Source organism: Malania oleifera, chromosome 3, assembly GCF_029873635.1.
Source record: "Malania oleifera isolate guangnan ecotype guangnan chromosome 3, ASM2987363v1, whole genome shotgun sequence".
NCBI lineage: Eukaryota > Viridiplantae > Streptophyta > Magnoliopsida > Santalales > Ximeniaceae > Malania > Malania oleifera.
The window spans coordinates 13,244,188-13,316,276 of NC_080419.1; the positions used below are offsets into that span (position 1 = coordinate 13,244,188).

Below are 72,089 nucleotides of genomic sequence, written 5' to 3' on the forward strand. Positions count from 1 at the left end.
CTAAACTAAAATCATTGGCATCAGTAAAATTGATAAAGAACCTTCACTCACTATAGATAATGTGCTATTAGTAGAAGGATTAAAGCATAACCTTAAGTATTAGTCAATTAAGTGATAAAGGGTTCAAAATAATCTTTAAGAAAGAAAAATGTATTATTCAAACACAATGGAACCTTGTTTATAGCTCATAGGTTAAACAATGTCTATTGTATAAATTTTGAGAACTTAGTAAATCAGAATGTAACTTGTTTGGCAGCAATGAATGAAATAAGTTGGCTATGACATAGGAAACTAGGACATGTTAACATGGACTTATTATCCAAATTATCAAATAAAAATCTTGTCAAAGGACTACCTAATACGAAATTCATAAAAGACAAGATATGTGATGCACGCCAAAAGGGAAAACGAGTTAAAAAAAGTTTCAAAAAGAAAAAAATACATATCTACAAAAAGACCCCTAGAATTGTTGCACCTAGACGTATTTGGTCCAACTAGAACCTTAAGTCTATGAGGTAAACAATATGCTTTTGTAATAGTGGATGATTATTGAAGATTCACTTGGGTATTATTCCTAGCAAACAAAGATGAAGCCTAGGATATGCTTATTACTTTATGTAAGAAATTACAAAATGAATATGACTATAATATAACAAGCTTTAGGAGTGATCAAGGTAGGGAATTTAAAAACAAAAATGTTGAAAAATTCTGTAATGAATATGGAATAAACCATAATTTTTCCGCACCTAGAACTCTACAACAAAATGGAGTTGTAAAAAGAAAAAATAGAACTCTACAAGAAATGGCGAGAACAATGTTGAATGAAAATAATTTACCTAAATACTTTTGGGCAGAAGCTGTAAATATAACATGCTGCATTGTAAATAGGGTATCAATAAGATAAAAAATGGACAAAACACCATATGAACTTTGGAAAGGAAGAAAACTTAATATTTCCTACTGTATTCAGATGCAAATGTTTTATCCTTAATACTAAAGATAATCTAGGAAAATTTGATGCAGAGTCTGATGAAGGTATCTTCCTAGGGTACTCTATAAATAGTAAAACTTATAGGGTTTATAATAAAAGAACCTTTACTATTATGGAATCAATGCACGTAACATTTTATGAATCAAACAATCATGACAATAAAAATGAGAATGATGAAAAAGAAGATACTCCACAAAAAGAAGAAGATCTTGAAATAAAAGAAGAAATATATAATGATGCTCCAAATGAAAACCTTATAGAAAATCTGAAGCTTCCTAAAGAATGGAAATATGATAAAAATCACCCAAAAGAACAAAATTTTGGTGAAACATCAAAAGGAATAACCACTAGAGCCTTATTAAAGAATATCTGCAACCATTATGCTTTTTTATCTCAAGATGAAGCCAAGAATATTGAAGAAGCCTTAAAAGATGACTCTTGGATCATAGCTATATAGGAGGTACTAAATCAATTTGAAAGAAGTCAAGTATGGAAATTGATGCCTAAACCCAAAGACAAGTCAATCATAGGAACTAAATGGGTATTTAGAAATAAAAAGGATGAAATTGGAGTAGTTGTAAGAAATAAAGTTAGGCTTGTAGCACAAGGTTACAATCAAGAAGAAGACATTGATTACGAAGAAACCTTTGCCCCTGTAGCAAAAATGGAAGCAATAAGGATGCTTCTTGCCTATGCAGCCTATAAAGACTTCAAATTATACCAAATGGATGTAAAAAGTGCATTTCTAAATGACTATATTAATGAAGAAATTTATGTTAAACAACCTCCAGGTTTTGAACACTCTAAAAATCCAAATCATGTATTTAAGCTAACTAAGGCCCTATATGGATTGAAACAAGCTCATAAAGCTTGGTATGATAGGCTGAGCAAATTTCTACTCCAAAATAATTTTTCAAGAGGAAAGATAGACAACACTTTATTTATAAAAACCAAAGATAGTAATATGCTTATAGTTTAAATTTATGTTGATGATATTATATTTGGAGCTACTCATGAAGATTTGTGTAATGAATTTGCTAAAACTATGCAGAGAGAGTTTGAAATGAGCATGATGGGAGAATTAACTTACTTTCTAGGTTTGCAAATCAAACAAGCTAAAAATGGAACTTTCATAAATCAAACTACGTATATTAAAGACATGTTAAAGAAGTTTGATAGTAAACCTATAGGAACTCTCATGAGTACTTCAACTAGTCTAGATAAGGATGAAAAAGGGAAACAAGTTGATACCAAACATTATCGAGGTATGATAGGAAGTTTACTTTACTTGACAGCAAGTAGACCAGATATATTGTTTAGTGTGTGTATATGTGCTAGGTTCCAATCGACTCCCAAGGAATCACATCAAACAACAGTAAAACGAATCCTTAGATATTTGCTAGGCACACTTGATTTAGGGTTATGGTATCCAAAAGGAACTGATTTCGAAATGATAAGTTATTTAGATGTAGATTATGTAGGATGCAAAATAGATAGAAAAAACACTAGTGGGACTTGCCACTTTTTAGGACACTCATTAGTTTCATGGTTTTCAAAGAAACAAAATTCCGTAACTTTATCTACAGCTGAAACGGAATACATAGCAACTGGGAGTTGTTGTGCTCAAATTTTATACATGAAACAACAATTAAAGGACTTCAAAATTCAATACCTAACAATCCCCATAAAATGTGATAATACAAGCGCGATAAATATTTCAAAGAATCTGGTATCACAATCAAGAACTAAACATATTGATATACGTCATCACTTTTTAAGAGATAATGTAGACAAGAAAGAAATCGTTCTTAAATTTGTTAATACTCATGCTCAATTTGCTGATATATTTACCAAACCATTAGCTGAGGATCAATTTATATTTATTCGACGAGAATTAGGCATGTTACATATAAGAGAAGTTAATTAACAAAGGGAAGAAGCTGAGTTTGGTTAGGACAGACGATTGGTAGGGAGCTGACAAACGACTGGTAGGCTACTGTCTGTGGATAGACGACTGTCCAATTAGAGACAGACGACTGTCTCGTGGCAGGTTATGTATTTTTCACTTAAAAAATATGATTTTTAAACCCTACAGATGACTGACTATTCGTCTTCCTTCCTCTAAAACATTTTCTCTTCTCTTTCCTTTCAGTTCTTTCTCTCCCAAGCTTCACAAAACGATTATCCATCATACCCTACTTCATACAAATCTAGGGTTTCTACTTATCAAAATGGTTCGTACCAAAATTGTGGGAAAGAAGGACAAAGCTTCTTCATCTTCTTCAAAGCCTACAAGCAATGATGACATAGAAAAATGGCTAATCTCTTCACATGCGAAATCGTTGTATTAAAATCACCTATCTACTATTGAACCTATGTTCTGTAAGATTTTAGATGTTACTTTCTTTGAAGAAAATTTTCCTGAAATTTTAGAAATGTTCAAAGCTATAGGATGGGACAAGTTTATCCTTCATCAAGTAAAAGAATATTATCCAGATCAGATTAAGACTTTTTACTCTAACTTGGTTAAGAAGGAAGATGACATTACTTCTGAAATTTATGGTAAAAGGATTACACTTACCCCACACTCATTACGGAAAATTCTTCATATCAAGCATGAGAATTTTGAGTGTACTCTAGTTGAGAAGCATTGGACCATGGAACAAGGATTTACACCACAAGAATTTCTGCCTCTTGTGATGAATGATGCACCTGTGTATTTTGGACATCCTCCACCATACAAGCAAGTTAATCTTCAGGCACAAATTCTGCATAAGATCATTGCATACAACATAATTCCAAGGTCTGGATCCTTTGATCACGTTTCATATTTTGATTGTTTTGTTATGTGGTGCTTACTCAAAGGGGAAAAACTAGACTTATCCAGTATCATACTGAAGTGGATGGTAATGAAGCTTGAATCACCTAGAATTGGGCTTCCATATGGTGGTATTCTTTCCTTAATCTTTGCCCATTTTCAAGTCCTCTCTCCAACTTCAAAAAATTGTAAAAAGAACCCATTATCATGTTATCTCATCTACTACATTGAAACGAATGGGTTACAAAAAGTATACGGATGGATGTTATGAGGCAATAGACCAGCAAGACCTACACCTGAGGCAAGGAATCCATCTCCTGAAGAAACTGATATGCCACCTTGGTTTGTTCCATTTTATTAGAATTATACTAGCTTTAGTTCCGAAATGAGAGAAAACTTTTCTTCTCTTCAAGATAAACTCTCCACCATTGATGACAAGTATACCTCATTAGACACTCGTATTGCTAAGATAGAACATCATGTCACTAAACATGACACTGATTCAGATAATGAGGATAGTAAAAATTATGATGAGGAATAAGCTGAATCTGAAGAAGGTGAAGGAGAAGAAGAAGAAAAAGAAGCAGAAGAAGATGCAGGAGATGATGAAGCAGGAACAGAAGGAAAAGGAATTGCTGAAGATAGTGACACTAACTCTGACATATAAACTTTTGTTGGTATTTTTGCTATTTTGTATGCTTAAATTATGGATGTATTTTGTTTTTACAAGAGGGGAGAATGTGTAAGCTAAAGACTATGAGCCTTTATATATATTCTAGCTCTGGGACTCTGAACTTTTGCAATGTTTTGTTCTCAGTTTTGATGTATTATAAGTTCTAATGTTAATGATAATTCTGAAAATTTTGCAAGTTCTACTTTGAGTATGTTGATTGACAAGGGGAGTATTATGAGTTATCACTTGAGAATAATACTTATTCAATTGATGTTAATACATTAACACTGGTATCACATATACTCAAATTGATATTTGCCCTTGATCATTGTCTACTCAAATTATATTTTTTGATTGATGTCAAAGGGTGAGAAGTGTTTAGCAAAAATTTTGATTAAACTTGAAAGGAGCATGAATGCTATTGATGAAATTATTATTGATTCTAATGAAATTTTTTTTAAGATGAAGCTTATTAAAAGGGGGAGTCTTTTTAAGGCTCACTCAAATTTTTTTTTGCTTTTTGTTTATCATCATAAAAAAGGAAGAGATTGTTGGCCTTACAAGGTTTGATACTCTATTTTAATGCTAACAAACAAGTAGGATTTAACATGCTTTAGTTGAGTGTTGTGTTTTCTCAGGAATCCATATTGAAGGTACTCATATAGCATGAATTAAAGTTTGATAGTATGGATCAAAGTCTGAAGAACATAAGAGCATGATGATTAAAGAAGATCAACATGAGAGCTCAAAGTTCAGATTATTCTGAGAGATCAGAGATTAGCAACAAAGAAAGTTCAGAGTAAAGAAGAATTTTTGAAAACTTAAGACAAGTCTTTGTAAGTTCTTTAAGTTTATTCAAGTATGAAATTTTTATTTTGAAGCTCATTAGGCAAAAAGACTTATAAACCTTAAGATAATACCTTGGAACATGTTTTCAAAGTTGAAACAAATTTATATTCCAAGTAACAATGAGAGAGAAATCAAAAAGTGACTAGAAAAGAAAATCATTCAGTTGATAGACGACTGTGTGTTAATAGACCGACGACTGACTAAATTAATAAGGCTTAAAATTGAAACACAGATGCTTGACAGATGACTGTCAAGGGTCCCACAGACGAATGTCAGTGAAAAGTGAGAAGTCTGTGAAAGTTTCACCAGACGTCTGTCCACCTTGTATGTTATTGAAAGGCTCAAAATTACACATGAACAGACGACTGTCATCATATGGACAGACGACTGTCACCTTATATTCTGATGACAGACGACTATCACTCAAGGGACAGACGACTGTCACCTTTCTGCCTATGATTCTTACCGTTATATTAAATGGAAAGACGACTGTCAGGACTTCACAGTCGTCTGCCTCGCGGCAATTTTCTATTTTCCAATGGATATAATTTTTGAAATTCAAATATTTGGAAACTCAAATAAGTTTAATATATAGAAACAAGTTTGAGTATCCTTTGGGAACAAGCAAAGAGGTTTTATACATCTATAAATACCCCTAAAGACACATTGATTTAATAACCAAGATCATTAAGAACTCACAATCTGCTGTCATACTCTCTCTCACTCTGAAATTCTGAAAGTGTTTTACATTGCTCTCATCCTTGCTCGAAATTAAGAGAAGTTCTTTCTGAATTTCACTGTGTTTGATCATTGAGTTGCTGATTCTTTCATTGAAAGATACCCACGGTGATAAATTTCTAAGAGCTTCATTCTGAAATTCATATTCTGAATTTATTGAAGTGCATTAGTGTTTTAAACTTGTACTAATCAGTTCTTTGAGGAGCAAGTTCTTGTACATATTGTTTTTCTATCTTTGTAGTAAGGCTTGTTGACAATTTGAGTAGTTGAATCGTTGGACCAAACAAGGGGAGATTGTTTGGAGAAGGCTGGCTCTAGCCTTACCCAAGGAGTGCTTGTAATTGTTTTTGTTTTGGCTAATTAAGGAACGATAATAGTGAATCCTTTGACGGTTTGGCCAAGGGTGAGGATGTAGGATGTGTTGAAGCCGAACCTCGTAAAAATCCTTGTGTTCTTCTTTCTCTACTCTACTCTTTATTTTTCATAGATATAATCTGCGTGGTTGCTTTAAATTTAAATCCTGAATGTTTGGTTGTTAAATAGACCGAAAGGTAATTCGTTTTGGATAAATCAGCATTGATTGCGGAAACCGAAAGGGACTACATTAGTTGATTGTTCTTGACCTATTAATCTGAAAGTTTATTTAAAAACTGAACATTAGGAAGAAAAATAATTGTGACACAGGACTTAAATTGAGTACAGCAAATTTTCACATATATTGTTACTTAAATTGAGAGTTTGATCTTGTTATGATTGATTGTGATTGTTTTTAAGATTTGCAACTTAAAAGAACTAATTCTAAAGGAAAATTTTTTAAAAACCAATTCACCCCCCTCTTGGGAAGTTATTCCTAATTTCAAGTTGTTTGAATTTTTTGTATTATTTGTTCCATATTAGAGATAAGTGTTTTTTGGACTTGAGGTTGAAGCTATATAAAGAGCTCAACTCTTCATTTGTAAAACACACCTCAAAGTTGTACTTTGTCAAGAAGTAGTGAATTGATCATTGGCGCCCGATGACGTAGGTAATTCTATACCAAACCTCGTTAAATTTTTGTCTTGTTCTTTTTATTGTTTTATTATTAGTTTCTGCATTATTTTAGTTATTATATATTCAATAGTATTAGTTGTAGTATTGATGTTTGGTACAAGTGGGGTATCCGATACAACAACAACTTTCCAAAAGCTTTGATTTTTAATACTTTAACCCTTTGATCTTAGAAAAACTTAAATGAGACTTACTAAAAACATTTTTTGGGATTTTCAAAAATTTGTCTCTAAGTCAATTTTGGTTCCTAAGAGCTTCAACCATTTATACTGAAATTTAATGAAGTACTTACATGAGACCTCTTAATATTCTTACTTTCTATAACACAAAGTCTTCATACTTTTACTTCCATTCTTTGAGTCTATTTTGACTTCTTTCTTCAAAGAACTTTATGCTTCATTTGATTTTCTATCTTTGAGTCCAAGAATCCTTTTTATTAATAAGCCAAATTTAGGGGAGCGTCAATTGGTTAATCATACACAGTCGAGATTATGCGCAAATTCCATAAAAAGGTGCAAGTGGAGAATCCTCCTTATTAGCATTGAATTTTGTTTGGACTAACTTTGGATATTACATCGAAAATTGGGATAGTTCGAAATCCTAGTTGCCCCTCTTCCTACCTCATTTTTGCAATTTTAGTGCCTCTTTGCCCTTTTTTAGTCATCTCTAATGGTTTAGGGTGGTCTAGAATAGTCTAGAATAGTTCAGGGTGGTGTAGAGTTCATTGCACGAACAAGTCAGGGTGGTCTAGCGCATACCCATCTACGCACACACTTGTGCGAACATGTGCATGGGAGCCCAAACACAAGTCATGGGAATTTTTAAAATAAAAAAAGGGTGAGACACGTGGATGCGCATACATTTGTTTATATAAAATGAAAATATTACAATAATTTCATATAAAACGAAAATATTACAATAATGCATACTTTTGCCATTCAAAAAAATAAAATGTTTCTCCCTCAACCTCTTTCATCTCTTTCATTTTATTGTCGTTTCAATTTGAGGAATAGTTTGATTGTGACAAAGACGTTTATTTGTGAGAAATAAATTTTTTTTGTGTTTTTTGAAAACTTATGAAAATATTAACTTATTTTTAAAATTTTCAATATTTATACTAAAAGGTAGAGAATAAATATTTATTAATTGCAAAAAATTTATTTTATCTTTTAATTTATATTTCTGAACAATTATTAAAATGACACATTATTTTTTAGTTTTTAAATACTAAAAGTAAGAAATATTTGTCAACTTTCCAAATTTGTACTCTTAGATAAAACCCTTGCTGGTGTTCTTAAGCCCAAACCAGTTTCGCTTAACGAACTGGAAGGCCCTGTACCTTTCTTGCATTACACCCGCTGATGGCTGTCGCGCTGAAGACATTTGCTTTTTCTCTGCAGCCAGAGAAGTCTCAAGTCCGCCTGCCTCGCCTTCCCTCTCAAAGTCTCACCGTAAAACAGAGATCATTGAAGCTAATGGCCACTCTCGCCGCCGTCCCAGCCGTCGGAACCCCTGCTGTTGGACTATCCGAAACATTCACCAAATTGAGAAAGCAGGGCAAAGTATGCTTTTCACTTGCTTAATCCCTTCGTAGCTGCCCTCTGTATTTCATTGCTAATTTCCCTTTATTTGCCTAATGGTTCTCATTGACGAAAAAAAAAAGAAAACAAACAAACAAACATTGGGTTCTTTTTCATTTTGATTTTGGATCCACTAGTGGTGAATCTCAGCGGGATATGAGATGGGCAGTTGTTATCGCCGTGCCAATGATTTTGTTCTTTGTTTTGGAATTTATGATGTTACAGAAATATTTGCCTCATCGTGTTACTTATGTTATTTCCTCAGCATTTTAAAGACAGAGGTGCGCTCCAACGAGATGGGCGATTTCATATGTTTTACTCGACTAATGCCTTGTATAATTATTGACATATGAAGATGTGTATGATAAAAGTAGAATATGGCAGAACTATTTAAATTATTATTGTGCCTGTTTGGCTGAAGCATCTAATTTGTTTGAAGGTTTGCAGTTGTGACTTGTATTTCTTGTTTCAAGCTTTTTATTATGTCAAGTGAATTTGGTTGAAGATGCATATGTTGTATTCATATCATGATCAGAGTAGAAGTTTGACGCTTTGATCATGCCCCTTTGGATTCAACTCCATTGGATGTTACTTTAGCTGGTGTCATTATCTGCAAGGACAGGTTGTGGGCTCATAATGGTAGAACCAAATTATTGATATGAAATTTAGTAAATGCAACTGCCAATTTTTTTTTTTTCGTTTTTACTTTTTATTTTTATTTGGCTGCATAGTGATTCAAATTCTTCTAAGGGAGTGAATGTAACGACCTGAAATTTTATCCATTTTTTTTTTTCTATATCAATATAATTCCTAATACCTTGCATGAGCATAGCTATCATCATCATGACCCAGAGTGGGACCGTGGTAACCGGTACATTTCATATAACTCCTAAGCAGCAGAAGTACATACATATCCAACATATTCCAAAATACAATGCTAGAGTACTATATACGTAGTTGTACCCATACACACATATACATAACACTTCCCAAAAGTCACAAAAATACTGTGGACTCCACAGACCAGCCCAAAACTCACCCCAAAACTACATCGACTCTACACCACCTCTACCTCTGAGCGGACCCTGCTCACCTCTTTGGATTACCTGAAATGTTTAATAATGCTGGGGTGAGACACCTCTCAGTAAAAAGAAATATGTTATTACCAGTGTGTGGCATATGAGTTAGTTGACAATATATCATTTAATTAATATTGTATACAATATACATTAAGAAAAACATCTGTATAATAACACATGCTTATGTCATTTAGAATATGAAGATTTCCGAGTTATCTATTCAAAAATACCTCTATCTATAATAAGTAATCTTTGCTTTCTGTGGGTACTATACATATACATAAATCTGTAAATTTCCCCCTGGATGACTATATGTCATGACTTACCCCCTCATGACTAGGTTTTGCGGCTCGTAGGCGGGGCTAAACATTGGTTGGCCCTCTAGTGCTAGCCTAACTGTATGCATATCTAGATGCCTATAGCACGAAAGACCCACTTCACCTAGTCCAGACACCAGGGAGCTCACAACTCTACCTGAGGGCACAATTGGTTGTATTATACTCTATCTAAGACGTATGGTTGCACTGTTTATATTGTATTGCAACGTACGGTGCTCTGTAAACTGCTGTATTTCATTGGGGTCTGATACTGTATAATAATATTTCTATATAAGTCTAACTGTTTTACCATGATTCTGTATTTTTGTAATAACCATGATTCTATATCAATTGTATAGTCATGATGCTGTAATAACTATATATCTGTATATTCTGTAATTTTGTATATTCTGTAGCTATAATTCTGTATTTTGTATGTTATGGCTCTATATTCTGTATAATCTGTATTTTTGTACATCATAGTTCTATGTTCTATATATCATGGTTCTATAAAATTTTGTATAATCATGGTTTTGTATATTTCTGTATAATCATGGTAATAAAAATACTGTATAATCAACTCTGTAAAACACTGTACAATTTTGTTTTGAAATATACTACGTAATCATAATTCTGTAAAATACTGTATATCATATCAACTGTAGTTCTGTATAATTCTATATAGTCGTAGCTCTGTACATAAAACTGTATAAGTTATGTTTCATAACTCTGTAGGCTATATAATCATATTTCTATAAAACTGTATAACATATTTTTATAGAAACTATATATAAGCATAATCTTGTACTTTGTCTGAATAAATGTATACTATTTTAGTAATTCTCATGCCACATAGCTAAATAAAATTCCATATAAATATATATTCTGTAAAGCTTGTATAATTTTTATGCTCTGATCAAATACTATGTTATACTGGTCAAATGTCTAATAAAGCTGGCATAACATGTATTCCCGTTACCTGACTATCTAGCTCTAGATACTATTTAACAATCTTACGTATGCGGCATTCACAATTTTCAACACCTTGAAATAACACCCACATAATCCCCAGTCACACAACTGAATTTATCATAATAATTATCACATTCATATTTTCCCCAATTCCACATATCCAACATTTCTAAACTATAATTTACCTGTGCTTTTGGAAAGATACCCGCTGGGGTCCTCAACCCATACCTGCAGGGTCCCGAAAACACCCTAACCCTGAAAACATAATACCCTAGTTTTACTCCACAAACACTAGTATATTCCCATACAACACAGAAGCTAAACTTAGATAAGCTTGGTAATATTGAAAATACCCAAATAATCAACTTACCCTGATTTTGGAATAGTGCTCAAGTTGGCCTAATCAACAATCTACTCCAGCAGACTTAAAGAGAATCTTCCCAGGAGTAGCGTGGCGACTTCCGATTGTCGAACCGGCGAAGAACAAAGCTAGTATCGTAGAGAGAAAGAGAGGGGAATGAATTTTTAGAGAGAGAGAGGGAGTTTGCATGCAGTCTCTCGCAGAAAATGTGATTTTTGGCTTTATATAGAATGCTTGTCCGCCTGACCTCGTCGACGAGCCACGTCATCTCATTGATGAGTCTAAGAAGGGGGTTCGTCGACGAACACCTAACTCTCGTCGACGAATTTCAGGCCCTGAAATCAGCTCTCTCGGTAAGTTCTCGTCGACGAGACATGAGTCCACGTCGATGAGCCCAAGAAGGCTTCTCATCGGCAAGCGCTCTGGGTTTGTCGACGAGACCCTGCTAAGTCCCTCTTGAAATTTTCCTTTTCTCTCTTTTCTTTTATTATTTAATTATTATAATTTTTCGGGTCTCTACAGTGAAAACCAAAGAATAAGAAACTTTAAAGAGGTTATATGAAAAAAATAAAATAAAATAATAAAGTTAAATTGGAGATCCAGATACCCCCTTTAATTCTATTTCCGAATTTGCATGAACAATGTCTGTAAAATATCCTGCTTTTTGTGTTGTATGCAGTCTTTTGTAGACCAGCATATCCAACAAGAAAATGAAAAATGCTAAACCACTTTCTTCATAGTTGACATAAAGATGAGATGCAAATATTTTAGATGTTTGTTCTAATGAGTAAGTCTCTGGTGCAAAAGGTGGCATTTATCCCATACATTACTGCTGGTGATCCGGACCTTTCAACCACATCGGAGGCGCTGAAGGTGCTTGACTCATGTGGATCAGACATAATTGAACTGGGTGTACCATACTCTGATCCTTTGGCAGATGGTCCAGTTATCCAGGTTTGACAGTGTAGTCTTTTACCTCTTAACATACAGAAGTACACATCGATTCCAGTTCTTTTACCTAATGTTGAATGTTTGTTTTTTAGGCTGCTGCCACAAGATCATTAGCAAGAGGGATCAATTTTGATGCTATAATTTCAATGTTGAAGGAGGTAGGAGAGTGGAGCATTATTTAACCTTCTCCCCCCTCAGGCAAAAAGGAATATAAATTCATTCAAAAAATGGAATATTACACCAATGTCACACCTTCTTTGTACCAAAATCGGACCTAGTTTTATAGTTGATTTCATAGCCATTAACTATTTTTGTTGGCATACCTTTCTTTAGAAAAGAGAAACACTTTCAGATTTCACTGATGGATGTTAAATAGAGATAATGTGTAATTGTGTATAAAGAAATTCATATTGATTTGTAATGCAATATTTTTTTTAATCTTGAGCCTCACCTTTTTAGATCCCTACACTAATAGTTAAAATGGCCTTGTTTATCAATCTTATCATTATTATAATATAGGGAACATTGTCACATTTGGAATCTTGAATGGTGTCCAAAACGTGTTGGATTTCGACACTTAACCAACACTCCACGAACGTATCCAACATGTGTCAAAGTTATTTATTATTTATAAAAATTTTTGGACATGATTGAGATACTTCGCAACACAGCGAGGAAACCTCTGGCTCTAGGACACTTCTTGCACCAGAACAGAGCATCTTGTTACCCCCTTTAGTTCTATTAACAAAACTCAAAAAAAAAAGAAAAAAAGAAGAGAAGTCCAGACACTCAGAATCAAGAGGTTCTTTTGACCCTAGAATGGTTGGGGTTTGGAGCCCCACTACCACTGTGCCAGACTTACAGAGCACATTGGACCTTCCAGCCTTCAGATTCCCACCCCTAAAGTTATCACCAGATAACCACTCTCTGCTGAACTTTTATTTTTATTTTTAATTTTATTTCTTTATTATCCATGCCCGTTGCCAACCATCAGCCATGCCCTTGACTTTTTCTTTCGTTGTTAAACCAATATCCTATATAATATGAGTGTGATGATTGTCTAAGTGTAGTTTGTAAAATGTGTAATTGATAATTTTGCTTGAATGGTGCTTATATTTCATTTTAAATCAAAATTATTACAATATTTGTCATCAAAAAGGAAAAACATGTCTAAAATATAATTTATATTAATTAATTAATGTATCCATACCTTGTTGTATCCTCATTTTTTCAAAAATGTTGCATCGCCGTGTCAGCATCGTGTCTTATCCAGTTATCTGTGTCTCGTGTTAGTATTGGTGCTTCCTAGCTTATTATTTCAGGTGTATCTTATCTTTTATCATGGATTCAATGCCTTATTTCTCTATTTTCTTTTTTGTTTTTTTGTTTGATTTGAAATGATCTTTATTAGATATTGATACTTCACTTGCATGATTTACTAATTAGGTGATACCACATTTATCTTGTCCGATTGCACTATTTTCATATTACAACCCAATTCTTAAGCGTGGCATTGAGAGGTTCATGTCCACTGTGAATGATGCTGGCGTTCATGGTAATGTATGAGTTGTTCCTTGCTCAGTAGTTAAAAAGTTCTTAGAATTGGAGCAGTGTATTTATTTGGTAAAATTTTATGTCAAATCAATGTTTCAAAGCACTAAGTTGCAAGATGAGGCAGTTATTCTACCCAAATTGTGAGATCAGATAAATAACCAAATATGATACAGAATATTGATGGTTTTTACAAGTGTCAGGTTGGCTGTGCATATTATTACATTATTGTTGTTGTTATTATTATCATCCCCATCATTCTTCTTCTTCTTCTTCTTCTCATCAATTTTCATTTTCTGTGTCATAATTATTTCATCATACAGCACAAGACTACTACCTTTTTAGGAACTTGTGTTTTTCCCACATGTGCTGTTTCTCTGAAGTTGGGATTTATTTATGAAAAAAATTACTCTAAATATGAATTATTTTTGCTATTCATCACACGAAAAAACATCAAAAGAGCAAATCACAAGTGACATGGCATCTCATCATCTGTTGGAATTAGTTGACTTTTTCACACCCAATAAATTTTAACAAATCATGTGCTGCAACATCACTTGTGATTTGCTTTTGTGCTGCTTTTCTTGTGACAAGTAGAGTTTTCCAATATGAATAGATGGATTTAATGTAAAACAATTGGAATGTATGTATCAAATGACTCATAACTAACAGGTGAGTAATTGAAATAAATTAGTTGCTTGCAGCCACATTTCTGGGGATCATTACAGTGAATTAATTTTTTTAAATAGGTATCATGAGTTAACTTTGGCATGTCTTCCCCATACACATGCTAGGGTTTAGTATTGACAACAATTTTGTTGATATAATGCTTAAGCTTTGCGAAAAGAAAAAATAAAATGATGCTTGTAATCATAATTGTCTGTATTTTATTTCCCTCCAATATAAGTACGGAGGATGCTTGTTTGTTGAGCCTTCTTCCTTTTTTGTTTATTTTCTATTATTTATTTATTTGTTTTTATTTTCTTTCTACATATGCAAAATCTTTTTCATTTCTTTCTGTGTATACAAATTTTTCTTCAGGGCTTGTGGTCCCTGATGTTCCTTTGGAAGAGACTGGAATTTTGAGAAGAGAAGCTGTGAAGCATGGAATTGAATTGGTGGGTTTCCTTAGTTGATTATTCATTTGTTCTTTGAGATGGTTTAATGCATAGTTTGTTTGACTTTTGAATAATTGTGAAACATTTGTGCAAGCACTGGCATAGGGTATAAAATTAGTTTGTGGAATAGCTATTCTTTGGAATAAGATGGATTACAATGAGAAATTTTGAAGTAAAGGTAATAGCTATTCCTTGTATATTCCTTATTATTTCATCCAACATGTAATAAGAAAGGAATAGACATTCCCATGGTCAAATTTGGGAATAGTTGGTCCTTGTCTATTCCTTGTTATGGGTTCATAAAAAGTTCGACTTTGTTATTTGCTTTATGGTAACAGCACAATTTTGTGTAACTAATTGTAACTAACCTATTATAACTAATCTATTCCTAGGAATAAAGATTTTATGAACCAAATGTAATCTAAATTTGCTAATTATTTATAAAAAACTACAATCATTAGTCAATGGGGACAGCTCAGTGGTGAGGAGAGCCAGGTAAGGACTTCAGAAGCATAGGTCCTTGGTTTGGATTGCACTGGGTGCAAATGACTTTCTGTGACCATCCTAAGACTTTTGACATGCTTCATAGGGTGCCAGGGTTGGAGGTTACTTGTGTCGGCTAAAGAAAAAAACCAAGATCATTAAATTTCTCTCCCTTTGTATGTAGCATATTTTCAAATTTTGTTCGTGCGTGTGTGCATGTATGGTAATTATGTGTTGTGTATGTGGTATTTTGTGACCTTACACGTACAAATGCATAGAGAAATTGCAATATGATGAAGGGGACAAATTAATTTTCAAAATTTATAATTGAAGTTTATCTAGATGACTACGGTTTGACCCCAACGGACATTAGCTTGTTTATGCATCTTTGTTTTTGCACTGCCTTTATTGATTGTATTTAGTGGATTCCGATTCTAGCTTTGATGCATATTTGGTAGGTTCAAATTCAAATTAAGGCATCCTGAACATAACTTGCCATCCTAGTTATGTAAAAGTATCTTTTCAAAAAAGGACTTCTAGAAAAAAAAATGCTGGTTGGGAAGGAAGCCAATCTTGTTCAGGATCCAAACATAAACCTGGCTAGAGTAAGTGCATTTTCAATTATGGGTTGAGTACGTAATCACTTCTATTTGCGAATGACACAAGGAAAAGGAGGGCCTAGAGCAGGAAATTTATCACCACGGTAGATTCTGGGCCTATATGCAGGGAGGCTATTTCTGTAATTTGAACCTATGATGCCTTTGATAGAGCAAGCTTATTGGCGCACAAATGCCTGCCCTTGTTTCATTGTCTCATTGATGCTGTAGATTTCAAAAATAAAATTGAAAAACAGAATTTGGAAAATAAATTTCTTTGATATATTTTATATATGTACTAATGTCCATTTATCAATATACCCTTCTTTCTGTTTGGTGCTTGGTAAAGAGAGGCTGTAACATGATCTAGTGGAAATATTTAATCATACAATTATGCTAAGGCATCTGCTAGTGGACAACATACCTTAAGACATATATACTCCATATTTGAGAGGTCTAATATTTTTAGAACACCTTAAATTTGAAGGCAATTTGTGTTTGTGAGAGGACATATACGTTGAAACAAATTAGTTTGAGTGATATATCCCATCATTTTAAGCATATTTTTCTTGAAACTATTTGCAGTACAGAAAATTCTGCTATTATTTGGCCATTGTGCTTGTGAATGTTGTTTCTCATTGAATGCTGGCTCTAGTAGTAATGTGGTTAGTCTTGGGAATTCAACTGGTGGTCCTGTGGTTTTGGTTCCAAAGGGTTTCTGCCAGGATGCGGGCTTGATCTAGAAGAAGCCCTCAGCATTAGTGAGGGAGGGGCCTGCACTAAGGTTCACAAAGGCAGTACGGACGAGACACAGAGGTTTGCTGTTGATGAGGGGGATAATTCTTTTGATAAGGGAAGGCAAAATTTTTTGAGAAGGTTTATGTTCACCAAGTGGACGAGTGAGATGCTTCTTTTGTAACAATCAGAAAAAATGTAATAAGCAATGTTGACAGCACTTTATGTTGTGAATTCCCAGAATAGTCAGAAGGCAGATACAAATGTGGAGATTAGCACGGGCAAGGCAAGGAGAAGGAGAAATGTGGTGATGTGTCGGATAATGATAGTGTTGATATTGCTGAATTTGCGGATGAGAGTGGTTTGATTTTGGATGAGAATTTGATATCAGTGTGGCTATGATTCTGAATCATCTGATTTACTTGGGAATTTATTGTATGTGCCACCATCTCCAATGGAAAGTTTAGGTGGTGTTTTTATAATTGAGGATGGATTGGGTAGGGAGTGGCACTGTAAAGAAGGGATTTTACCTGTTGAGGTTGATCGGAAGGACTAAGAAGCTCAACTGTTGATGGATGAGACGGGTTTGTGGTTTTCCAGTCCTAAAGGGTAACAGTTTGTTTGGATGGAGGTAAAAGGAAATTGAAGAAGGGACAGACTGAATTAACAAATGGATTTTGCCCACTCCAGTTTAGGTTGATCAGAAGGACTTAGAAGCTCAACAAGTGATGGATGAGATGGGTTTGCGGTTTTCCAGTCCTGGAGGTAACAAAGTTTGCTTGGATGGAGGTAAAAGGTAATTGAAGAAGGGACAGTGTAAATTAGCAAATTTGAACTATGCAGTGAGCTATGAGGCTATGGCTTAAAGAGAGAGAGAAGGGGGGGGGGGGGGTGGTTCTTTGTGACTTGTTAGTAAGGTCTAATTTATTTTGTTTTATATTTTTTGAGGATTACTCACTCTTTTTTGCATTGTAATCTCCCTTTCCTCTCTCAATATATCATCTTTTATTATTAAAAAAAAAAAATTCTGGCCCCATTTTCAGTTGGGCATTTTTCATCTTGACACTGTCATTTAGGGCTATCATAGTACTTTCCCTTCATAAAATAATCCAAAAGTGTCCCAAGTTCCACTTCAGATATGGTCAGTTATTCTGGTTTAGTCCTGGTTGGGGTCCTATTAGGCTAATTATGCTCTACAGTTATCTTTCAGTGCTGATTCTGCTGAATACCTTTATGATAGGGTGCAATATTCATGTACACATGCATGTGTATGAAATTGAGTAGCTCTTCTTTGGTTTTTGTTGCTCCATTTGAGCACATCTCATTGGGGAAGGACCAGAATAACTTTTTGGTTGTACCCTCATTCTGTAAATATTTTTTAGCCTTAGCTTTGTGTTGAGGAAGCAGGAGCCATGGTGGCTGCAAAAATCTTCTATTGGTACGTAGACAACTGTGGACCGACGGACTTTATTGTTTGAAACATTATTTGTTGATATTCTAGGTGAATGTGTCTATGTACAATTATAGTAGTAATTTCTATTAGATGCTAATGGATTGGGCAGTGTGATATGCGGGCCTTGGATCATTGTAATGTAGTGTTGATGTGGAAATGAAAGTGGTTTAGGCATGTGATGGCAGCAGCAGGGGACTGCTACAGTGGCGGTTGGATTGCAAACTGATAGTTAATTTAATAATTTCTGAAGGTTTAAATATTTTTGGTGAATGAATCTCATTTAAAAAAAAAAAAACCATTTCTGCATATTTCCACATTTGTCCAAGTTCTAATGTCAAATTAATCTAAGATGTTATTTGACTTTATTTTCTTGTTGCCAATTTTCTGTAAAGCAGATGAATTACTTCAATTTTAATTTTTTCCTTTAGTCTTGTCATGTGCCATGAGCGTGGCTGAACTGGCATATGCCTTTTGATGACCTTAAAACCATGCACAGTAATGATTGCATGCTGGCAAGCTGACTTTGGTGGAAAAGGAAGGGTTGGTAATGGTTTATATCCCCATGAATTTTTAGTGATGTGTGAATGGCTTAGATCATGAGTTGGCATCGTACCTACTCAATTAGTCACTTTTTGAAGCAGTATACATTTTGCTTGCAATATATATCTGATGTTGACATTTGACATATTCTTATGGATTTCATAAGTGCAAAGTACGGGGCAGGAAACATTCACAGCAAAAGATATACTATGTTTGCAAAACCTCATCGTCATCGTCATTAGCATCTTCTTCATTTTTTCTTTCTTCTTCCTCTAGTTTATGGTGGATTAGCAATGTTCTTTCTTTCCTGAAAACTTTCATGTAGTTTTTTAGAAACTTCCTTGACAATCTTATAGTACATCACTACATCTAATTGTTCTTATCTATCTGTTTATGGATTTACTTTTTAGGAAATCGTATAGAGTTGCTGACTTCGTTTATTTGTTTTTGTATGATTAAGGTATTGCTTACAACACCAACTACTCCAACACATCGAATGAAGGCCATTGTTGAAGTTTCAGAAGGATTTGTGTACCTTGTAAGATCCCTACATGGAGAAAATGAACTGTACATATTTAAATTTTTTTTCTGTGTTTGTTCAGGACTTCTAAATTTATTTATTTATTTTTTTTGGGGGTGGGGTTGGGTGGGTTGGTTGGTGTTGGTAATTGTATGGATACATTGTTAGCAGTTTTTTTCCACCCCCCCCTCTCTCTCTCTCTCTCTCTCTCTCTCTTTGTACTATTTCTGGTTCATTGTGGCTTGCTCCACTCAGGACTGGTTTACAAAATTCTGCTATATTTTAATGATATTTCAATTCTCCTGGACTGAGATATAATGGGAAATAATATTCATTAACTAACTTATTGCTACAAGGAGGTGTATCTGAGGAAAGTGTTTCAGAAAAATCTCGGTTCTTTTCTATTTGTTGCACAAGTAGAATGATATTTTGTCATTGGTGAACTTCATCTTCTCTTCTTATTTTCTATGCTCTGGTGGCATTACTTACTTGCTAAGAAACCAAGTCTGGATATTTTATGCATCGCTATGGCTTGATTGAGAATCTGAGATAGACACTTCATTTCCTGATTTGTTTTCTTCATGTTTTTGTTCATGCATGCACTTTTTTAGAAACACATAGCAAGGAAAATGGCTGTTTTCATTTGCATTCTTGGTGAGCTTTATTACCCAGTTTAGACTTGATCATTCGATGTTTAAAATTACAGGTAAGCTCAGTTGGAGTTACTGGTGCTCGTTCATCTGTAAGTGGGCGAGTTCAAGGTCTTCTACAGGAAATTAAGGAGGTTTGCTTTCTTAACAATATTTCATGCTACACAATGTATGAGACTTCCTGTTGTTGCTTTTAAGAGAGGTGCAGATGCGTATAATGTAAGGCATTGAGTAGTCATCTGTGGTGGGTGGGCTGATACGAGTTAACAGTTGTCCAACTAGGAAATATGTGCAGTTAGTCTGGGATGAGAAATTATGTAAATCTATGCTGAGTCTGCTTTAAAATAGTTTTGGGAGCATGGATTTCGGACCTTGGATTTGGATTTGAGTGGATTTTAACAAATTTCAATACAATTTTACACTATATCTTAACCAAATCTAATACAACTCCAAATCCAAGGCCTCTCCAAACATGGGGTGAGACTCAGTTTAAGATTTTCTGGGAGTATATTTAGAGGCGCAGAAACATGTTTAATTCTCAATTCGTCCTTTTGCCCTAGTTTCTCATTAATCATTATCGACTTTATGCTTACTCCATTTTCTATTTAGTAAATGCCCATGGTTCAGCATAACAGTGCTTCAGACATTACAGTGCCTTTTAAAATCTATGTACTTAGATATTTTTTTACGTAGCTTAAATTCTACCACTGACGAATGTTAGGAGCAGTTGCTCCATGCAGTCTCCTTGTACAATCCTTTCATTGGGCTACTTGGCATTCCCAAAAGAAAAATGGGACTACTTGTTTAATCCCTTAAACACAATTTATCAAATTTTTTTTTTTAAAAAAAGGCAGCATTTAGAAAGAGTTTTTTTTTTTTTTTTAAGGCCAAGTGGGCTAATAATTGGGAGAGTTTGAGGAGATTGCATGGAGCAACTATTCCCAAAATTCCTCTTTGACCATTTGTTGAGAGGCCTAGGACAAATTATATCAGATACAGATACCTATCATGATTTAAAGTTATGATTAGGGCTCAATGTTGGTAGTTGTTGTCCCAAGCATGATTTAAAGCCTGCCTAGCTTGTTCTCCCAAAGCTGACTAAAGTGGCATTTGATAATGTCTTGGAGTCGAATAAATAGGCCTTGGCCTTTGCTTAAAACCTCTTGATTGATGAAGTTGATGAATTCCGTCATGTGTTTGATACTTCCAATTTCTCAGGCAACAAGCAAGCCAGTGGCAGTTGGCTTTGGCATATCAAAACCTGAGCATGTGAGACAGGTTAGTCATCCGACAATGCTTCCATCATCCCTATTGATTGCCATGCTTCTATAAAAATTAGACCCTTGCATATAGGGATCTACTGTCCAGTTTTTGTCTTGTTTCATTACAGATTGCTGGTTGGGGAGCTGATGGTGTGATTGTTGGTAGTGCCATGGTGAGACTGCTGGGTGAAGCGAAATCTCCGTCTGAAGGTTTGAAGGAATTGGAAAATTTAACCAAGTCCTTAAAATCTGCACTCATTTGAAAACTCTTGTGTGTGTGTTTTGAGTGAAATCAAATAAGGCTTTGTAGTTTCTGTTTTGTAACTTGGTATACCCCTTGGAATAAAACGAGCATAAAACTATCTCAGTGAATACAAGGACAACATCCAAATTTCAGAATGGTTTAAATGTTTTCCAGAAATACATATATATGTGGGATGTGAACCGCTTTGCGCAGGAAACTGAAGTTGAGCCATTTTCGTTGTGTCTGTTGAGTTTGCGCATTTGAACTTTCATAGAAAAGTTTGCAATCAAATTTGGCTAACCCTATATTGGGGAGCATAGAGTTTGGAGCTTTAATTTTGATTTGTGGAGATTTGGGAGCTCAGATTCTGGTTTTGTTTAAATTAATTCAAATTCAAATATAAGCTTTAAAAAAAATTCATGCTCCCAAACACTACCTAATTTAGCATTTGCGAGCCTAGATTCAATTTTTAGAATTAGATGTGTGGATTCGGACAAAAATTATATTGAGTTTTGTCTAAAATCAGGCAATTCCAAATCTAAAAGCCGAACCCTAAACATGGCTTGATGAGAATTGGAACTAAAAAGATGCAATGGATATGTATGAAAATGCTAAGCAAAATCCAACTCATAATATTAATGTGACTTCCACAATGCAGCATGCAAGACAATGGTAGCTGCTGAGCTACAATGCTTGAAGGATGGGAATGAGCCTATGGGGATCCCATAATCTTGCCACTCTTCCTGAACAACAAATTTTATTAACAGAGACTAATATAATACAATAATACAGTTGGCAGATGCAAAGCCCCAGGACACTCCAATGGTTCTTGGTTGAGGACTTTTATGTCAGGGGGCTTGGGTCGATTTTTAGTAACGAAGAAAAAAGATTGTAGATGCAAGTCTATGGTTGTCAGAATTTCATTGAAACAGATTCTAACAAAAAGGCAATTAAAGCATTTCAAAATTTTTTTTTTTAAAGAACAAATAGATTACGGATTAAAGATTATTGCACTTTTCCTAATAATCAAAAGCCCCTACTCCAGAGAATACAATCTTATTGTAAAAAAGTACGAAATTAAATGTCAAAAATAGAAACTAAAAATTAGAGAAAAAAAAAAAAAGCATTCTGCGTTAATACATCTAAAATTAAAATAAATTAAAGCTTAACGAAAACTAAAAACCTGACACATGTTCATTTTTATGCTAAGTCAATAATAATTAAAAATATTATTAGGATAATAAAAATTATAAAATATTGTAATAACAATGAAATTTTAATTATAATTTTTTTTGTTTGATTGTTATCTATTTAAAATCACCTTTTATACTACAAGAACTATCCTATGTATATAACAGTTAAAACTATAATTTTTTTTTAATGACTTTTATTATTTTTATACTTCTGCACCAATGCCTCCCCTCATGATTAGAAAATTGTCCCCAAAAGTATTGGCGATGACGAAAGTTGTCCCCAGGGTTGCCTCTAGAATCTCCGTCCCAAAATATTGTTGAGAATTTCACTTGTGAGCTTGTCCTCCAATGAAAAATTAGAGTGGATGATGGATGCTTATATATATGGTTGGACCCAAGATCCAATAGGCTTAAACTTTTGGGTTAAGTTGATGTTCATCCATGTGTATTAAGCCCACCCATAGGACGCATGGGTGAACACCAACTTGACTTAAAAGTTTAAGCCTGTTAGATCTTGAGCCCAACCATGTATATAAGCACCCATCATCCACTCTAATTTGTCTCTTATTATTCAAAATACAAATTTAATGATTCTAAATTCACATGTTCATATATAGATATTTTTATTTTAAATTCAAAACACCATTTTATTTTATTTATTAAAAATTATATTTTAAAATGATTTATCTATTCTGACAGTAGTAGTTTGCCATAATAATAATACAAATGATATAGAAGAGTAAATATGGCTCAAGTAATAACAATCAAGACAATGTACTTTAATTTTCAAGAAGGATGACCAACTAAAATTTTGTAAAAAATTTTTTGTGTTTGGCAGGTGGTAGGATGCTACTCCATAATGTCAATGAAAATTCAAGAAAGCAAGGGAAAACAGATGAAATGATGAAACTATTCTAAATATCCTTGTTGTCATGATTAAGGACTCGTACCCTTTTTAACGTATAGAGAAGTATCTTTGTCCTTCAAATTTTTTTAAAAAAAATAAAAATAAAATAGGGTCTTTTGTCCTTCAAACAAAACCAAATGAAAAGCATTTAAATAAATATGAATTTGAGGAAGATGATGTTTAAATTTGTTTGAAGGAGTTAGTGTTTGATCTATTCTCATGGTTTTGCTCTAGGAAAAGAATCTCACAAGGGTTGAAGCCCACTTTGTCCTTCCATGACCATGATTTTTCTGCTACATATTCAATGTAAGATAATGACTAGCTCCTCCATGTGATCCCTAAAATCCTTGTTAGAATGTCTCACACCTTTGTGTAAGAACCACACGCATGAAAATACCCCAAGTCCCTCTAATATCTTGTTGGGGTCGTCCCATATTGGTTGTGGAAGAGGCTTGGTGGTCAGTTATTAAGTGTGAGAGAAATCCTCACTTTATGAACTAACTTTTGGGGTTGAGAAGGTCCAAAACCACCCAATAATACCAAGGACAGTTATCTCGGCTCAACTGAAGTTAGATACTATCTACTTGGGACCATTGAGCTGTGGTTTCGGCCTAAAACGCGTTCCATCCTTTTGCATCCAATATCTTCCAAGAACATCCTCCATGTGCAATCTTGAACATTAGACATCTTAGTTGCAAAAAATACATAAATAAATAAAGGAAGAAACTTCTTTAAAATGAAGAATTAGGCTTGACATGATGCAAATATTTTTTGCAAAAAAAGAAGAAGAAGGAATAATGGTCTGATATGAAGCTTATATTAACACCCACCATCATTAGTCATGGCACTTGCATTGTGCATAAACCATACTAATTTTCGACCTACATTATACAAATTATTACAAGAAAAAAACATAAATAAGAAATAAAATTGTATACACAACACAATTGTTCGAATGCTTTTTGCTTTAGTTCTGCTAATAACAATTACACTCAGTTAAAAATAACAAATAACTTCTATAATTTGAGGATCTTGCTATAAATTTGCTAGTCTTGTCGGAGCATCCCCAAGTATATTGCAATTTTCCGTTCACAGACCTAAAAACAAATCAAAATTTTTTTGTCATTCTCTTTATTTATTTTTTCCCTTTTTGCGTAATTGGATTGAATACAAGAGTTGCAAATTGGAATAGGCAGCATTTAAGGGTTGAACAGTTGTGTTTGTCTTGACGAGTGGTCTGGGCGGTGGGACATTGATAGGCATGGATTAACTTGGTTAATGAATTCTAAAATGGTTTCATGTGCATTGTTGAATTTTTTACTAGTGTGTGTTTATCATTGCCGACATGTTTGGTTTACAAAATGGAATAAAAATTTGAACAAGAAACATGATGAAATGAAGTGTGAGAAATTCGATTACATTCCTCTATACCAAATCTGTAGTAAGAGGAAAAGGTGAAGACTAAGCATAACTTTATAGTTACAGCTTCTAATCACATCTACCAATCATCCAACCCAATTAAACGAACTCATCTAACAAAAAACAGTCGAGCACAATTGACTTTTTCCAATTGGAGTATTTCTGATTTCTATCATTGTCCATCTTTTCACCCTGGCTATTTATAGATGTTTGGAAACAAAAAATTTCCCAGCAAGATCAATGTCAGCGAAATTGCACCACAAAGCTGGTTATTTAGATGACAACCTAGAAGCCAAAACAGCATGATGACAAATAACATGGCACCAGCAAGTGCATATATAAAAATAAATTTAATAGAATGTATTAAAATTGAGAAAGAATTTCGAATTATATTATTTGAAGAGTGATTTTACAATTGTATATACATATACAAAAATTCAGCAACTGAATTAACAATCAGAGAATAAAATAACAACTCAAATAACAGAACCTAAAGTAAACTGTAACAGCTATTGCTAACTTTGTTATGTCTAATTTAACTAACTAATGCTGCTACTTGAGAAGATGATTTTCTGTTGCAGCATTTGATGGAGAACTAAAGAGCAGTTGTTGTGTAACAACCTCAAAATTCTTATCAATTTTTTTTTTTATACAGTAAACATTCCTACGCAGCGGAAACATACATCGTAAAATCATTCATATATAACTGTACAATACTAGATTCTAGAATATACAGACCATACACAAAAGTGTCACTCCAGTATTATCTATCCCTAAAACATACACATTTTTGCCAAAAACTCACCCTATAACCAGGGTGACCAAACACTCTCTCTATCCGCGAGCCTGATCTGCTCGCCTATCTGGCTCACCTGAAAAATGTGAGAATAAAAGGGGTGAGTCGACGCTCAGTAAGTGGAAATATGCTATTACTAGTGTGTGACAACTAAGTTAAGGATACTTTTAAAATAATGACTGAACTGTAATGCAATAAATCATCTATAAATCATATCTTTCAAGCATATCTTTCTTTCTTTATTTAAAACATATTGTATCATCTGTTTTCTACTTTTCATACTGGTAATATCATACTATACTGTAAAACTGAAAATATATAAATATCTGTACTTTATCCCTGAGACTCTGTACGTCATGATTTGACCCCTCATGACAAGGTTGTGCAGCCCGTAGGCGGGACTCTATCTGGTCAGCCCTCTAGATAGGTCATCATACTTTACACTACCTCAGCCCGGCCAAACTGCATCCTCTCCTAAGCACGGGACTGGCTACTACCTCGTCAAACCGGCCCCCTCAACCCAATGTACTGGGGAGCTGCATACTCTTCGAGCACGGCCGACGGTACCCCCATATTATCTGAGATATGTGGTTGCACTCTATCTGTATCTAACAACGGTACCGTGCTCTATAATCTGTATCTGTCTGTGTAACTTTCCTCAGGGATTTGATACTATATACATATATACATATATATACTATTTTACTGTTTTCATCGTGTTTCCAAAATTACCATAACTCTGTCTTTCTGTACTGTAAACACTGTATCTGTAGCATCTTGATGCTACATCTGTATATCTATCTGTGTATTCTGTATATATATACTCAATCTGTATTCTGTATATTATGGTAATAGGAAAAATATGACATGTTATAACACTGCATATATATATATATACCGTTCTGTAATAAACTGTAATATAAAATACTGATCTGAGCATCTGTATACATGTATTTGGATATATGTATATAACCGTTTCATGAACTATTCATATAAAACTGTATATGCATGTACATTTCTCTGCGAATATAAATCTATCTCTGTATAATCTCATATACTGGAAAACCATATCAAATATATATACTATCTATATCTTTGTATTTAGTATAGTATGATGTTTCATAACAACTGTATAAATTCATTCTTCACATGAAAAGTCTACTTAGGCCACACAAACATTTATGCTCATTTTCTATAAAAATAGTATAACAAACTGACATAAAAATATGCTCATGAAATCTCTATTAACTCTATTAAAACTCCTAGCATAGCATATTTCCTTTACCTCAACTTTGAAAAGCCCTTAAAAAAATCTGGCTATATACCCGCAGGATTCCTAACCCAACATCCTGAAAACACAATGTCCCAAAACAAAACTTCAGTATTTCTTAGTCTACATCGTTTTCTATAATTGCCAAAAAGTCAAAAAGTCAATAAAAGACCTTACCCAGAATTTGGGATGAAACCCAACTTTGTTTTCCCGACGATCCGCTTCGGCAGATTTGTGGAGAACTCCGCCAGGAGCGTCGTGGTAGCTTCGGATCGTCGATCCGGCGACCGGTGAGGCCGAAAATGAAGAGAGAAGGGAGAGAGAGTCGTAGGAGGGAGAGAGGAGAGAGAGAGCTCGGTGAAAAATGAGAAATATCCTTGATTTCATATATATATATATATATATATATATATAATAGGGGATTTCGTTGATGAGACCCTGTATTCGTCGACGAGTCCTTCACAAATTTCGTTGACGAGGCCCTGTATTCGTTGACGAAATTCAGGCTGCCTTAGAACCCCTCTCGGTATTTTCTCGTCGACGAAGCCATGTGTTCGTTGACGAAATTCTGAAGGCCTTCGTCGACGAGACCCTGTGTTCGTCGACGAAGTCTACGGCCTCCTTCTGTTTCTGTATCTATTTTCCTCTCTCTTTAATATTTGAATATGGATATTTTCTAGGTCGTTACATGTTGTGTATCATAGCTTAATGAGGAATTGCTACATGAGATCTGTTGCAGCATTTGATGAAGAGCTGGAAGGTTGCTGCTGTATATTGCAGCCTGATATAAAAATGCTACTGCTGCTGTTGTGTATACAACATCTGTTAAGATGTTAATACGCCCCCTCAAGATGGAGATGGGGAATGAATATTCAACATACCCATCTTGCGCAAAAGATAGTGAAATGCAGCAAATCCCAATGCTTAGGTTAAGATATCTGCTAACTGGTGATGAGTTGAAATATGAAAAAGATTAAGAAATCCAGCTTGGACTTTATCATGAACAAAGTGACAATCAATGTCTATATGCTTCATTCGTTCATAAAAAACAAGATTAGAGGCGATGTGCATAGCAGCTTGATTATCACAAAAACAAAGAAATAGGCAAAGAAATCGAAACACTAAGATCTTTGAGCAAGGTGTCAAACCATGTTAATTCACAAGCAATAGTTGCCATAGCGTGGTATTTAGCTTCAGCAGAAGATCGAGAGATAGTAGTTTGCTTCTTAGATCGCCGTGAGATGAGGGAATTACCAAGGAAAGTACAAAACCTAGTAATTGATTGGCGAGAATCAGGACAACTAGCCTAGTCTGAATCAGTGAAACCAATAAGGTTGAGGTATGAATGAGCAAGAAAGAAGAGACCTTGTCCAGGAGAAGATTTAAGATAATGAAGCACACGATGAGCAACATGAAGATGAGGTAATCGTGGGGTATCCATAAACTGAGCAAGAGTTTGGACAGAGAAGGTAATGTCCGGTCTGGTAATTGTGAGATATAACAATCTTCCAATAAGAAGTCGATATTGTAAAGGATCTGAAATCAAATCACCCTTAGATTGAGAAAGCTTAAGATATTGAGTCATGGGAAAAGAGACAGGCTTAGAACCAAGAAAACTAGTAACTTGCAAAACATCCAACGTATACTTGTGTTGACAAAGAAAAAATCTCTTGGAAGATCAAGCAACTTCAAGCCCCAAAAAATATTGTAAGCAACGAAGATCCTTGATCTGAAAAATTGAGTGAAGAAAATGTTTGATGGCAGTGATAGAATCAATGCTAGAGCTGGCAATTATAATATCATCGACATACACTAGAAGGACAGTAAAAGCCGAAGGAGAAGTCTGAGTAAAAAGACATGAATCAGACTTAGACTGAGAAAATCCATAAGTAATGTGGCAGCAAGCTTAGAGAACCATTGCCTTGAAGCCTACTTCAAACCATAAAGACTCTTATGAAGTTTGCAAACCAAATCAGTCGCCCCCTTTGTCCCATAACCTGGAGGAAGTTTCATATAGACTTCCTCTGATAAATCACCATGTAAGAAGGCGTTGTTGACATTGAGTTGATGAACAAACCAATTTTTAGTTGCAGCAACAGCTAATAGACATCGCATAGAAACCATTTTAGCTACCGGAGAGAAAGTTTTAAAGTAATTGATGCCTTCTTGTTGAGTGTAGCCTTTAGCTACTAATTGAGCCTTAGATCGTTTAGTGGAACCATTTGAATTGTACTTAATGCGATATACCCACTTGCAGCCAATGGGTTTGTAACCAGGAGGTAATGAAGTAAGTGACCAAGTCTAGTTGTCCTCAAGTGCACGTATCTCCTTGGCCATGGCATCGCGCCATTCAGCATATTTAACAGCTTGATGATAATATTGGGGTTCAGTATGAACAGAGACATTCAATACAAAAGAATGATAGGCTAAAGAAAGATTACAATATGATAAAATAGAAGATAGAGGATACAGATTACCTAAGGATGGTAGGTCTGAGCTGTGAAGAGAAGAAGGGACTGATGTAAAATTATTGGCCAGTGAATAATGATAATCACGAAGATAAGAATGTGGATGTCTGAGACGTGGTGTTCGTCGAAGAGGAATAGAATTAGAATAAGAAGGAAAATTAGATGAGAGAGGTGAAGATGAGGGCAGGCTAGTAGATGAAGGTGGAGTGTCTGATGAGAAATGAGGAATATCAAGAGAACAATCTGTTTGAGGAGTAGGTAGAACAATATCAGAAAATGATGGTGTCATAAGAAAATCTGAAGGTAAGGAAGCAAAAGGGAATTCATTTTCATGAAAAATAACATCACGAGAAAAAAATGTTTGATGAGATTGTAAATCAAACAGTTTGTAACCTTTGATGCCAAATGGACAACCAAGAAAGATACAACGATGAGAACGAGCATCAAAATTGTGACGACTGAAAGGGAGAGTGGAAGCAAAAGAGAGTGCACCAATGACCCTCATGTGAGAATAAACAGGAGGTTTACTAAATAAAAGTTCATAAGGAGTTTTCTTTGATAATAGAGGAGTTGGTGTACAATTGATAATATAGGCATCTGCTAAAATGTAGTAAGACCAAAAAGCTAATGGAAGATGAGCTTGAAAAAGAATTGCTCTTGCAACATTAAGAAAATGTTGATGTTTTCGTTCCATGACAGAATTTGGTCGAGGAGTATTAACATATGATTTTTGATGGATAATGCCATTTGAGTGATAGAAATCGGTTATATTAAATTATGGACCATTATCAGTTCTAATTATCTTAACAGTGGACTGAAATTGATTATGAACTAAAGTAAAAAATGAACGAAGTAATATACGAGCCTCACATTTTGATTTCATAAGAAAAAACGATGTGCATCTAGAATAATAATCAACAATGGACAAAAAATAATGAAAACCTTGTAATGAAGGAGTTGCAAATAGACCCCAAATGTCAGCATGAATTAATTAAAAGATAAAAGTGGATACAAATTTACTATGATGAAATGAAAGTCTGTGTTGTTTTGCAAGTGGACAAATATTACAAGTATGTTTATTTGAAGTAGGAAATGAAATACAATCAACAGTATGTGCAGAAGAACAATTATCATTCGAAAAAGGAAACAAATGATAAAGACCGTTAGATAGTTTGCCCAGTCCAATTGTCTTCCACAACCGCAAGTCTTGAATGAAACAAAAAGATGAAGAAAAAATTAGACAACATCCTAATGAAGATGATAGTCTACTAGCAGAAATAAGATTGAATTTGAAAGAGGGAATGCAGAGAACATTGTGTAAGATTAAAGAAGATGAAAGACAAACAATACCAATGTGAGTCACAGAAACAGAAGTTTTGTTTGGCAAATTAACAGAAGCTTTTACAGATGAAGTAATGGAAGTTAAGAGATGAATACTACTAACCATATGATCAGTTGCACCCGTGTCTATAATCCAAGAAGTGGAAAAAGACAAGGAAGAAGAACAATTGGAAACAAAAATAGAAGATGAATTTGATGAAGATATACCTATCATATACATTGAGGTTAAAGAAGAGCTACCATTGGGAACAGTAGAAGCTACCAAAGCTAAAGATGATGGAGGTGAAGGCTGAAGAAGAGCCAACAATTGAGTACACTGTTCTTGAGTAAATGGTAAGGAAGGAATATTTGAGATAACTTGATTTGTAGAAGAATTTTCTTTCTTAGATTTGATGAATTTAAATCTAGGTGGAAAACCATCAAGGCAATAATATTTTGCAATGGTATGGTTTGAAATTCCACAATGAGAACAAACAAGCTTGTCTTTCTTGAAAGACTTTGTAGCATTTGATGACGTTCAAACACTTTCTAAAGTGTTCCACAAGAACAAGTTGGTGAACAAGAGCAACAAGGAGCAGGGCGGTAAGTCTGGAGCTTATCCGAGAGAGTCTTCAGTTGAGTGAAATACTGAGTAATAGATAATTGCCCTTGAGAAAGATCTGAGATTGATTTCTTCAGTTGATAAAAGCTTGGTGCACTGCTCCAGGAAAAACATTTTTGTAGACCCAACCATATATTTCTTGCATTATCAAAGAATAAGACACTGGATGCAATGTCTTTAGACAATCAATTTGTGATCTGTGCAACAACCATTGAATTGTAGCATCCCCATGCAAAATGAAGAGGATCATTAATGGCAGGTTGCGGAAGAGAGCCATCAATGAATGGAAGCTTATTTTGAGCTATAGATTTGGTCAACCATATTTAAGTGATTTTGAACTCTTTGTGGGTTCGGTTAATCAAGGCAAAGGTTGGTTGACCATTCATATGGATTCGGTTGACCAATGCCAATTTGCACTATAAGGTTTAATCGACCAAGTAGTTGGCCAAGTGTCAGACACTTTATGGTTCAGTCGACCGAGGACAGTGCGTTTAATTCAGTATGTTCGACTGAGTGAAGTCAACATGTTGACTTCTGACCCGTTCGGTCAATTGAAGCGTTTATTACGTAAATCGGTGGGTCGACCAAGGTTTAGTCAAACTTTTGACTTTTTGGCCTATGGTCTGTTTGGCCAACTAAGCTAATTAGCCGACTTGACTTTTAAATTAAGCCCAAAAATCTAACGTCGGTTGACCGAAGTCTTTGCAAACCCTGTTTTTGACCTTAAGTTATTTTAAAAATTTTTGTATGAGTTTTAGGTTTTAAGAAAAAAAGATTTTGAGTTTAGGTTGGGTCCCCTAAGGTCAGGTTTGGATTCCTACGGTCAGACTATGGTCATTTTGAGCTTATATCCACATCATGCATGCCATGCATTTATTACAGACCAAATTAAAAACTAAAATGCATGTACAATCAAAGTAAATGTGTCTTCTTTAATGCTCTTCACTTCATGTACTACGCCAGATGTATGTGTTCTTTGAGCTCCTTTTGGCTTCCATGTCCCTTGATCTTATGTGTACTGAAATATTAAGCCTGCTCAAGTACTGAAAACACACATAAAAAACTTACAATTTGTTATTATCAAAACTAGGAATCAGACTTAAAAAATGAACATGTTAGCTTAATTTAATTATTTTTAAGCTAAAATATAATTTAAAAATGTAATTTTATCTACTTTCGTTTAAATTTACTTTCTTTTTGAAATATTATCTTATTTTTAAGATATAAGAACAATTTTTTTTTATAAAATCATTTATCTTATTTGTGATTTTGTTAATTTATTATTAATCTTAAGAAGTTTTTTTTTGGGTGAAGTGATTATAACTTCAAATGCATATTTAATATAGAATAATTCAAAAAAGTATATATATACTTTTTTTGTAACTAATAATATAGTGGACCAAATAATTTATGGCTGGAGGGAATTTAATTTTTATTGTCTAATACATAATTATTAAGCTATTTTAAATGACTATTTGAATAAAATTAATAAGTATAAACTTTTAGTTGTACTAGTTAAAAATATAAGAGGTAAAATAGATTTAAATCAAAAGTATGTGGACTAATTTGCCGCTTTTATTCTAGTATAAAACTATAAATATTGTTAAATAAGTAGAATAAACAATTTATATAAAATATGGTGTATGGGCGGGATTATAAAGAAGCGAAGTCGGCCCTCGGTCCAGTAGGCTTAGTTGGCCTCAGCCCCAATCCAAAGTCCAGGCTTGCATTAATTGCGACGTGACGTCCCACATCGTAAACAACGAAGAATTTTTTCTTCTTCTTGTAAGCGAGCGTCGAACGAGCGTTTCGTCTCTTCGGAGACATCCGATAAAATTGGAACGATACAGAGAAGATTAGCATGGCCCCTGCGCAAGGATGACACGCATAAATCGAGAAATGGTCCAAATTTTTTCGACTTTTGCCGTATACGCCGGCGGCTCTTCTGGTTTTTTTATATTTATATTTTTATTTTTTAAATTCTCGTTCATCAACTGCTTCCGTCGTTTCAATGTTCTTCAGGATTGCCCAGTTCCACACCTGGAATAAGGATCTTCAGATCTTTTTTACCAGGTACTTCTTGAATATCAGATATTTTTGAGATTTAATGGGTGTTCATCTAATGCGCGTGTAGCAATTCGAGAAAAAAACTGAAACTTGTGGGCTGCATGTTTGTTTGATGCAACTATTAAGAGGGTTGTTTTTTCTTTATAGCTTAGTAGCTTGAACAATTTGAACCTAACGTGTTTGATGAAATGCCTGTGAGAGCTCTTTTATATGTATGGTGTTTAGAAAAAGCGGGGGGGGGGGGGGGGGGGGGGGGGGGGGGGGGGGTGGGAAAGAAAAAGAAATTCCATGTATGTATTGTGCTGATTTGATGCATTATTTTATGTGGCAAATTGCGTGGATTTTTTGTTGCTTTTTATTTTTTATTTTTACCCCTTATCCGAGAATTGTTGTATGGAATTCATATACAACGAAGCTGAAATCTCCTGTGCCATGAAAAGGGAACAGATTGATCGATCCCCATACTTGCCAGCTTTGATTATCAAACAAAGAAGTTGGCTCTCACTGTCGCACTGTTCTATGCTACATTTTGCTGGCTTTCTTTTCCGCTGGTTCTTTCACTTCTTTGGCCATCTCCCTTATCATCTTCCCAGCCTTTTCTTATTCAATTCATACTCCAATGCAGATCACTCCAGTACTCTCCAGGGTTCCTATCTGCCTAATGGTATAGTTCTTTAACCGATTTTTCCAAACAATGGCTCCACAGGTGGTGATAAGTCCAGGAACATATGTGACAATAACACTAAACAGGAGAGGGCCGAGAGATGCATAATTTCTTATTGGGCCATCCTTTTGGCTTTTAGTGTTGGCAATAATCGAAATATATTTTGCGCTGTCATTCCGTTTGTGGCTTGCTTATCATATGTGTTCTTTTGTATCTCTTATCCCGCTCAGCAATTCTTCATTTTTCTTGGTTTTGAAAGAATTTACTATAAAATAAACTGGCAATATTTTTCTGCTTCATAACTCCTGCCATCATTTATTTATTGTTAAACTGTGAAGAGCAGAGGAAATGGCCAAAACAAATGAGTGGGATTAAAATTTCCTTTATGTATGGGAAGCCTTTTAGGTTCCAGTTTTCTTGTTGCATTTGTGTAAATAGACGTCAAATTCAATTTTAAAGCTATTTGCACATAAAGAAACCCTTCAATTCTTTATTTTGCTAAATAATCATTCCATCATTTCTCCATGATGTTTGTTTCTTTTTTTCTTTTTATTTTTCCTCTTTTTTTTTTTTTTTTTTTTTTTTTTTTTTTTTTTTATGTTTTTTGTTTTTTGTATCCCTTCATACAACTTCCGTAGATGTGAGGTTCATACACCACCCAACGACTCCATGATACATTTACAAATGTATACATGCCCAAAGGCTGCAACAATCCCCACAAGGAGATTTGAATGCCCCTCTCCTCTATTCGAGCGGGGAGATGATCTCTCTCAGTCTATCTCTTGTTTGTTTATATATGCTATATTATATTTGGTATTGTCTTGCATCACCGGCCCAAAAAAATAAAAGGTTGTGTGTGTCATATTTATAGTTTCATGTGAGTCTTTGAAACTTAAAATTTTTATGATTATTTGGTGCAATGCTTTTGCTTTGTTGTTATCAATTTGGCTTCTAAATGACGGAAGTAGGATAGGTCTAAAGTTTGTGGATAATTTTGAGATTGATTATCAAATTTGGCATGAGTGTTGTAGCTTTTATTAAATTGAACATTTTCTTATCTAGCCGGCCATATAAATATTGTGTTTAATAGTTGCAATTTCTTTTCCTTAACTGTATAAATCACTCTTAGATTGTTGCTTCCTGTCATGAAATCAAATAATATAAATTAAAAGCTAAGAGGGAGAAAGCATCACAACTTGAAACTACAGGCTATGTAAATAAACTTAGTTCAACTCCATCCCTCAAATCATCAAGGTTAAATCCTATTAGCTTATGGCAATGGTGTAGAGAATAGTGCATAATTGTATGTGCTTTAGTCTTTATCCTTAGATCCATATGGCCATCTATCATCACAGACATACTCTAACATTGAAGGTTTGAAGGAATATTAATTCATAATTTCATAATAACTCAAAAAAATTGAGGGAAATAGACTCTTACCTTCTCCGAGATTTCAAAAATTCTAAGGTTTGCCCCTCAAGTTTCAAGAATTCTAAGAACCTCCTCTCAGGTTTGCCAAAAAGACTGCTGATCTCGCCTGAGGTTTCAAAAATTTGAAAGACCTCTTCTTAAGTTTCAATAATTTCAGGTACCTTCCATGAGATTTGTAAAAAAGACACAACTCTCTTCTTGTATTTTGCAAAAAGACAAGTCTTTTGATGGGAGGTTTGTGTCTTTTTTACAAACTTTAGGGGATGTTTATAACAATTTTGAAACTTTAAGGGAAGTCAATAGAATTTTTGAAATCTCAGTAGAGGTCCCTATTTTTTACCAAAGCTCAGAAGAGGTGAGTGTCTTTTGCCCAAAAATTAAATCATTATGATGGGAAGTACAAAACTATTTTACATGGGATAGTGACAGCTTTCGAGACTTGATATAAATACCAATTTTTTAACACTTGATCAGATCAAAACTATAGACTTGGATTGCATGTTTCTTTGTGTAGGTTTGGATTTTCTTTCTAGTGTTTGTTGAAAGGGACTTGTCATACAATTGAGAAATTTGGGCATAGAAAATGATTGCTTGTTTGGCTTCTATATTGTCATTTAATGACCAACTTTGCGGTGCAGTCTTGCTGACTTTGATCTTTCTGGGAAATATATATTTACAAACGTCTATAAATAGCTAGGGTGAAGAGATGGACAAGGATAGACATCAGAAATACTGCAATTAGAAACGGGCCACTGTGCTAGACTGTTTTTGGTTGGATATGTTTGTTTAATTGAGTTGGATGATTGGTAGAAATGATTAGAAGCTGTACTATAAATTTATGCTGTAGTCTTCACCTTTTCCTCTAACGATGTACACACCGCTAGTAGAAAATTCAACAATACACAGAACCATTTTGGAATTCATTAACCAAGTTAATCCATGCCTATCAATGTCCCACTGCCCAGAACACTCCCTGTACACAAACACAGCCGTTCAGCCCTTAAGTGCTGCCTATTCCAATTTACAACACTTGTATCCAATCCAATTACACAAAAAAACTGAGAATGGCAAATTTGTTGGTTTGTTTTTCAGTCTATGAATTGAAAACTGTGATTTACTTGGAGCTGTGTGATTTTGGGACATCCAAATTTTCTTGGGACAAAAATGATAGTTGGATTCAAATTTCTTAGCTACCACCTCTGCCACCCCTCAGAGACTGTAAGATGCTGCTGTGCTGCCGGTGTTGTTTTATGTAAATATATGGTTGCAATTTCTGTTTATAGGAGCCATGTGAACTGTTGAACTTATTGTATGTTTCTATATTCAGATATTCATTGAGCCTTTTGATTGGGAAGACCATTCATTATAGAAGCAAGGTGTGGAGCTAATGCTTGGACAAGACTAGCAAATTTATTGCAATGAACCTCAAATTATAAAAAAGGACCTTCTCACAAGGTTTGACTAAAAAACAGAGATCACTCTCAAGGTTTCAAAAATCTCAGGCACCTTCCTTGAGGTTTCAAGAATTGCAAAGAGCTCTTTGAGGTTTGTCAAAGAGACACAAATCTCCTCTTATATTTTACAAAAAGATAGGTCTTTTGAGAGGAGATTTTGTGTCTCTTTTGACAAATTTCAAGGGAGGTCTATGACTTTTTTGAAATTTCAGGAAAGGTCAATGAAAAATTTTTAAAACCTTTGGAGATGTCTGTATCTTTTTGTCAAACCTTTGGAGAGGTATCTTTTTGTCCTTAAAAAAATTATATGTTATTGTTAACTAAATGTTTTAATTATTATTACCATTAGTAGAACTAAAGCAAAAAAGAAGTATTCAAACAATTGTGTGTCTGTTTTTTTTATTTTATTGGGAAATATATAATTTAATTACAGTCTATAAGAAGATTTAAACAAGCTTTTTTAAATATATATATATATTTCAAAATTAGTATGGTGTATGCACAATGTTGGTGCATATACTAGAACCAGACCATTTTTTTCCCATTTTTTCCCAAAAGATATTAGCATTATGTTAAACCTAATTCTTCATTTTGAAGAAGTTTCTTCCTTTATTTGTTTATATATATTTTTTGTAACTAAAAAAATTTATTTCTTGAATTTCAAGAATAATCAAGCCCATATAATTGATCCAGCTGAAAGGATAGTAGCCAAAACAATACAAGAGACCAAGCTGTCTGAGCAAGCAACCATGAACAATACGAGAAGAAATATAAGAAGAAACAAATACGACTTAATCCCTTTACATCATCAAATCATCTTTTTTTTGTCAATTATTATTGGTATAGAGAAAATTAGGATTCAGCTTCTTATCTTCAAAAAGGAGGAAAGGAAATATTTTTCCCTTGCCCAACTCTGAGGAGTTTCTTGTACTTGTGTGTGGTTGAAGATCGTCCGTAGGGTATGTTCTAAGAAGATCTTGGATGTGTTTGATTAGGATGGATTATGTTTAGGCTAAAACCTGAATCAATGGGACGAAGTAGGTAATATCTTACTAGAGTTGGGATTAGAGTCACTCTGGGTATCACCATGTGTGTGGTTCCTACACAAAGGTGTGGTCCACCCTAACAAGGGCTTTGGGATGGTTCCTACACAAAGGTTTAGGTCATCCTTACAAGGACTAGGCATCATATGGAGGAGCTAGTCATAATCTTATATCTAGTATAATGGGGGAATCTTGGTCATAGAAAGATGGTGTGGGTTTCAACCTTTTTGAGATTTTTTTCCTAAGGTAGAACCGTCAAAGGTATACTTGACTAGAGTTTGAAGTTGAGTCGAGGCAATTAGGTCTAGCGTCATTCGGAACTTATTTAAACCAACTTCTTTAAACAAATCCAAACATCATTTTCCTCAAATTCATATTTGTTTAAATGCTTCTCTATTAGCATCATAATAGAGATTTTGTTATTTATAAATTGATAGAACTATGAAATGGAACACCTTATTACCTAATCGAGTGTTTTTTGCAAAAATAAAATTATTAAATAAATATTTACAACCAATGGACTTAGCTACTAATAAATTGTAAACATACCTTATGCCCTTAAAATAATAAATTAAATTATCAGAGAGAAATTCTACTGACCGGAATCCACAATACATATAAAATCACTATCATTCCAAATCAAAATATATGGTATACATTATCCCTTGAAGAAAAAACATAAAACTGAAATATTTTTAATATCATAGAGTGTGATTATAAATACATGGTATTTAACTACACTTGAAATAATAAACAAAAACATGATCTTTGCATGCTATGGATCAACATGTTTATTCAAAGCCCAGCTGGCTAGCTCAAGTGGTAAAAGCGACTTAATAACTTTGGTGACCCCAAGGGCACGAGTTTGATTTCCTGCCTTGAGGCATTATGCCTGGTGAATTACCCGCGATGCGTTAATGGGCGGGCAACTTTTATCTCCTTGGGTTTGGTGCAGCATTATAGTGTCCAAAGTAACGCGATAGTGGTTGAAATTTTTAGATTTTTAAAATAAAATAAAAACATGTTTATTCAAAGATGGTACTAGTAATAAATTAATATCAATAATGACTGATTTGACTAAACATGAAATAGAAAATATATATAAATTGCATAAATCACCAGATGATTGCAATCTATGCCATTGAGAGTACAACAATTCATAAAATAATGTGATCTTTTACTTTTGTGTTTCATAAATAATATACTTGTAAAAATATGGTTCACATAATATCTACAGGCGTAATCATACATAAAATAACAATAAAAACATAACTTTTACGCAATCCATGGATTTCATATTTAATCAAACATGATCTGAATAATAAAAATAAATAAAATTTATGTAATTTAAGAAATTTATCACATTCAACAAAGCATAGAAACATATGGCAATATGAATTTCAAATGATTTATATATCACTACTTGACAACTTATTAAGTCTATGAGGAAGGCTTGAGTTCAAGTAAGACATGAAGATGAAATCAAATAAATAATAATCAAAGAAAACAACTCAGGAGAAGAAGAAGAAGAAGAAGAAGAAGAAGAAGAAGCAATAGAAGAGCTGAACAACTAATTAAAAAACACAAAGATATTTTAGTGATATACTTGTGCTTGGAGCTAAAGTATGACCAAAAAAATGATCATAAAGGGACAATTAATTAATTTCATCCTTGGATTTGCAACACTAAGCAACATTGGGACAACATTTCTCTTATCCCATTGATTGGCTTTTGTGATGACTCACCCCGAATACTTAGCTTAGGCAAAGTACGGGACAAGAAGAATCTTGATTTCTTTTGAAAATTTTGGGAAAATTTTCATTTTACATTATTTTGTACTCAAAACACTCCCATGTATCACTCTAGAGTGCTCTCGCTCTCCCCAATGACAGATTAACCCTAAACATTGGATTTTGGTCCACTCGAAGATTTTTCTATAATTGAAGATTTTCTATCGATACTCCTTCGAGATAGAGCATTCAATTTTTTCAACTATGCTGTTATCACAATCATTTATTAAAAAAAAAAAAACAATAGTTAAGGGCTCCAATACTACGACTTGAATTTGGGACCTACTCACAATTTCAATTGCCATGCTAGTGATTTGGTGGAGATCTCTTCTTTGTAATTGGATCACACGGAGAAGCAAAGAACTCCTAGGTTAATGGTTTATATAGACTTAATTTAATAAGTTGATGAATTTTCTACATCTACTTCAACACTCTTTTGCTATCAAAATTCAAACTGCTTTGCATATGTTTTATTCAAAATACAAAGTAGAACTTTCCTTCCACTGTACAGGCTACCAAGAAAGATTGGATTTGGTTTATGGTTATTAAACAGGGATTTTTTTTTCTTTTTAGCTAGGTACATAATGTGCCTTAAAATATTCAATATGATTTCTCAAGATCTAGTTTTATTCAAGTAACAAATTCTAGCCCATTAAAATGATCTTTTGATTGCTCAGTGACCTCTTAGCTTTGAGAAATGGACGTTGTAACGACTCCAAAAATATTTAGATATAGTGATTTCCAAAATATAAAATAAAATAAATAATATAATATATAAATATATAAATATAATATAATATAATATATATATATATATATATTTAAGAAGGGTGACACCTCCATTTATTTATTGATAATCCCTCACTTTTGGCGGAAGAATACCGTGGTTACAAGACAATCAATGAGAGATAACAAAAGACAACACGTTAAAAATCTCCCAAAGAACAACACCAAACATCCAGCCAAAAACTGGGATACAAGACCAAACAAAACAAAACAAAATAGAACCTACAAAACAAATTTCACGCAACAAAACAAAACAAAAGATAAACAACATAAAGCATAAGCTAAAACCAAAAAGATAACAACTAAACATACCTCATATAAGCCGTACCCATTTTCTCCAATTTGTACAAACCATTACTAACTCTAGGGAGATGACTACTATTTGTAAACAAACTATTCCTCCCCATAGCACCTTGTCGAGCCAAGGCATCTGCCACTTTGTTCCCTTCTCTATACCAATGATTTATCGAAAAATCTACTCGCTCCAATAAATCAATAAGCTGCTCCCAAAAATCCCACAAATACCACAAGAAGCACTTCCCAATTCTTATCCAATTAACTACAATATTTGAATCACATTCAATATCGATACAAGTATGTCCTAAATGTTGCAAATCTTTATTCCCTCCAACACAACTCTCAATTAAGCTTCATTATTTGAACAAGTACCAATATTTTGAAAAACCAATCACAAAAGAACTTGTATGGTCTCTAAGGATGCCACCACCACCCGCCGGCCCTGAGTTCCCCAGGCTGCTCCCATCCAAATTCAGTTTCAACCTCCCTTGCCTCGGTTTTAGCCATCTCACACTTTGCATAGTTTTAATTCTTTTATTCACAATTTGCACTTCTAGATTCTGCAATATCTGAAAATTTGCATCCTTTAACTGAAACATTTCTGTCATGTTCCTACTCAAAAAACCCAATACTTAATGGAAAGCCACACATCAGTACTACTCTCTAATTTTCCTCCTATTCTAGCCACACATCTCCTTCTCCACAGCCTCTAAACTACTAAACAAGGAATCAAACCTATCAATGAACCCAGTTGAGAGAACTTGGAAGCCCTATTAAACCACATTTGGACTCTTTCTTTCCAACTTTGTTGCCTAAAGAAAGGAACACCTACCTCCACCGAAACTTTCCTCCAAACCTCAGAAGCAAGGTCTCCTTTATTTAACACATGCTCCAAATCTTCTGATTACCTCATCTCACAACAATTACATGCCCAAACAAGTGAAACCCCCACCCTTCTCACCTTTTCATCAACACTTAGACACTCAAAAGCAGCTTTCCACATACATATAGAAATTTTCTTCGGTAACCATTTGTTCCGAACCCACTTAACTCAATCAAATTTTGGAGCTCTAACTCTGATAACATCCCATGCGAATTTTGTATTAAAGCTTCCGGGAGCCATAACAGAATATCCGAAGAATTTCTAAGATTTCTCACATTTTCCATCACTTCATCTGCTTTACTAAACCCCAGAATCCTCTGCAAATTTTCCACATCCCACGCATTATAAATAACCAAATCTTTTAATTTGATATGAGATTGTGCACCATTTGGACAATCTGCAAACATAGGTCCCAAATCTAGAAACTTATCATACCACAATTTTACATCTCCTTCTCTAACCTTCCACCTAGATTTACTTAATAGTTCAGGCATACCCTACAGGACTTTCCTCCAAAAGGAAGAATCTGATCCATGCGATCTGCAATACTTGAATCCTTAGGAAGCATCTGAGGATTCAAATTGATTTCAAATTTCAAATAGAAAGCCCCCAGTGGCCGTCTCTCTCTCTTTCTCTCTCTCACTCTCTCTCTCTCTCACACACACACACACACACACACACACACACACACACACACATTTCTCAGTGAATTCTTGGCCGATTGAAGAATGAAAAATACCATTGGGTTCCATTCTCAGCCACCAACATTTTAACTGGAGTGGATTTGTGATTAGGGCGTTGTAGGCATTACTTTTGGGATAAGGTAAACTCTCTCTCTCTCTCTCTCTCTCTCTCTCTCTCTCTCTCTCTCTCTCTCAAATCTTCAGTCAAATCGACGACTAGACACTACCACGGGGTCCCGGCTTCGATTCTGAGCAAGTTAATCGGAGTACATTTTTGATTTTGGGATTCTAAGCACTACTCCAAGGCCAAGGTGAGGAGTACAAATTATATTTGTTGTTTAAAAAAAAATAACTGATTAAATTGTAGTATTTTTTATATTAGATTTTTGGATATATTCCTGGAATTAAATTAAACTACATGATTAAATTATATTAGATTTTTGGAAATATTCTAGGGATTAAATTAAACTGCAGGATTTGATTATATTAGATTTTTGGAAACATTCCTGAAATTAAGTTAAACTATAGGGATTTGATTGAATAGAATTTTTGGGGGAATATTTTGGAATTAAGTTAAATTGTATGGATTTGATTAAATTAGATTTCTGAGAATATTTTGAAATTAGATTAAACTGGGAGAATTTGATCATATTGGTGTTTTTAAATATGTTAGAAATTAAATTTAAATGTGGAAAGTGGATCATACCCGCATTTTCTTTAGAATTTAATCGGTTAACGGGAGCGTGTGAGCTTAAGGATATTAGGATAGTAATTATTTTGAGGTTGAGCTGATTAAACTAGGGTGTGTGAAAACAACGATTTGTGCGAACGTCGGATGCACTGCTTTAGGATTCTTGCGAGCATTTCTCCCAGAATCAGGTAAGGAGAATAAATTACGTCAGGAATTTTTAGAAATTAATTGATTAATTTAAAGTAGGATATGAATATATATTATATGTAATTTTTTGGCTTTTCAAGCATATGAAAATAATGGCTTTGAATTATTATATGTTTGTGTAGACAAGTATTATGTTATGTAATATTACTGAAAATTTGTGTGGTATAAGGAATGATTTTGATTTCTGAAAAATAAATACGTGAAAATATTATATGATGAAATGTGATTTATATTGAGATATGATTTATACAAAAATGATGATATGATATATATATATATATACAGACATGTTTTACACGGATATGATGATATGAGTATATACAAATATGATGAAATGAGATTTATACAGACATGTTTTTATCATATATGATGATATGTGATATATACAGACGCGATGATTTTATGCTAATAGATATGATGAACAACCATGAGTTACAGACGAGATGTGTTTCATACAAGTGGATACTCATGAGCTTGAACATATTTATGAGAAATGAAAGCTTTTGGAAATATATTATTATGTATATTGAGTGGTGGAAATGAGAACCCAGTTGGTTAATGATATGAGAGCATGGTACCGTTGCTAGTGATTGAGTTAGTGCAACTATACATCTTGGGGAGGGTGTTGGTTTTGGAAGTCGATTGAGCCTTTAGAGAGATATTGACTTCTCTTGGGTCTGGATCAGGCTGCGGTTGGCCAATTGTACTACAAATGAGGTATTTTAACTTAACCTGATAGACCAACTAGGGTTAAGTCCCGCCTTTGGGCCGCACAACCTGGTCATGTGAGGTTATTACATGACAGTGATATGAATGAGCTCCTCATTACATACGTGATACACTCATATGATTGTACTTGACAGATATTTTATTTTGTACATAGTGAGATTTAATGAGCATGATCACATTTTTTAGAAAAATATATATATGTACATAGATATGAGTATAATTACTATGAATTCTCACTTAAATTAATATTTATATGAACATGACATGATACTCTAAAACTTATTTGCCACACACTGATAATAATTTATTCCCACTTACTGAGAGGTGTCTCGTCCCAAGGACCTTAAACATTTCAGGAAATTCAGGCAGCTAGGCAGAGCGAGCTCCGAGATAAAGGAGACGTAGTTCCTATAGGTCAGGGTATATGTATTTATTTTTAGGAATGAAGATATGTTGTATAATCATTGGGATTTATGATGAATTTTGGGGGTTTGTATGTATATTTTTTGGAGACTTTAGTACTCTGGTATTGTATGTAAAGTTAGGTGTATCATGTTTTTCACTGCACTGTTTGAATGTGAGTATGGACAGGTGGATCCCCGATACCCCACCTTGAGTTCAGGTTGATTTGGTTAATGTTATTACGGTAAAAGAGGTATAGAATTATAATATACTTATGTATTTATTAAAAAAAAAGGAAAAAAAAAAAAAAAAAACGTGGGCGTTACAGTTTGGTATCAGAGCAAAGAGGTAGTTACCCCTGATCCTTGGGAACTCTCGCTTATGAATAATTGTGGCAAAGTAAGACTCTCCGCCTGGGGGCTTGCTGAATTGAGGGACGGCGATACATAACGCCTCAATCTCAATGAGGGCTCTGATAGGTACCTATTGTTGCCATGGGCGCAAGACCCACCAAGTTAAGTGACAACTCCCAAAAAGGGACATTACAGTTTGGTATCAGAGTTTAGGTTGTTAGGTTCTATAGATTTCAATGGAAAACAATATCAAAGTATAGGAATGAATTTTGATGAGGGTAGGAAATGGGTATATCAGGATTCTAGTAAGACATTATTGAAAGATAAGATGGGAATTTGAGGTTTGTCTCGCAGTTTGGAGGTAGGAATTTTGTGGTTGTTTCTATGATTGTTTAAGGAAAGCCATGACAAACTGTCAACGATTTTTGTTTCTGAGCAGGGAGATTAGAACTTGAAATGGGAAGTTTGAACATTAGATTGATATATTTGTGTGGAGGAAAGTCTAAGTACTCTAGCATGGGAATCTAGTGTCTTTCATAGTTTTCTTTTAGTTAAATAGTAATACCAACCATGTTACAATAGTGGGATTTTAACTGGAATTTCGATCTATTTTTAGGATGGACCATGAAAATAATAACGCAAATGCTGGAGGTAGTAGCCACATGGGGGCTTCCCGTATAGGTGACAACGAGGATTAGGTACTGCAAAGTGTAGCCTAGCGGGTTATGGCAGAAATTACACAGAACTCAAGGGAATAGGGTTGCCCACCAGTTGACCAGGACTGCACCATAGAGTAGTTCACTCAAATGAATCCCCTAGTTTTTCTAGGAAGTGCCGACCCAATTATTGTAGAGAATTGGATACAGGAGATTGAGAAGATTTTGGCAGTATTGCGCTGCATTGACGAACAGAAAGTTCTCTATGCCACATTCAAATTAATGGGTGAGGCCGAGCTATGGTGGTTAGCGGTGAAGCTATTAGAGGAGCAGAGGCCAGTACCTATAGCTTTATATTGAAGTTGTTTCAAGGAAATATTCTTCGAATGGCCCTTTCCCGCTACTACCAGGAATACTAAAGCGGTGTAATTTTTGAATTTGACCCAAGGGCACCTAATGGTCCAGCAGTACGCAGCTAGATTCGTTGAGCTTTCCCGTTTTGCCTTGTATATAGTGTCAGATGAGGAAAAGAAGGCGAAGAGATTTGAGGGAGGCATGGGACATAGTATCTATGAGCAGGAGGTGGTATTCCAACTCCAGACCTTCTTAGAGTTAGTAGATAAAACCACAGTGATAGAGACTAGCCTGTAGAGAGATGCTGGGATGCAAAGTCAGAGGAAGAGGCCTATGCTTCCTGATTTTCAAGCAGGAACCAGCCAAGGATCGTGGAGGAGGCAGGGTGGTAGCGGAGGCCAGAGAGGAGAGATGGGAAATCAGACATTCCAGGGAAATCCACCATACCCTCCTTGTCCTAGGTGCAACAGGAGACATTTAGGGAATTCTGGGCTAGAGCGGTGATATGTTATTGATGCAACAGACCTGACCATATGGTACGAGACTGTCGTGCGCCCCCAAGTGATGCGGCCACTTCTAACCGATTCCAGGGAGATAACCAAGCACCTCGAGGTAACCAGGAGAGGAACACCGTGCAAGCTCGGGTTTATGCACTAACACTAGGAGACGCAGAGGCGGCAGGCAATGTGGTGACAGGAACCATTTTTATTCTGTCATATAAAGCTGTTATTTTGTTTGATTTAGGGGCAACACACTCGTTTATTTCTTGGGAGTTTATTAGACTGTGTGGGGGTGCCAAATTACCTATGGCCACACCGACAAGAGTAATAGTGATTTGTAGAAAAGTGCTTAAAGGCTATTCAGTGGATATTTAGGGGAGAGTGTTACCAACCAATCTCGTAGTAATGGATATGCATGGGTTTGGCACAATTTTGGGGATAAATTAGCTAGTTGCTAATTATGTCAGTATTGATTGTCATCAGATAGAGGTAGTATTTAGACCTATTGGGAAGTAGGAGTACAGATTTGTGGGGTTGTGCGTGTGCTCCTCACCACAGTTGTTGTCAGCTATTCAAGTGAGGAGGCTACGTCTAGACAGATACTTAGCTTGTATAAAGGAAGCACCAGGGAGAGAAATAGACCTTACAGATATTCTAGTAGTGAGGGAATTTTCGGATATCCTTTTAGAGGATTTATTTGGATTTCCTCCTTATTGAGAAATTGAATTTGCTATAAACTCACTTCTGGGGACGACATCAATTTTTAAAGCTCCTTATAGAATGGTGCCAATGGTATTGAAAGAGTTAAAGGAGCAGTTACAGGAATTAATGGACAAGAGATTTATTAGACCCAGTGTGTCACCCTGGGGAACACCGGTGCTGTTTGTTAAAAAGAAAGACAGGTCAATAAGGATGTGTATAGGCTATGAGGAGATAAAGAAAGTGACAGTTAAGGATAAGAATCCTCTTCCCCACATTGTTGATTTGATTGATCAACACCAAGGAACGCAAGTTTACTCTAAGATTGATCTTCGATCTGGGTACTATCAAGTGAAGATTAAATCAGAATATGTTTCAAAAACAGTGTTCCGAACTCGGTATGACCACTATGAGTTCTTGGTCATCCCTTTTGGATTGACTAATGCTCCTACGACGTTATGGATCTAATAAATAGGGTTTTCCATGAATACCTAGACCAGTTTGTTGTGATTTTTATTGATGATATTCTAGTCTATTCGAAGAGTTCCAAGGAGCACGAAAATCATTTGAGGATGGTACGCAAGTGTTGAGAGAAAGAAAGTTGTACTCTAAATGCAAGAAATGTGAATTCTGGCTGATGGAAGTTATATTCCTTGGACATGTGATCTTCGGGGACGATATTTTGGTAGATCCAAGCAAAGATAGAAGCGGTAGTGAATTGGGCGAGACTAAGGAATGTTCAGGAGATGAGAAGTTTATTGGGTATGGTAGGATACTACCGGCGGTTCATGGAGGGTTTTCCAAACTATTGTGTCCTCTGGCATGGTTAACAAGGAAGAATGTGAAGTTTGAGTGGGTCGAAGATTGTGAGCAGAGCTTTCAGGAATTAAAATAGCTCAGAGTTGACAGAAAAGTTATGTAGATACCCGCTGACGGAAGCTGGAGTTTGGTGTAGGAGATAATGTATTCTTGAGAATTGTACCCATGAAAGGGGTTATGAGATTTGGGAAAAGGGTAAGTTAAGCCCTAGGTATATTGGGTCGTTTGAGATACTAAAAAGAATAAGTCCAGTTGCCTACAGGTTAGCATTATTCCAACATTGTATAGGATTCATAACGTGTTCCATGGATCCATGCTGAAGAAATACATTTCAGATCCGTCACATGTGATAAATTATGAATCACTGGAGATTAGAGACTCCTTATGATCACATGATGAGGTTCCGGTTCATATTCTAGACCGAAAAGATCAGGAACTATTTACCAAGAAAATTCTATTAGTGAAGGTACTTTGGCGTAATCACGTAGTTGAGGAAGTTTCATGGGAGCTAGAAGAGGAAATACGTCAGAGGTACCTACATTTGTTTAACAAGGCCAACACTAGTTAGGTAATCGTGGCAATTTAGTCGGTTACTTGGTTAGTCTATATATAGACTTGCTTAGTGTTGGTTAGCAAATTTTGAGAATGAAATTTCTATAAGCAGGGAAAATGTAACAAACCCAAAAATATTTAGATGTAGTGATTCCAAAAAATAAATAAATTAATAATGATTATTAATGAAATTGTTAGGATCGGCGTTATCGATTCTTCTAAAACCAATTGGTGGTAGAAGGGGCGCAACCAATACCTTTAATTGGTAGCGTAGAGCCCCACACTAAGCGTTGGGTGGACATGAGGGGCTGCACCAATTCCAAGTAGGGGTGCCACGGGCTTGGCCTGCCAAGCCAATGTGATCCTTGGGCCCCTGCCCTATTGTGGACATGGTTGACTGTTGGCCCCCATAAAGCCAATAATCTCCCCCGCAGCAGCTACCCTAGGACGCTCGAACTCGTGACCTCGCTCTGATACCACTTGTCAGGATCGGTGCTACCGATTCTTCTAAAACCAATTGGTTGTAGAAGGGGTGCAATCAATACCTTTAAACAGTAGTGCGGAGCCCTGCACTCGCTACAAAAAATAAGGTTATTAGTGATGGTTCAAAACCGTCACAAATATTCACAAAACCGTCACTAATAGAATTAGTCGCTATATCTGCCATTACTAATACTTATTAGTGACAAATTTTTCAAATCGTCACTAATAATAGAGTATTAGTGACGGATTAAAACCGTCACTAAAAACCCTAAGTCCATCACTATAAATTCTACACCAGCTCGATCAAAAATCGTCACTAAAGCCATAGTATTAGTGATTATTGTAAATTCATTACTAATGTTGTACTATTAGTGACGGTTTGAAAATCGTCACTATTGTTCACAGGCAACTATTAGTGACGATTTTCAAACCATCACTAATACTCTAAAAACCGTCACTAATACTATATTATTAGCGATAGTTTGAAAACCTTCACTAAAACTCTTAAAAAAAAGGCAATTATTAGTGATGGTTTTGAAACCTTCACTAATACTTCAATTGGAAATTATCACTAATAATTTTAAATTAATTTTTAAATTATTAATTCCTATAAAAATATGTAATTACATTTTCGTATACGTAACATTAAAACATAATTGCTAAAAAATTCATAAATTATTTAAAATTCAAATTTAAATTCAAATTTAAATAAAAATACAAATATATCATACAAATTCAAATTGAAATACAAATATATTATGCAAATTCAAATTTAAATAAAAATACAGTATACAAATTCAAATTCAAATACATTATCCTTCCCTTGCTCCCTCAATCTCTCCCACAAAAACATCACAAAGCCGACAATCACAGCCACTGAGGTCATCACGATCACCAACGCCTAGTCGGACTCCATCGACACCCACAACGCTGCCTGGATCGACCTAAATATATTTTAAATAAATAAAATATATTTTAATTTAAAATTTTTTTTAACAAAAATCTTATTTCATTGAAGAAGACAATGGAACTTTAGTGTCGAGGATGGATCCACCATAATGGTGACGCGTGCTTCGACAGTACTAAGAGACCATGGCTGCATGGGCGGCTATGGCTTGCTACAACGTCATCCTCGAGGGTGAAGTTATCGAACAATAAGGCTCAACCTGCAATCTAAGGCCCAACTTCAGAATTCTTGACCTTGATGGTGATGGAGCAGACGACGTGGTCATGGAGGGTGATGAAGGACAATGAGGTCATGGATGACAGAGAAGGACGACGAGGTCGTGGATGGTGGTGGCTGCATCAATGATTCTTTATCTAGTTTACCCGGAGTTTCTTTTCAAAATTGATTTGAAATGCATTAAACCTGCCCATGTAGACAAAATGAATTTTAGCCTTTCATCTGATAGGTTGTCTCTTATAGTTAATGTATGATTTAAATATTAATTTTATTTCTCTTGAATCTTGATACCCTTCTTGTGGATGCAATGACCGTAAGAAGGGCATCAAGATTCAAGAGAAATAAAATTAATATTTAAATCATACTTTAACTATAAGAGACAACCTATCATATGAAAGGCTAAAATTCATTTTTTCTACACGGGCAGGCTTATCGCATTTCAAATCAATTTTGAAAAGAAACTCCGAGTAAACTAGATAAAGAATAACCTCCTGATTCTTACCTCCATGTCCGTCATAAACTCCAAAGAATAAAGTGAAAGCATCTAGAACAGGATATGCAGCATGCTAGCAAATCAAACATTCATAGTCAATAACAAAATATTCATACTATTAGTAAAGAGTTAATAAAGTGCTTGCATATCGTAGCTTGTATGTACATAAGAAACCAATTTTAACCACACAATGCAAGCGAATAGCATTAATGTGACACCAGATAAGACAGATGAATCACACCTGCAGAATTTAGAACTAATCATTGTATAAATCAAAATTTTTTGCTAATTCTTTTGACAAGGTTTTAACCAAGGAGAAACCTTAACAAAAGATTAATACATGTACAAAAACAGCACAGATTACAGAAAGTGAAACCTTGTCACAAATCACAGCTCAAAACCCCCAAACAAAAACCTAAATACTTCACTTAATCAGCCTCAGTTCGCCCCCAAAAGTCAAGAAACAACACTCTGACACATCCATGGTTCCAATTAAAAACAACCCACATACCAAATAAACCCCAAAACCAGAAATTCAAACCCAACAGTAATAATTCAAGCACCCAAATCCCTAATTCCCAGCTCCAAGCTCTTCAGATCACAAACTGACAAACCTAGCTCCAAACCAACAGTAATTGAACTAGTAAAAAAAACAACAAATGCACCAAGTTCAACAGAAACGGTAACAGTACTTGCCCAATAGTGCTAAACCCAGCTCTGAATCTAGGAAATTGTCGTCGTCCCTTAACTCACAGAAAATATACTGACTTACTTGAAAAACTTTGAAACATAAGATGTAAAAATTACTTCATAAGTGCAAGAAACTAGAAATCTGGGGTCAATATTTGGCAAAATAAGCAATATTACTTTTCTGAGCTCAATGCAAAGCAGAAAGTAATTCAATTAAATCCAAATGTCGCACACAAGCCTCACAAACAAATAATATATTAAGATAGTAGAACCTTAACCTTCTGAAGATTGGTGACTTTCTGGTAGAGCTAAAGCATGAGCTCCAGATCGGCATTGGCGTTCCTGTTCCTTATGTTGGCAGCTACAGGGACCTTGTTGTCTCTTATCCACTTGAAGTCTATTGCAGCCTTCCATTGATGCTTCATTGCAGAAACACATAGACCCAATTAATAATTAAACTAGAAATGGAAAATGGAATTGGTGAGAAAGAGAGACAACCATTGTCATCGGGTGCAGAGACGGGAGTAGCTTGAACAACGAAAGCGGAAATAGCTCTAGTGAGAAATGGCGGGGGTCTTCGAGGAGAGTGATGGCTGGAAAATAAACCTAGGAATAGGGATAGGGTTCTGGAGAATGGTCTAAAGATGAGAGAAGAAGAAGAAGAAGAAGACAGAGGGGCAGCAGCAAGTTTAAGGCTTCGTAAAGTCGTCCCACCTAGACCACACTGCAAGCCCGCCCATCATTCTACCATGGATGCAGAGATGGAGGAGACGCTGTGGCTGGCGCTGCGTGCATGGAGGAGCGAGGAGCGAGGGGCATAGGGAGGAGTAGAATGAAATTTGGGGAAAGAAAAGATGGTAGGAGGGAGAAGGAGACGGGAGTAGCAGAAAGAACAAATTAAGGTGGGGATGTCATATTTTGAGCATCAGTAACGGTTTCAAAACCGTCACTAATACCCCATTATTTGTGACGGTTCTCCCAAATTGTCACTAATACCCTTAACCATTTTTTTTTTAATATTTTTTTAAATAAAAACACTAGTAGTGACAGTTTCAAAACCGTCACTAATACTACCTTATTAGTGACGGTTCTCCCAAATCGTCACTAATACCCTTAACCATTTCTTTTTTAATATTTTTTAAATTAAAACACTAGTAGTGATGGTTTCAAAACCATCACTAATACCCCCTTATTAGTGATGGTTCTCCCAAACCGTTACTAATACCCTTAACCATTTATTTTTTAATATTTTTTAAATAAAAACACTAGTAGTGACGGTTTCATAACCGTCACTAATACCCCCTTATTAGTGACGATTCTCCCAAACCGTCACTAATACCCTTAACCGTTTCTTTTTTAATATTTTTTAAATAAAAACACTAGTAGTGACGGTTTCAAAACCGTCACTAATACCCCCTTATTAGTGATGGTTCTCCCAAACTGTCACTAATACCCTTAACCATTTCTTTTTTAATATTTTTTAAATAAAAAAACTAGTAGTGACGGTTTCAAAACCGTCACTAATACCCCCTTATTAGTGACGGTTCTCCCAAACCGTCACTAATACCCTTAACCATTTCTTTTTTAATATTTTATTAAATAAAAACACTAGTAGTGACGATTTCAAAACCGTCACTAATACCCCCTTATTAGTGACGGTTCTCCGAAACCGACACTAATACCCTTAACCATTTCTTTTTTAATATTTTTTAAATAAAAACACCAGTAGTGATGGTCTTAAAACCATCACTAATACCCCCTTATTAGTGATGGTTCTCCCAAACCGTCACTAATACCCTTAACTATTTCTTTTTTAATATTTTTTAAATAAAAACACTAGTAGTGACGGGTTCAAAATCGTCACTAATACCCCCTTATTAGTGACGGTTCTCCCAAACCGTCACTAATACCCTAAGCCATTTCTTTTTAAATATTTTTTAAATAAAAACACTAGTAGTGATGGTTTCAAAACCGTCACTAATACCCTAGAATCGTCGCTAATATTTTCTCGAAAAAATTTTTGCACGGAAATTGTTTATCGGGCTGTTTTTAGTGACGAAAGTATTAGTGACGGTTTTAAAACCGTCACTAATAGTGTCGTATTAATGACGGCTGCTAAAACCGTCACTAATACCAACTTTTAGTGACAAAATTGAATTCGTCACTAATACTTTCGTCACTAAAAATCAGTTATTTTGTAGTGACTAAGCATCGGGTGGACATGAGGGGCTGCACCAGTTCCAAGCAGGGGTGCCGCGAGCTTAGCCTGCCAAGTCAATGCGATCCTTGGGCCCCTGCCCTATTGTGGACAGGGTTGATTGTTGGCCACCATAAAGCCAATAGAAATAATAAAATATAATATATTAATATATAAATATAATATAATAATATATATACTTGAATCCTCAGGAATCATATGAGGATTCAAATTGATCTCAAATTTCAAATAGAAACCCCCTAGTGGCCGTTTCTCTCTCTCTCTCCTCATTTTCTCGGTGAATTTTCGGCCGATTGGAGAACGGAAAATACCATTGGGTTCCATTCTCGGCCTCCAACATTTTAACCGAAGTGGATTCGTGATAAGGCGTCGTAGGCACCATTTCTGAGATAAGGTAAACTCTCTCTCTCTCTCTCTCTCTCTCTCTCTCCAATTTCTCTCAAATCTTCAGTCAAATTGACGATTAGACACCATCGCAGGATTGTGGCTTCGATTCCAAGTAAGTTAATCGAAACATATTTTGATTTGGGGATCCTGGGTACCACTCCAAGGCTAAGGTGAGGAGTACAAATCATATTTGTTGTTTTTTTTTAAAAAAATAACTCATAAAATTGTAGTATTTAATTATTAAATTGCAGTATTTGATTATATTAGATTTTTGGAGATATTATTGGCATTAAATTAAACTGTAGGATTGGATTATATTAGATTTTTGGAAATATTATTGGGATTAATGGGATTAAATTAAACTGTAGGATTTGATTATATTAGATTTTTAGAAATATTTTTGGGATTAAGTTAAACTGCAGAGATTTGATTAAATAGAATTTTTGGGGTATATTTTGGAATTAAGTTAAATTGTAGGGATTTGATTAAATTATATTTCTAAAAATATTTTGGAATTAGATTAAACTGCAGGAATTTGATCATATTGGTATTTTTAAATATATTAGAAATTAAATTTAAACATGAAAAGTGGATCATATCCACTTTTTCTTTATAATTTAATCGGTTAATGGGAGCGTGTGAGTTTAGGGATGTTAGGATAATAATTATTCCGAGATTGGGCTGATTAAATTAAGGTGTGTGAATTCAGGGGTTTGTGCGAACGCCGCATGCATTGCTTTAGGATCTTTGTGGGCATTTCTCTAAAAGTCAGGTAAGGGGAATAAATTACGTCAGGACTTTTTAGAAATTAATTGATTAATTTAAAGTAGGATATGAATATATATTATATGTAATTTTTTGGCTTATTAGGCATATGAAAATAATGAATTTGAATTATTATATGTTTTTCTAGACAAGTATTATGTTATGTAATATTATTGAAAATTTGTGTGGCATGAGGAATTGTTTTGATTATTGAAAAATAAATATGTGAAAATATTACTTAATGAAATGTGATTTATATTGAGATATGATTTATACAGAAATGATGATATGATATATATATATATATATATATATACACACACACACACACACACAGAGAGACATATTTTACATGGATATGATGATATGAGTATATACAGATATAATGAAATGAGATTTATGCAGACATGTTTTTATCATATATGATGATATGTGATATATACAGATTCGATGGTTTTATGCTAAATAAAACCCGAAAGTGGGGTCTGGAGGGTTATTCTAAATAAATCTCTAATACCATAATATAAAATAGTGGAAGATCTCCTTACTAAATTACCAGAGTACTAGTTTATCCCAATACATTACAATATCCATCTCAATATGAACAATAAAGATTTAAACTTATCAAAACACAAACAGATAATAGCAATAACAATTCTAGACAAGATCTTCTATCTCACTCACGCTTCCACTGTGCACTCTGATTATTGCTATACTTCTCATAGCATCTGAAAAATGATATGATAATGATGGGATGAGATACCTCTCAGTAAGGATGAAATAAATTATTATCAGTGTGTGACAACATGAGTTTTAGTGTATACAAAATATAATCATTTGTTAAACGACAACAACTATTAAAACACTTATAGACTATATTCACACAAGCAACATCATTTAAAAGCGAGAGTTCCCGAGGATTTGAGAGATTACAAGCTCATAACATGTAACGCCCCTTTGCTCTGATACCTTATGTAACCTTTCCCATTTAACTTAGATGTGGCTACAACTGATACCTATCAGGGCACTCGCCTTGGACGGAGAGTTTACTTCACCCCAATCACATGTAATGTCACAGTATAAAATACGTTTAATACTTTATTATAAATAACTTTCACATTAAAACTATAACTCACACCTATATAAATACTATAAACTGTAAGCTGTTAATACTTTTACAACTATAAGCTGTATACTGTAAATACTTTGCAATTATACTCTGTGAACTGTAATCTCTAAAATATTTTGCTCTGTTATACTCTGTTAAATATGCTCTGTTCTCATATACTCTACTTTGTTATACTCTGGTTAAGTCTACAAATATGAATATAAGAACTCCCCCCCACCCCCGAATGGATAAACGACATGCTTCCCCCCATAACAGGTTGTGCGGCCCGTATGTTGAATTTAACCCTGGCCGGCTTGCCACCAGACTAAGTCAACTACATTGTATGTCTGCTAGTATGAATGACCATCCCATAGCTGGTCTAGACTCTAAGTGGGAACTCTACACTTCACTGGCTCACTCGACTATTCAATACAATCACTCTCCCCGAGACGTGTGGTTGCACTAAGCTCTTCATTACCGTAGCTGCGGTATCAAGCGTTCATTAGTCTATTAGATTTCTTAAACCATACATTGCAGTTTAACAATAATAATACTCTATACTTTACTTTCTTTTCCACAGTTCCAAAAATAGTATAATACCCACGCATTTCAGTATATCAATATATCATACTATAAACTCATAACTTAAATTAAACAATAATTTTCTTTCTCTTGCCACACGATTTGAGTGTTTCTCATAATTATATAAATTACTGGAAAACCAGTTGTTCTATTTTCAAATATGTTTTATTGAAAACACATGTTTAATCATCTCCACAATTTATCTAACTCAAAATATGTATTTAATAGGAAAACAGAGATAACTAACCCTACTCACTTTAATTCTTTTAATATATATATATATATATATATATATATATATATATAATAAATAAAACCAATAATTTTAACCGATCAAACCATTCACAAAATCTACTATAATAATTCAAAAATCAAATATTTTAATTAAATCGGTTAAACTTTGAAATACAATTACTATAAAAATCCCTAGGCTCACAAACGCCAGTTTAATCAACTAATAATAATAATAATAATAATAACCCAAAATCTAATTTCCATATGCTAGAATATTCAGAAAAACGTGTATATAATTTTTGTAAACTCATATTACAATTTAATTGGTTAAATTATAAAAAATTTTGACATAATTTATTCCCCTTACATTATCCCAGAAGTGGTGCTTACGACGCTCCTACAACAAATCCACTCTGGTAAAAATGTTGGTGGTCGAATTTGGAACTTAAGAATATTTTCTGTTCTTCAATCGACAAACGATTCACCAAAAAAAATTGAGCAGAGAGAGAGAGACAAGAGAGACATGAAAATCTCTCTGGATCTCAAGAACAAAAGTGTTCCAGAAGCTTCACTTACATATATATATATATATATATATATATATCATATCATATTATTTAATGAATCCAATTTAATAATTTAATTAATTAATTAATTATTTTTTTGGGCCGGGTTACTACATGAACAACCATGAGTTACAGACGAGATGTGTTTCATACACGTGGATGCTCATGAGCTTGAACATGTTTATAAGAAATAAAAATTTTTGGAAATATATTATTATGTATATTGAGTGGTGGAAATGAGAACCCCGTTGGTTAATGATATGAAAGCATGGTACCATTGCTAAAGGTTGAGTTAGTGCAACCACACAACTCAGGGAGTGTGTTGGTATTGGAAGTCGATTGAGCATTCAGAGAGATGTTGACTACGCTTGGGTCCAAACTAGGTTGCGGTGAGCCAATCGTACTACAGGCGAGGTATTTTGACTTAATCTAGTAGGCCAACCAAGATTAAGTCCCATCTTTGGGCTGCACAACCCAATCATGTGGGGTTATTATATGACGGTGATATGAATGAGTTCCTCATTACAGACACGATACACTCATATGATTGTACTTGACAGATATGTTATTTTGTATATAGAAATATTTACTGAGCACGATCACATTTTCAAGATATATATATTTGTGTGTGTGTGTGTGTGTGCATAGATATGAGTATAATTACTATGAATTTTCAGTTAAATTAATATTTATATTAACATGATATGATACTCTAAAACTCATTTGTCACATACTGATAATAATTTATTTCTACTTACTAAGAGGTGTCTCACCCCAAAGATCTTAAACATTTCAGAAAATTTAGCTAGCTAGGCAAAGCAAGCTTCGAGATAGAGGAGACGTAGTTTCTATAGTTCAAGGTATGTGTATTTATTTTTGGGAATGAAGATATGTTATATAATCCTTCGGATTTATGATGAATTTTGGGGGTTTGTATGTATATTTTTTGGAGAATTTAGTACTCTGATATTGTATGTAAAGTTAGGTGTATCATGTTTTCCGCTACACTGTTTGAATGTGAATATAGACAAGTGGATCCCCAGTACCCCACCTTGAGTTCGGGTTGACTTGGTTAATGTTATTACGGTAATAGAGGTATAGAATTATAATATACTTATATATTTACTAAAAAAAAAAAAAAAAAAAAACCAGGGCGTTACACACATGGTACACCTCTTACTTTTTGAAACCAAAACCTTTGCTTGGAACATGGCTTGATCTATTCCCATGGGGTTCACATGGTATGTCATCTAAAGATGGAAGGGGTTCATCCTCTCCAACTAGCCACTCTTAACTATGTCATTGTGTAAAAAAAGAACTATGAAAAGAGAGGAACAAAAATAATCTCACAATTTTCTACTGCTTATCTACAAATAAGAACAATTAAAAAGACGAGTTCATGTATTACATAATAAACCCTTTTAGAGTTTGAATCTTGTCATTTTTTTCACTCTTTGTATGTCCCATGCATGTTACTCCATCCAAAGGTCAATGGCAATTGATTGGCATTTCAACAATTTTAATTCTCATCAACATGACACGATCAAGTATATTAAAGTAATAGTAGCAAAATGTATTAACATATAATTATTATAATATAGTTATTTAATATATCAATTTGTTGATTTTACTCATACTTGACTTTTGTTTGATAAAAAATTAAACTCCTTTTGGGAGATGGTACAGATTTATATGAATACATGCTGGATTGGTTGTGAATGGACTCGTTTTGTTAACTCTCCAAAAGTACAAGAATCAAAAGTGTAAGAATAGTGGTAGAATTACATAAATCATAAAAATTGTAGAAGAAGAAAGAAAAGAGAGAGGTGCAAAAAATTAAATTGGAATAGGTAAGGAGAGCAAGAGAAGGAATAGACTAAGGGGAGAAGAAAGTGAGAGAGAAAGAGATAAAGAGATAAAAGGGATAAAAAGCACTCGGGCTTAGGCTATTGCACAATATTTGTTAAGTTGAGTTGGAGATTCCTTTACTATAATCGTTACACATATTTATACCATTTTGGGGCCAAAACCTACATTAATTATACCATTACAAAGGAAGTTTATAAAACATTTAAAACTTAATATATATTAAAGGTCCATATTATTATAGGTGACTTGCTTGCCCATTGCTTATCCACTTTGTCGGTTAATGATGGACGAACTTTGCCTAATCGGTTAAGGGGCCATTGTCATCACTCCATGTTTTATGTTGTCTGAGTGATAAGTAATTCCATCCCATAGGCAATTTATGTCTCACATGCGGTGTTTGACTTATGCCTCCTTTAGGCAATTCTCTTCTAAGTCACTTTTCTAAGTAAGTGAAGTGTGATTCACTTTACTGGGAGTTCTTTTTTATGATTACTATCTTAACTAAACAGTCACTTCACATTTTGAGGAACTACTCAAGGATGGCATGATCAACTTGTTAAAATGGAGTTGCACTAGTTGAAGCTATAATTTGTTGATGCACCACATTTTGTATTATCTTGTGGTTTGTTTCATACACACACACACACACACACACACACACTTATTTGTGACAAAAGTAAATTAATTAGTTGTGAATATAAGAAATTATGGTTATCTCATAATGAGTACAACCAAAAATTCCTCAATTATGAAGATGTTTAAGATAACTCATCATTCTTCCTTAGATAACTCAATCAAGAATGTGTTATAGTTGTTCGAACTCAACCCATATGCAATGTACTACTCAACATCCTAAGTAATTTCTATCTCATAAATGAGATTTCACTTTACAATAATGCAATAGACCTTAAGATTTGGGCCTTTCAAAGTCAAGCTGATCTCTCTAGGCTCAATTATCTCAAAACTTCTAATGATAATTTCCCTATGATATTGATCATACTTGGGATAAAGCATAAAGGCTCAAAGATACACCAACAAAAGATATCATAAACTCAAATATCTTTGAAATATTTTAATAAGCAAATATATCTCTAATTTTCAAGTATACATAGAAGAATGGGGCCAAAGAACATGGAAGAAAAATCTACTTTCAAAAGATCACTAATGGCCACACGTTTGAAATTCAATTGGGCCTAAAGAGTGGATAAAGCATACGCTCATTTTACCTTGTGCTATAATTTTAACTCTAATATTTTAATGAGAACAATGGGGGCAATGAGTTTAATTTTAGCGAAAGCAATAAAAAATTCATGATAGTAAATATCAAGCAAGCCAGAAACATTGAAGCAACATAATTTTTTAACAATATCTCCATAAGTAACATGTGTTTAGCAAGGGAGGTAAGTAAACTAAATACATTTAATAAATGCTAGTGAGTTTTATAAGACTAATGAACATTCACCCCACTCCCTAAAGAGTTTTATATGCCATTTTAGCTCTGACATTAGGAAACATGAAATTGTTTGAGGAGTCATACTCCCCTTTTACACAAAGTCTTAAACCTATCCAAAACATAAAACCTATAATACTATTTACATGATGATAAACCCATCCCATGTATACAAGATATAGATGGTCATAATAGGCAAGCATAGGGCCTAGAACAAGTTTGGGTTGTAACATTCTTCCCCACATATATGAACAAGTTTGATTCCTTAAATTTGAATTTATATGAATTTGAAAAAATCTCAATATAACTTTGCACTATATTTTGTCCAAATCCTTATTAAACCAAATTTAAGACCTAAAATTCAAGGTTCGGTCCCAAACACTTCATTAATATCTATCCTACATAGAAAAACAGACAATTTGTAATATAATGATGCCATTCAAAGCATGATATCCATAACTTAGCTAAAATAGTGAGGCAAGAAGCATAATATACCTAGTAAGAAAGTCGCTAGGCAACAATCTGATCAATAATTAATCTAAGGAGAGGTTATTTCATGCTCTCAATTTCCCACAATAAGCATAGAACCACATATAACCAGCTACCTCTATTATGTATATACTAGCTCTATTAACCTTAAAACTCTCTTTACTATTGACATTGATATACGAACTAACTAGAATGTCCCTCAAAAGTTAGTTAATTTATGCCGTCCAAGCCTTTTATTTTTTATCATGGTGTAAAAGCAACTAATTATTTCTGATTGTGAACGTTGATCTAACAATCGGGATATCCTACTTGGAGCAACTAACCTATCAACAATCTCTCTCTCTCTCTCTCTCTCTCTCTCTCTCACACACACACACAGACACACACAAATAAGCGAAAATAATGAAAATAAATTTATCCATGAGGATTATATATATATTCTCTTTCATTTTCATTTCTCTCATTTTCCCTTCAATTCCTTTTAACGGAAGATTGTTTAAAATTTTCCTAGGAGTATGATTTAGCATATATGATAATTTTAATTTTTAACTTGTCTTTAAGTGTCACTTGTTTAAATAATTATAAATTAATTATTTGAGCAAAGTAAATAATTTTGTAGCTATTAAAGCTACATATTTATATGTGCATATTAATGCATGCCCTAAATAATGCAAAGTTTTTCTTGACTCTCTATTTTTCTTTATCCTATGGTTGTCTTTATCGCTCATTTTCCCCTATTGGTACTAGATTTGATCTCAAGATATTCCATTTTCACCCAACCTCTACCAGCGTGGCATGGGCTCCACGTGCGGCTTCGTCACTTTTCTCGAAAACATTTTGTAAAAATAACCCATAACATGTCCAAGAAAATCCCTAATGGCTAATAAGTACTACCTAGTAAAGTAATTTATTTAATTATAAAAAAAATAAGAATTGAAATAGTGTAAGCCATGGGGCTCACATGCATGATTGAGAGGTATATATTTTATGGGCAATCATTTGAGAGAAGACTGTGGATTTTCAAGCAAACTTCACACCTAGGTTGGCGAGAGTTCCAGAGAGACAATCTTCAACTCAATCTATATGTACGTAGAGGCCGAATATATTCTGAGCCTATGCCTTGATCTTTGATCTTGCTGAGATTTTTTTGTGATCATTGATTTGACTTCCATTTTCTACTATTTATCTGTATATGAAGACAACAATATTACACATGCAGTCTTTCACGTGCCCACTGTACATTATATTCCCAAACCCTAGCGAGCTACCTAGCTAGCTAGCTACTATTTCGCTCTGCATTTTTTTTTTCTACGCTTAGCTAATTAGTGGAGTCTGCTCTTTCTTTACTGGGTCAGCTCTTATATATCCACTGCCATGGCGTTTAATTTCTTCCACCAAAAAGGAAAAACAAAACAAAAATGCTTCGCGATAAGTTTAGTTTAAAGAAGATTGTGTCCATCAAATAGAGATCGAGTCATTAAAATACAGCAAGCTGATGTGCTTATCTGTTTGATAAAAAAAAAAAAAAAAAACTTTGTAAGTTATGGTATGTATTGAAATGGAGAGATGGTGATCTTTACACAGTTGACGATCCAAATGTGGTTGTTCTAAGTTTTAAGCAGTAAACTACTGGATAAACATTGAAGTTTTGATTTTGAGTTAATTTTATCTTTCTAAATCCCATTATTATTATTATTATTATTATTATTATTTCTCCATAACCAGCTCTCTCTCTTTCTTTCTCCCTCAACGAGGATAATTAAATGGCAGCCTGGCAGGGCTCCAATGCAACTGGGTATGCTGCAACGCAAGCTATGGTGCGAGGTGGGTCTGTTAAGGGCGCAGTGGTTTGTTAGGTGAGGTGAGGCTATATATATAGGCAGAATATATATTAAGATCATAACGTGTTTCTTCAATATTAAACTCGTAACGAGACGATCCATGAAACAAAATCTGTGAACGTATATGCAGAATACCACTCTCTCTCTCTCTCTCTCTCTCTCTCTCTCTCTCTCTCTCTCTCTCCTCTCTCTCTCTCTCTCTCTCTCTCTCTCTCTCTCTCTCTCTCTCTCTCTCTCTCTCTCTCATGAATTAGCCAGTGTGGGTGGCTGGGATTTGTATAAACACACACACACACACATCTACTCACCCAAAACTCAACAATGGAGTTAATTGATGAGTTAGATGAAAATGTACAACTCAAATACCTGCTAGAAAATTGTAGTGAGGTAGTATTTTGAAGCATGAATTTTGAGGTTTGATGAATTTGAATTTTTATAAATATTTAAAAGAAACTCACAGTGCATTTGGGATTATGGATTTCAGATTTTGGATTTGAATTAAGTTGAATTTGAACATATTTCAATATAATTTTATGTTACATTTTATCCAAATCTAATACAAATTCAAATCTAAAATCTCTCTAAACATAGGGTCAATATGATTTATACCGTGTTTCGTCTAATTAATTCACAAAAATTCAAATTCATGCTCCGTGAAACAAGGTAACAATATTATGACTTGTTGAAAATATTTTATGTTTAAATAATACAAGGTGTATAATTTAAGGATCCTTTTGTTTTGATGGCTAAGGTTTAATAGACTAGTTAGTCTGGACTGATCAAATGAATAGGATTTGGACAGAACTGGCTATGAATATTATCCTAACCCATATTTGAATTAAAACACCCATTGAATGGATAAAGATTTCAAAAAGACAAAGATACTTTTTTGAATCATCTTCAAGAATAGACGACTTGATCTTGCACGATGGAGCTCTAGCTTCTCTAGCTATCACTATGCCATGTGAATGAATTGAAGTAGAATTTGAAGTCACTTGTGATCTACCTATCTAGGGATGTTTACCCACAACGACAATGATGATCAGGTTCTTCCTCCAACACATTTTTATCCCAACCATGAACAAAATCTTTATAGTTAGCCAACATGCATGACAACTTTCAAGAATTCCATTTGTAAGTTAATTTATACCACATTAAAAACAATATAGTGGAATGTGGGTTTTATATACATGGTTTAGCCCAAGACCAATGGGTTTTATCTTTTTGATCAAGTTGGTGCTCACTTATGCGTATCAAGTCTATCTATAGACTTCCTCAACACTAACAAGTGGTATCAAAGTTGATGATTTGTAATTCGAGGTGAACGATATCGTAAATTTGAAGTGTGAAGCTAATTTTCCTGACGTACTAACAGTAGGAGGACCAAGTGTGTGACTGAGGTCAATTAAGGATAATCTAATTAAGCTCAAAAGATGGATTCAAATAGGCTTAATACGTGAGAGGTAGGATTGGTTCATAGGCATGCGAAATGCAATCTAAAGCACATAGGCACAGTGGTAAGGCCCACTTGAGTAACTGTTGGAAAATTAGGCTTGCTCCCATGAGGAATATGATTTATATTCAAGGGGGAGCAGTTGAAACTCACAAGTGAATGAGAGATTGTTGAAAATTTCACTTGTGAGTTTGTCTCACATTGGAAAAATATAGTGGAAGATGGGTGCTCATATACATGGTTGAGCCCAAGATTAATAGGCTTTACCTTTTAGGTCAAGTTGATGTTCACCCAAGTGTATTAAGCCTACTCATAGACTTCCATGGTGCTAACAACAAGAAGAAGATTTAGGAAGGAGAATGCCAATCTACCAAACTCAACAAGATAATATCCCTAGTTAACTAATTTTTACTGTGGAGTACATCCATGTTAAGGCTTCTTAGTTTATAATTAGTTTGATCATCCTTTAACCTATAAGCTAGTTGAATCTCTCTCCCTCCTTGGTTCCTTGGTTTATTGTGGCTTTAGAGAGCCGCAAATAACCGAAACTCCATGGAGCATCAATATGCAAATTATGAATACAAGAAAATGGAGGTGAGCTCCACTCTATAGATATTTATGCTCTCTAATTATAGAGATCAATGCACGTTGATGATGGGAATCTCAAAATGTAAAGCTTGGATACGGAGAAGATCATGACTAGAATCTCGAGATTGATGGCAATGATGAGAATGTATTCTCTATAGATCAACCATAATTAATTAGGCCATAATCAAATTAATCAAATTAGGTCTCCTCTATAGAAAAAATAACACTGCTATTTTTCAATGATAATTTTCCCACACTTTATTGATGTAATAAGAGCTGACTTATATAAACAGTTGGAAAAAACTATTTACGGTAATGTACATCAATTTTACTAAAAATATGCAGCAGTTATAGATTTGTCTCAGTCAATGCTGCAGTTACAAAAATATACAAAATTGATTTTGAATGATCTTGCTTTATTGTAGGCTAGATGTGCTCTGTTCAATTTTGGCCTTGATTCGTGCAATCCTGTCTTTATACGCCCCTGCAAGATTGAGCTTCCATCAGCAAACCTGATCTTATTTCTCAAGATTTCAATTCTTTGTCTTGACAATGCCTTTGTCAACCGGTTAGCAAATTGGTCTTGTGTATGAACATGTCTAACTTGGAGTGAACCATGTTGAACAAGATCACGAAAAAAATGGAGATCGATTTGAATATGTTTCATGCGTGAATGTTGGACCAGATTGAAACATAGATGTGTAGCACAAAGATTATCACATAGTAATAAAGGAGCTGCTTTTAGTGGAAAACCCAGCTTATAAAGAAGTCCAAGAAGCCACATTGTCTTGGATGCCGCATTTGCAAGGGCTCGGTATTCAGCTTCAATGGTAGATCTTGCAACTGCTCTTTTTTAATTTCTTTGAACTCCATGAAATAGGGTTTGGGCCTAAGAAGATGATATAGGCAGATGTGGAGGTTCGATCATCAACATTTCTAGCCCAATCGATATTGGAATAGGTGATTAAAGCTAGTGGTCCAGATTTTGTGAGTTGTATATCATGGAAAATGGTTTGCTTTAAGTACCAAAGAATCTTTTTTGTTGTAGTGAAAGAAAGATACTGCAAGCTGCCAATAATTCTTTGAAATTCTGTGATGTCCACATTTTCTGTGCCATCAAGTAACTTGAAAGACTGAGTTGTGGAAACAGGAGTTGAGACATCTTTCAGCCACTCATGTTGGTATTTGACAATCGCTCTCTAATGTACTTGTGTTGTGAGAGAAAAAGTCTTGCCTGAGTAGGTACAACTTCCACATCGAGGAAGAAATGAAGTAGACCCATATCCTTAAGGGAGAAAAATGATCTCCCAGTTTCTTGATAATTGAAGCTACAAAATTGTTGTTATTTCCTGTAATCACAAGATCATCGACATACACCAAGAAATAACAGATTATAGGGTCCTTTCTATAAATAAATAAGGACGAATCAGCTTTGGAATTTTCAAACCCAAGCTCAAGCAGTACATTTTTCAGTATAGTGTACCAAGCCCGAGGGGCTTGTTTAAGTCCATATATTGCTTTTTGTAACCTGCAAACATGATTGGGTTTAGATGGATCTTTGAACCCCGGGGGTTGCATCATATACATAGTCTCAGATAATGCACCATGTAAAAAGGCATTATTAACCTCCATTTGCCTTACCTCCCAACCATTCACAACAGCAATAGACAAAACTATTCTAATTGTGGCTGGTTTAACTACTAGATTGAATGTATCTTTGTAATAAAGCTTGAGACATTGATTATAGCCCATTGCAACTAACCGGGCTTTGAATCGATCCACTGATCCATCAGATTTCCTCTTCACCTTGAACACCCACTTACAGCCCATTAGATTATAGTTCAAAGGGATTGGCACTAAATCCCAAGTTCCATGTTTCATGAGGGCTGTAAGCTCATTTAACATAGCATCACTCCATTGTGGTTGAGTTAAAGCTTGACTCACACAGGTTGGTTCAATGGTCTCAGGGAGTGGATGTCTATACACATAATTGAGTTGTTTGGGTTTAAAATTTTGATTCATAGACCGAGTGGTCACTTGGTGAAATCGTTGAACAGGTGGGTTTGAGGGGATTTGAGCATTCAAGTTTTTGGAATTTCGGCCTTTCTTAGTGTTTGTGTAATAGGTGAGGGGTGAGAAAGTAATGAGTTTGAATCATGTAGACAAGGATTGTGATGAGAACTATGGGATGAGGAATTCAAATGCAAGGAATTATGACATAGATTTTCAGATGAAACTTGAAGAGAAGAAGAAAGAGGGTTGACGAGATTACCCAAGGAGGATGTGTCGCTGGCGGCTACACCTTCTGGAGTCATTGATGAGGGCAGCAAGGCAGACGACATTGATGAGGGCACGGTTGTGACCTAGGTATCGAAGAACGGAGGAACAGTGTGGGGTTCTGGTGTTTGGCTCTTCGAGTTGAGAGAAGACATGGTGGGAGTGTTTGATTCATCGAATAGCACATGTCTAGAAATGTAAATCTTGTGGTTTTGAGATCAAGACATTTGTAGGCACTTTGGGCTTGAGAGTACTCGAGAAACACACAAGGTGAGGATTTGGGCTCCATTTTATGAGTGTTGTAGGGCCACGTAAGTGGGTAACAAGGACACCCAAATTTTCTTAATTTGAGATAATTTGGTTTTTGACCAGAAAGAGCTTCAAAAGGAGAAATGTTTTGAAGAAGAGGAATGGGTTGCCTATTGATTAGATAAGAGGCTGTTTGGAAGGTGTGAGGCCAATATGAAATGGGTAGCGATGCATCATGGAGAAGAGTGAGACCCGTTTCGATAAGATGACAATGACGACGCTCAGAAACACCATTTTGTTGTGGGGCGTGTGGGACGGTGGTATAGTGACCAATACCATTGTCCAATAAAAAAGATTTCAAAGCAATCAATTCACCACCATTATCAGAGTACAAATTTTTTATTTTTCTTTGGAAACGTGTTTCTACAAATTTTATGAAGTGAGGAAAAGGTGTAGACACCATGGATTTTGTAGCCATTGGATAGAACCACATGTATTTTGTGAAGTGGTCAACCAAAATAAGGTAATAACGAGATCCGTCAATTCCAGTATAATGTGCGTGTCCCCAAACATCAGTGTAAATAAGCTCAAGTGGTGCATGACTTTGAAGACTATTGGCATGAAAAGGTTGTTGATGTGCTTTATTAATGGAACATGAACTACATAATTGAGAAATTTTTTTTTGTTTTGACAACAGGAAGAGAAAATTTCTTAACAAGATGTTGGACTATTCAAAAATATGGATGCCCAAGATGCTTGTGCCACCTATCAATTGAGGTCTGTTCAAGCACATTAGCAACCATTTTGGAGGGAGGAAACAACATTGATTCTGGAAAAGAGTAGACACCATTGTCACATGCTCCTCGAAGTATAATCACCCCCGTGATCTTGTCCTTCAAAAAGAAATGAAAGGGGTGAAATTCAACAACAACATCATTTTCTTTGGTAAAATGCTGTACTGAAATTAAATTTTTGGAAAGATTTGGAACACAGAGTATCACGCAAGTTAAAGGTGCGATTGGGTGAGTGTAATTCCAAAGAACCAATGTGTGAGACAGGCAAGCCTGAACCATCACCAAGAATCACTACATGAGTACCATCATATTTAGAGTGAATGGACAAATTTGCAAGATCACCCGTTATATTGTGAGAGGCCACTGAGTCCATGACCCATGTTTTGTCTTTTTCGTTAGAGGAGATCACACAGTTGGCTATAAAATCATTGGACTGTAGTTAAAAACAATACTTTGCAGTATGACCCATTTGCTCACAAAGTTGACAACGCGGTGTGTAACATTTCTGGTTGTTATTGGGCTTGGCAGACCCATTATTGAAGCGGTGTCCATCACGTTGGTGACCATTGGATTGGCAGGCTGGCCTTTGACCTTGGTTACATTAAGACTCGTTCGGTTTATAAGACTTCTTTAAGAAGTCACCTCCAGACGAAGGTTTCCCTTTATTCGTGTAGTTCGTCGTCATTACCATCTGCTGAATAGTAGCCTTCAGACGCTGGAGATAGGATTCATGACCTACGAAGAGGTCATGCAGCTCTTCAAACACTAATGACTTCTCCCGTGCTTGGATCAATGCAGCTATCTCTCGGAAATTAGGCCCTAACCCATTCAAGACATAGAGAGTTAAACCATCATCGAAAATTGGATGATCGAGGATGGCGATTTCATCTGCCAGAGCCTTTACAGCATGCAAGTAGTCAAAGATTGATCTATTTCCACGCTGAATCAAGGTGAGTTCCTCCTTGAGTTACATAGCTCGTGTTCTTAAACAACTAGCATATAACATTTTGAGTTTATTCCAAGCCTCGTGTGACGTTTTTGTTGTGGCTATGAGCGGTGTAATTGTGGGAGATGTAGAGGCTAGGATGGCACTGAGGATAAGTTTGTCTTGTCGAACCCATGCCAATGAGTTTTGTTGAGTTAGATAGTTGAAGTGTTGACAGGAGAAGGGCAAGAAGATATGCCATTGACATAGTCAAACAAATCATAACCAATAAGGAGGGCTTCGAATTGAGCTTGCCATTGAGGGAAAGTGGAGGGTGTTAACTATTCATTGATTTGACCATTGATATTGAGGGCAATAAGTTGTTTATAAGTGCCGGAAAGGAGATGGGTGTTTAGTGGGAGGTGAGTTGAGGAAGACGACATAGTTGGGATCGTTTGCTTTTGTGAGAATGAAGCTCTGATACCATATAGAAGAAATAACACTGCTATTTTTCAATGAATATTTTCTCATGCTTTATTGATGTAATAAAAGCCGACTTATATATATAGTTGGAAAAAACTATTTACGACAATGTACATGAACTTTGCTAAAACTATGCAGCAGTTACAGATTTGTTTAAGTCAATGCTGCAGTTACAAAAATATATAAAATTGATTTTGAATGATCTTGCTTGATTGTAGGCTAGATGTGCTCTATTCAATCTTGGCCTTGACTCGTGCAATCTGTCTTTATATCCTCTTAGCAGATCTATAGATTATAATCTTCTCTTGTGTCTTTAGGATATCTTTATCCTAAGGATTTTTTCCATTTTTTTTTTTTGGTCTTAGTCGAGACTGGCGGGTGGGGGAGATCAGCCGACTAGATCTATACCACATCAATATGGGCTAAGCCCCCCCCCCCCCCCCTTCTCTTCTAGGCTTGTCCTATTCAACATGTGTGTTGCACAAATCATAAGTTAAGAATCCTTACCTTAGTCAAGTCACCATAATAACTGTAGTGATCCAAAAAAATAATAATAATAAAATAATAATTTAAAAATAAAATAAAATAAAAATAAAAATAAAAGAAATTAAAATTAAAATTAAAACTAAAATTAAAATTAAAAATTTTTAAAAATTAAATTAAATTAATTAAATAATTATTATTAATTAAATTATATAATATAATATATTAATATAATATCTTATATTATATATTAGGATAAGTATACTTCTCAAGAAGAATTCATCATCTTCCTGAGAACAGAGTGTATGTAGAGGAAGGGCGCAGCTCCGTCTCCTCGTCTCCTCTCTCCCACTCTCCTCCATCTCGTCTTCGATATTCGGCCGTTCAAAAATTTGAAAATACCGTTGGGCTCTACTCGCCAAAACCGACACTTCTACTGGAGCAGATTTATCGTGGGAGTGACGTAGGCATATCTCTTAGGGTAAGGCCAAATCTCAAACTTACCTCAATTTCTTTTAAACTATAAGTCCCATTAACGAACGAAAATTGTCAGGAGACTTGTGGGGAGATTCTCTACAATCTGGTCGGAGTGGGTTTTTGAATTGGAGCTCTGAGGTATCAATCCTAAATCGGTGATAAGTTTGATAACTTAGGCTATTTAGGGTATTCAAAACTTAGGAAAATTTTAGGGAAAGTTACTCTAGGAATTATGACGAATAATATGGTGAAATTTGAATTTCAGAGTTCAAGGGTTTTTGAACACTTAGGGCGTAGGTCGGGGTATTAGCAGGCTTTTCCAGGAATCAGGTAAGGGGATTAAGTTAAGTCAGCAATTTTATGAAATTTGAATCAATTAAATTGTTATGTTTATATAAATATACTTATTTATTTATTTATTTATTCATTTTGGAATTTAAAGGCTATTTTAGAAACCAACCGTTCAAAATGGATTTTACAAACCTAGGATATATGGTATGGTATTTTTGAATAAAATGAAAGGTGGAAAGCTTGTTTGTTTATATGGATATGTTAAAACATGGAAAATTGTGTGTCAGATGATTTAACTGGTATGGATTATTGTATATCTAGATTTGAGATTTTGAAATACTAAATTGTTTGAGAAATACTAGAAATGCTTGTGAAAATACTGGAATGTTTATGAAATGCAGGTGTTTGAATTAATGGCCAATGGCCAGGAATTGTTTGATTGGCCAAGGGTTACGATTATTATTTGACGCCGAGGGCCGAGTTTTAATTGATAGCTATATGCAAGATTGTGTTTTTTGGCTAGGGGCCAGGTTTTTGGAATAACAGGAAATATATGTGAATTAATATTTTAAATGATGATTTCTATTATCTAAATTGCATAATATTCTTTAGGAACCCTGGGGACCAGTGTATTGTGAGCATGGTACCGTTGCTAGTTAGACCATGTATACCCACATTGTTTGGATAGAAGTGTAGGGGGTCTAGCCGACTGCCTGCGTGAGGTTGAAGTAAGGGCATCGGACTAGCAGCTTTATTGTGGATGTCTACAAATGTATTTGCAGAGGATGTTGTTTTTGACTTTGTTTGGGCTTATCACCCAAACTTAGTCCAGCCTTCGGGCCTCACAACCCGTGTCATGGGGAAGTAAATGGCGTGTTTGTCACAGGGAGTGTCTTATATGCATATCTGTTAATTTATGTGAATACGGTTAATTAATAAGATAATTTCGAGGGCTTACTGAGAAAGGTGAGTGCCCTGGTAGTAGTAATGGTATTAGAGTAGAGGGAAGCTACTTGTATGGGCGGGTAATCTTCCCTATCCTCGACTAATTGTGTGTGTGAGTGTAAAATAAGAATATTTTCATAAATGTGTTTATCTATTTAGTGAATTGGTTATTTTCTATACACT

At 34.8% G+C, this 72,089-nt stretch overlaps 1 protein-coding gene, 1 long non-coding RNA gene and 1 other non-coding gene across 3 annotated transcripts; all 3 read left to right on the top strand.

Moving 5' to 3' along the window:
* Window positions 1-8,365: 8,365 nt before the first annotated feature.
* LOC131150660 (tryptophan synthase alpha chain-like) lies at window positions 8,366-21,692 on the top strand. Its single transcript, XM_058101515.1, has 9 exons — window positions 8,366-8,678; window positions 12,233-12,379; window positions 12,469-12,534; window positions 13,823-13,931; window positions 14,969-15,045; window positions 19,313-19,390; window positions 20,079-20,156; window positions 21,241-21,300; window positions 21,413-21,692. The coding sequence occupies exons 1-9, from the start codon at window positions 8,478-8,480 to the stop codon at window positions 21,545-21,547; spliced, it is 951 nt and encodes a 316-aa protein (XP_057957498.1). The 5' UTR covers window positions 8,366-8,477; the 3' UTR covers window positions 21,548-21,692.
* Window positions 21,693-33,166: 11,474 nt separating this feature from the next.
* Window positions 33,167-37,056, top strand: LOC131151042 (uncharacterized). Its single transcript, XR_009135681.1, has 2 exons — window positions 33,167-33,596; window positions 36,778-37,056. It is a non-coding gene; the product is annotated as an uncharacterized LOC131151042 (long non-coding RNA).
* Window positions 33,335-33,437, top strand: LOC131152521 (U6 spliceosomal RNA). Its single transcript, XR_009136016.1, has one exon. It is a non-coding gene; the product is annotated as a U6 spliceosomal RNA (small nuclear RNA).
* Window positions 37,057-72,089: the final 35,033 nt, after the last annotated feature.

Excerpts from the sequence above, each read along its gene's own strand:
- LOC131150660 (XM_058101515.1), top strand. The coding sequence starts at position 8,478 with ATGGCTGTCGCGCTGAAGACATTTGCTTTTTCTCTGCAGCCAGAGAAG. Across the intron at positions 12,535-13,822 it reads TAATTTCAATGTTGAAGGAG|GTGATACCACATTTATCTTG; the intron begins GTAGGAGAGTGG and ends TTTACTAATTAG. Across the intron at positions 21,301-21,412 it reads AACCTGAGCATGTGAGACAG|ATTGCTGGTTGGGGAGCTGA; the intron begins GTTAGTCATCCG and ends GTTTCATTACAG.